The 72,089-nt window shown below is 38.7% G+C and overlaps 2 protein-coding genes across 3 annotated transcripts; one reads left to right on the forward strand and one right to left on the reverse strand.

The window, feature by feature from the left end:
* Window positions 1-3,646: 3,646 nt before the first annotated feature.
* LOC145098927 ((R)-mandelonitrile lyase-like) lies at window positions 3,647-29,400 on the reverse strand. Its single transcript, XM_079036518.1, has 4 exons — window positions 29,331-29,400; window positions 4,081-5,573; window positions 3,863-3,979; window positions 3,647-3,787 (listed from the first exon to the last, which is right to left on the reverse strand). Exons 1-4 carry the CDS (start codon window positions 29,398-29,400, stop codon window positions 3,647-3,649), a joined length of 1,821 nt encoding a protein of 606 aa, XP_078892644.1.
* A 12,064-nt stretch (window positions 29,401-41,464) lies between these two features.
* LOC145102801 (DNA-dependent metalloprotease WSS1-like) lies at window positions 41,465-43,323 on the forward strand. Of its 2 annotated transcripts, XM_079040275.1 has the most exons (6): window positions 41,465-41,665; window positions 41,751-41,814; window positions 41,904-42,111; window positions 42,191-42,386; window positions 42,452-42,853; window positions 42,930-43,323. In XM_079040275.1, exons 3-6 carry the CDS (start codon window positions 41,957-41,959, stop codon window positions 43,116-43,118), a joined length of 942 nt encoding a protein of 313 aa, XP_078896401.1. In that variant the 5' UTR covers window positions 41,465-41,665; window positions 41,751-41,814; window positions 41,904-41,956; the 3' UTR covers window positions 43,119-43,323. The 2 variants fall into 2 exon arrangements, with proteins under 2 accessions (XP_078896401.1, XP_078896400.1); XM_079040274.1 differs by lacking the exon at window positions 41,751-41,814 and having other exon boundaries at window positions 41,466-41,665.
* The last annotated feature ends 28,766 nt before the right edge of the window (window positions 43,324-72,089 follow it).

Genomic DNA, 72,089 nt, shown 5'->3' on the forward strand with positions numbered 1-72,089 from the left:
ATGGTGCCCTCACATGTTACAGTCACCTATTCGATGTGTCGGTAAACCACACACGCTCCACCGAACTATGACAAACATTGAGTCACCCTTTGCTACCTTTGCTTAGAACCATTTAGTGTGCCGGTAAACCACACACGCTCCACTAACTTCTTCGCAAGGGCACAAAGTGTAATTTCATGAAATTGCATCAATTCACTTTTTCCTAAGTAACTAAGATTGGGAATTTTATGAAAACATTTAGTTACTTTTATACTTCATTATACTTATAATGGAAGGTTTTGTCCTATCCTACCCGTTCGGCTAACGACCCTCCACTAGTCAAGAGTGCGGTGGGTAAGAGTGGATACCCATTCAATCGCCATTTTATAGGCAATTTTCTTAAACACCCCTTATAGACTAGCTTCGTGAATGAGGCCTACTAACGGTAAGACTGACTTTTACTCATACATATATATAATGTTATACCTTTAATGTTATATAGTATAGGGTGTATTTTATACTTTTAAAATACTAGGTGGTCTAATTTAACAATTATACCTTTAATTCAATTAAATTGTAAACCTAAACTTTTATGGATTTATTAAACTTATTTTAATTATACACCTTAATTAATTAATAAAACCATAAGGGTGTGATTTGAACTTTTTCAAAACAATACTAGAGTTTTAGAATTTAACATTCCTAATTAAACTTTTAATCAACTTTTAAATTCCAAAACTTGAGGGCAAGTTTTGAAACATTTCAAAATATTAGGGTTTAGAGTTTAAATATACATCAAATTAAACTATTAATCCAAAATATTTAAATTCCAAAAGTTGAGGGCAAGTTTTGAAACCTTTTTCAAAACATTAGGATTTTAACTATTTAAATTTCAAAACAACGAAACTTTTGGGTTCAAATTTAAACTATAAAACCTAAAGGGGAAAACATGAAACTTTTCATAACAACAAGGATCAAATAACAAATAATTCAATCTAACATTTAATCACATAATTATCCATTTTTGATTTATTTAATGATTTCTTGCTAAACAATTTATCAATTTACTCAAAATAATTAATCAATTATCACATAAGGAAACAATTATCTTATTAATTGATAAATATCTTCAATTAGATCAAAATTATAGTCAAATATAACATATAATCGGATTAATATTGATCTAACATGATAAGGTAACTATCCATAAGCAAAAACAGCAAGAAATCCCGGATATACCTCTGTCTGACGCACCGACTCGCCGAGTAGGGCTGACTCGCCGAGTCCAAGAGTGACTCGCCGAGTCAGGTCGAGCAATGAGGCCAAAACACGTTTTTCAGTTACATCAAGCATCAATACAATAGAAACCAATCAAGGCTCTGATACCACTGATGGGTTTTAGTCATAAGACATCCTATGTGCTCATACAAACCTTAATGCTTGGATCTAGGTTTCTCTATTGTACATGCTATGAATCCAAGACTATAAACCCTAATTCTAGCATATGGAAATCGATATTAACATATAATTAGGTTTAGGATATTACCTTGATTGTTATGTAGCAATAACAATCCCAATTCCTCCTTGAATTGACTTTGGAAGGCTTAGAGTCACAAGTGTCACTCCTTTAATGGCTTACAAACACCATAAGCAAGTGGAGAAGGTATAAAGAGAGAGGAGAGAGGTAGGAATTCGTCCTTAGGACTTCTTGGGAAGGCTTAGACGAATTCATGAGCCTTAGGGGGTTTATATAGGTGTAAAGATTAGGGTTTTAGTATTTATCCTTATCTAGTTGCTTGCCCACCAAGTAACCATAAGATAAGTCTTAGAAACCCTTATCCTAGTCGAATTCTAAGACATTATCACCTTAAATTCGTTCACCCTATATTTAAGATAATCCTTACCTTATTTTGTAACTATCACATAATTACAATTCAGCCCCTCTAGTTTAATTAATTACACTTGATCACAAAATTAATTCATAATTAATTATTGACCAATATTAATTAAACAAATATGATTTCTCCTTTAATATATTATTCTTATAACATATTAATAAATCATAATAACCTCTCTCTCTATTTATTTCTCCAATCAAGTTGCTTTGGTGAAGGCAACCCAAAAGGACCATGCACCATTGGGTCAAGTACATACCAAAATAGTTATGGACTTAGACACTAATCCAACATTTATAATTAGAGTTGGCAATGGTTCGACCTGAATTGGGTTCGGGTTCTACCTATTTATTAATTGGGTCGAATATTTCAACCAAACCCAACCTCTTTATTTAAGTGGGTTGATATTTACAACACAACCCAACCTTTCAAATAAATGAGTTGTCATCATGTTGACATTTTTATGTATTTCTCAATCCACCAATTAAATAAATGAGTTAAACATTGGTTAATTCATTTAAAAAAAAAAAGGTAGATAAATTAACTAAAGATTACATTATTTAAATTAGTTGCAAATTTAAATAAAATTTCACAAGTATAACAAAAACACAGTTTCAATTCACAAATACAAATAAATGTTCAAATAACATTAAACATATTTAATTTCAAAGTGATTTTAGAGAGTAGTTAGTATTGTCTGAGCCAAGTAAAATGACAAGAATTAGGATTGCATTTTTTTAAAACATGAATAATATAACTAAAGTTCTACATAACATAAGGTGTGACTTGACGGCAATGTCAAACCTCAAGTTGTTTTGAGTCGTGTCGAACTACGTCGTTTGTAAAGTATAACTTAAGACGACAATTTTGTATATAATTAATAATTTTTTATATATTTTCTATTATTATTCATTTATATATACATATGTGACTTAAATCGGTATTTTGTCAAAGTTTGACGGTAAATACAAGCCTTAAAGTTATGGCGCTCTTTTTAGAACATTAATAATAACAAAACATTATAATTTATAAATTAATATTTTAATTAATACATTATAATATTCAAATAACTATTAAATTATATATATATATATATATATATATATATATATATATATATATATATATATATTAAAGTTAAATGGATTAGTGGGTTGAAAACAAATTGATAATCTACCAAACTCAACCTATTTAATTAAATGGGTTAACGTAGATTAACTCATTTAACTTAAATATATTGAAAATCTCAACCCACCTACTAATAGTGGCACCAACAACCTCTAATATTTATACTACATAGTACAAAAAATTTCGATTTTTTTGTTTTTTCTACTAATGTCCAACTACTTAAAAAAAATGTGTCACTATGTAAATAAAATGTGTCGTCAACAACACCTCTTATGAAATTTTACGTCGGCCTCTGTGAAGAATCCGCCAAATACACAATCAGTGGTACCAACGGCAGTACCGCTACCTATCCTCTTCGATCCACCATCGAGACCCTCCACCCTAAGGCTCCATTTATTATCTAGGACACGAAAAATGACCGTTTTGTATTGTGTTTCTATGCAATAGACTTGTGACATGTATCAATGTTAGTGAAACTAATTTTGTCCCTTTAAAAGATGCAGAACCATGTCAAACACATAGTTAGATAGATACGGGTGTTAATACGACAGAAATACAACCCCTTTGCCATTTCAAAATGGTGAAACAATGTGGCTTTTAAATCAATTTCAATTCCAAAAAAAAAAAACAAAAAACAAAATTCGCTAGCTATTGCTATATACACCAAATAACTCGATGCCAACTTCATGCATATCAAGGCCCTGCGAAGAATGATTACCAGTTTCTCCATCTAAATTAGGGCCAGGAATCAGGATACCATCCACTTCCAACACACAACAAGCAATCTATAGTTTTTCAAAGAATGAATCAACAACACACAAGTTTACTACATATTTACACAACAATCTATGCAAGATTACCAAAGCCATATTTGCAGGTGAAATCAATGGGTTGAATTGTGCATTTGTGTTCTCGCTTTTTGAGTTGAGTTGTTGTGCATTTGTGTTCTCTCTTTCAAAATCGTCAAACCCATATACCTGCATATTCAGCACAACAATCGTCACACAAATTCAACGCAAAGAAACCTTGAAGATCGCTAAAAGAGAAATTACTCAAATTACCTGCCAAGCATCAACACAGTAGCCTGTGGATTGGTCCCCGGTGAGACTGTAAAAGTGGAACCATCCACCACGCGAAGAGAATGAACGCCGGCGACCCTCAAATTGTGATCCACCACTCTTCCGACGACGCATCCGCCGTGGTAATGCCATATTGTGCTCACAGTCCGGCGACAGAAGTCACGCATCAGAATGTTACTCGATTGGTCAATCGGCAATGCAGGACCCACAAATCTGAAATCCGTACCGGACCATTCCCAGAACTTGAAATCATCCATGGCTCGGCTTCTAAGCAAGGCTCCGATCTTTCGAGTTCCGTTCACACATCTTTCTAGATCCACCGGATTACTGAAGTAGTTAAATCGCACAATAGGGTTGGTTCTCACGTCTGTGGACGCCAATCGAAGTGTCCCAGAAGAGTGTGGTCCGATAATCTTCTCCATGATGCTAGCAACAGTAAGATACAAGGGAGAAGAAGTCGGCCGGAGGAAAACGGAGTATGCGGGTGAAGAAAAAGGTAGAACATTGGAGGCTGCTTCAACATAAGCACCCGAATCGGTGATGCCCACCACCTGTATGAGAGATTGCTCCAGTGGAACCGGCGACACAATCGATATTCCGTTGCGAGGATTATCATACATATAATTTCCGACGTATGGAGAATGACGTACGACGGGTATCCCCCAAGAAGAAAGATAAGGGCGTGGGCCAATGCCGCTCAGGAGAAGCAGCTGCGGGCTGCCAATGGCGCCGGTGCAGAGAATGACCTCTCCGTTATTCCGTAACATTGCATGATGATAGCCGCCGATCAGATCATGAAACACAACTCCGATAGCATTCTGTCTGGACAACAAAGAATATGAAGGAGCGAACAAAACCCTCTCCACGGTGGCATAGATCGCCACCTTGATATTGGATGAATTAGCCATGTTTAAAAGATCAGCGGCGCTGTGTCGATGGCCGGAGCTGTCAAACGTCGAGCCACCAATCTTGGTACCTAAAGTGTGATTTAAAGTATAACCATTATAAGGTTCGATACCGGATTCAATTAATCCGTCACGGATGGCTGTTTGCCATGTCTGTAACTGCGGATGGAACACGATAGCTTTCTCAACCCATTCGTAAGATCGCTGCACCACATGCGTATCCCAATTGATCCCGGATCTTTTGTAGAAATCTTCATCTGCTCGGCTGTAAAATCCGGCATTAATGGCGCTGCTGCCGCCAAGAACGCGGCCACGGGCGTTGGGGACGCCGTCCTCGGAAGTGAACGCCTGAGCAGGAGAGTCAAATTGATCAAAGTTAGTGAGTGTAGGGAGGAAACCCTCACGAGTCATGAGGTTAGCGTTCGCGAAAGGAAGACCGCCTCTTTCAAGAAGAAGAACACGGTAGGTTTTTGATAACGTCGCTGCCAGTGGGCAACCGGCGGTGCCGCCGCCGACTATTATGTAGTCGTATGTGTCCTCCAGAGGAAGCTGCGTTGCATTAACTACGAACTTCATATAATCTGGACCTGATATTCAAAGCAAGGATTCAAAAAGTTAGATTAATTCAAAATGATTGCAGAAAGATCTTGAAAACAATTGCAAATCTGTAGTTACTTTGTTGGTTGGATTGCGCTAGCGCGATACTTAATAGACCGACTAGATTGATAAGAACGGTTAGTGGGGGAATTAGGGTTCTGATGGACGTCATTTTTTGGAGGCTATGAGGTTTTCATGGGGGTTCTTGAAAGAGAATGGAAACTCATGACAATGGTTTCGTGAAATTGAGAATAAATCGAATTAAATTGATCATCAAAATGTCTGTGACCTTCTTCAAAGGGATTTGCAGAGCAGGAAGAAGATGTTGGAATCAGAGAAGACGGAGAGGAGAGGAGGAAGAGCAGGTTTTGAATCGGAGAAGACGGGCAGTAAAACTTGTTTGGTAATTGGTGGGAAATCTACACGTTACTCATGCCGTTAATTTTGTGTGTTTATTTGTTTTAATGAAACGGTTGGTGACGCCGTTAATTATTCTTTTTCACTTCACTACGAGCAATACCACTAACCTTTTTTCTTTAATATCTGCCTCACTTCGTGTGTTTTTAGCTCTACTTTAATTTCGAAGAAATTAAGTTAAAACGGATAATGACTTAAAAGGGTAATGTATTTTTCGATTTGTATATATTTGCGTATTGAGTTTTTTTCGTCCATATTTACTCATTTTACTTGTTAAACTGTAAATATTCAGTCTTTATGACCGGTTACATCAGCCTCAGGTTAGCCGGAAAAAATGACTTAATAAGGTAATATATTTTTCATTTTGTATACATTTAGTCCTTAATATTTTTGTACATATTTAGCCCTTAACATTTTATTTTTGTTTCAAAATAAGTCATTTTTTGTACTTATGAATGATATATTTAGGTTTTTCTCACGACATCTTACGTGGGACAAAACTTAATGAGGTGTTTGGGGTTGTTAATGATTATGTCCAACGCGAATTCGACTGATTGGTTGCGTAGGTCTTGTGGTTTGACTTAGGTCTTGTATTTTGAATGTCGTAACTTTTTTATACGACATCAGATTATTTTAACGATCTTTATATCCATGTGTTCATTTTTTCTTTAAAATTACTCCAGTTAAAATGTAATATATTTTTATTTACGATTTTATAAAAAAAACCATCCATACATGCATTCATAAAAAACGTATGGACAGGGGATGATGCAAGAATACATAGTAGGTGCTACCAAGATAAAATAGACATTGCAGATACATGAAAAATAGGTATAAACGGAAAAAAAAATCAATTTTTTTCCACTGCGAACAGAAAAAACAGGTGTTGTCGGTGCAACACCGGGACTAGGCTAAATCCGCCCCTGCGTATGCATATAAAAATCATAAGTAAAAATATTTTTTTTAATGGAGTAATCTAAATGAAAGTTGTAGTAGACTAAAATATGAACACATAGATATAAAGATCGTTCGCATGGATATAAAGATCGTTAAAATTCGAGTTCATATGAAAAAGTTATGACGTTCAGAACACATGACTTAAACAACTAAGTAGGCGAGATCGTGATGGACATAAGCATCAAAAGGCCCAAACACCTCATTAATGAATGTCCAATGTAAGATTTCGAGAGAAAAACTTAAAGAAATCATTCATAAATATTGAACGAGTAGAAAAACAAAAATGACATATTTTACAATATATATATATATATATATATATATATATATATATATATATATATATATATATATTGTAAAATAGGTCATTTTTACCGGCTAACCTATATTACCCGGTCATAAGGATTGATTGTGTACAGTTTAATAAGTTGAAGGAGTAAATGTGGACGAAAAAAACTCAATAACCAAATGTGTACAAATCGAAAAATACATTACCATTTTAAGTCAGTATCCCTTTTAATAATACATAGTCAGACCCGACCTAGATGGTAGGCAAAACGGGCACAAAATTCCTAGAGCACCTAGGTGTGAATAAAAATGATCTCCTTACTAATAACTTGGAAGGAGACAACTTGAAGGCACAGCCAAAAAGTGCTTTTATAGCTGGTAAGAAAAAGTTGGTGTTCAAGATGAAAGAAAACATGTATGGCATGAAGCAAACTTCTAAGCAGTGGTACTTAAAGTTTGATAACTTCCTGAAGAGGAGCGGGTTTAGGAGACGTGAGGTTGATCACGGTTGTTACCTATAAATTAAGTTCCTCATATATGATCCTCGTGTTAACTATTGATGGTGTGTTGATTGTTGGTTCCAACACGTAAAAGATTAATGAGCTTAAGATGCGGCTGACTAGAGAGTTCAAGACTATGAACCAATAGGCTACTAAGTTGAAGAAAGTCCTTAATATGGAGAACTCAGCAGATAAATGTACTAAGGTGTTTACCACTGAAAAGTTGAAGCTAGGTACGCCTTCAACTGCCCTTCTAAGATTTTGAGGATGGGGGTTGGCATAGAGAGAAAGAGAGAGAGGGCGAGAAAGAAAGAGAAAGAGAGAGATTTAGAAGAATGATGAAGACTTTGAATGACAGATGAAATTGTTCAAGCCTTCAAGTAGGAGATTGTTGGGGTATAAAGTATTGTCCAACATGAAGCACTTGGTGATGGGTTTTATGCATAAGAACAATCCTATGTGCTCATACAAACCCTAATGCTTGGATCTAGGTTTCTCTATTGTACATGCAATGAATCCAAGACTTGCAAACCCTAATCTAGCATACATAATTTCGAAATTAGCTAATTACATCAGATCTAGATGTTTACCTCTTCAAATAGTGGCTTGAATCTTCTTCTCTTGAGCTTAGAGTCACAATTGTAACCCCTCTAGTGGATCACAAACACCACAGGCAACAAAGAAACTTTGAAAGAGGAAGGAGGATGCTAATTTTCGTCCCTAGGGTTTCTCTTGGAAGCAAGTGGCCGAAAATTGGAGCCTTGGGGTCTTATTTATAGTGTAGGCTTCTAGGGTTTCAGTCTAAACCCTAATGGATAACTTACACCAAGCAGCCCAAGGAACCTTCTGGAATAAGGCCCTTGGACGAAAATATGATGATCTTTCATCATAATTTCGTTCCCCCTTAGTCCATTTGGTTTCCCAGCCCAAAACTCAACTATTACACATTTGACAGTTTATGCCCATTTATTTAATTAATCTCTTTTAGTCACCAAATTAATTCCGAATTAATTTATGACCAATACTAATTAAATAAATATGATTTCTCCTTTAATATATTATTATTATAATATATTAATAAATCATAATATCCTCTCTCTCTCCTCAAATTACCTAGTCAAGTTGCTTTGGTGAAGGCAACCCAAAAGGACCATGCACAACCGGGTCAAGTACATACCAAATATAGTTACGAACTTAGACACTAATCCAACAGTCTCCCATTTGGATAAGTCTAGTAACTATATCGCATATATGACTTCATGATCCGATCAGCAATCGTAGCTCTTATACGCTTCTGTCAACTCTGATCAAAACTAGTCCTTCAAATAAGGGATCGTACAATCCTCTGTTCTAGATATCATGCTGTCAATACTTATTGTCCATCATTTGTTTTTCGATCTCTGATTTGTTCGACATAGAATTTAGTTGAACTCATCAACTTCATCCTGACCGAGCCCGGCACATAAGTCAAACCAAATCATCGAGTCGCCAGATATCGCTCTTACCCTCTTATGATAAAAGGAACAGAAAAACTTCGACTTATATGCTTTTATCACTCACTAGCTAAGTCACACACAACAATGCATTTTATAACATCAAGTTACTGATGCGTTTTCGCATTATCAATGCACAATCAACTAGCAAACAATAACCATATCTCTAGGTTTAAAGATCATATGATATTATCATCTTGCGATCACTCGTTATAAAAGTAGTGATACCAGCAAGCGCGGGTTTATTCCAATGCTCAAATCATATTCATAAGCACTCATGAACTTTGTAGCAAACCTTTGTTATGCCCAAAACTTTTTAGACAATCTACAAACAAATTCATGACAGTCTTCATTCACATCTACTTCCAAAATATGAACGACTGTGGACTGTTCGAATAATCTTATTATTCAGAAAGTCAAAACATGCAAAATTGAAACAATAGATAAATAACCAACACAAGATATTAGCTTTACTCATAAATAACACAACTTTATTTATTCATCAAATGTCAAATACAAATTATCTATTACTCGTTTCTTATCTATCTAATCTAAACTCATATCGTCCTTCCGCCCAATGCTCCTAGCGTGTTGCAAGTGTTTGACCCTACTCAGTCCCTTCGTAAGGGGATCTGTTGGGTTTTCTTCTGACAATACCCTCTTTATAACGAGGAGGCCCTCTTCTACTCGATGTCTGATCAAGTGGTATTTTTTGTCAATATGTCAAGATCTGCCATGATCTCTCGGTTCCTTGGTTAAGGCAATCGCTCCTTCATTATCACAGAAAATTACCATTGGCTCCTTTATGGATGGCACAACTCCAAGGTCTCTAATGAAGTTCTTCAACCATATAGCCTCCTTTGACGCTTCACTTGCCGCAATGTACTCTGATTCGCACGTTGAATCAGTTACAGTCTCCTGCTTGGAACTTTTCCAAGTTACTGCTCCTCCATTTAGGGTAAAGACCCAGCGTGACTGCGATCGGTAATTATCCCGATCCGTCTGAAAACTAGCATCAATGTACCCTCGTACCCTTAAGGCATCACTCCCATTGAGAACTAGAAACCATTCATTGGTCCTTCGTAGGTACTTAAGAATATTCTTAACTGCAATCCAATGAGCTCTACCAAGTTTCCCTTGATATCTGCTGAGCATACTCAAAGCGAAGGCCACATCAGGGCGAGTATAAGTCATAACGTACATGATAGAACTGACTACGGAAGCGTAAGGTACTCGGCTCATCTCAGCTATCTCTGCCTCTGTACTCGGTCTCTGAGTCTTACTCAGCTTAGTATTGCTTTAGATTGACAACTCCCCTTTCTTTGAATTTTCCATACTAAAACGCTTTAGTACCTTATCCAAGTATGTATCCTGACTGAGTCCTATCAGTCTCTTTTCCCTGTTTCGCACTATCCTTATTCCCAGAATATAAGTAGCCTCTCCGAGGTCCTCAATAGCGAAACATTTCCCAAGCCAAGACTTGACCTCCTGCAAGGTTGGGACGTCGTCTCCTATGAGTAGTATTTCATCAACATACAATACGAGGAAGCTCACTATGCTCCCACTGGCTTTGACATATACACAAGATTTATCTTCGCTTCGTAGAAAGCCAAACTCTTTGACTTTCTCGTCAAAACAAAGATTCCATCTTCGAGACGCTTGTTTCAATCCATAAATGGATTTCTCAAGCTTGCACACTCTATTTGGATGCTTCGCATAGACAAAACCCTCTGGTTGATTCATGTAAACATCCTCAGCCAACTTTCCATTAAGAAAAGCGGTTTTCACGTCCATCTGCCATATTTCATAATCATGAAACGCAACTATTGCGAGCATTACCCTAATAGACTTTATCTTCGCAACTGGTGAGAAGGTCTCATCATAGTCAACTCCAGGAGTTTGAGTAAAGCCCTTCACAACCAATCGCGCTTTATAAGTGTGCACTTTCCCATCCATGTTCGTCTTCTTCTTGAAGATCCACTTGCACCCGACTATTTTACGACCCGGTACATTTTCAACCAAATTCCAAATTTGATTGTTGTACAACTAAATCTCGCTGTCCATCGCCTCTTTCCATTTAGCAGACTCCGTGCCTGCCATGGATTCTTTGTAGCTGCTAGGTCAGTCCAAATTTATCAGTGTTTCATCACTAATAAACGTATCCCCTTCAACAGTAATATGAAAACCATAAAACTGGGGTTGAACACTAACCCTACTGGAACGTCTAAGAGGTAAGGACTCGTCAATGGGTTCAACCAGAATTTCCTCCTCAGGTTGAGTGCCAATGTTAGAGGTTCCTTCATCGCTTTGCTGTTGAATCTCTTCAAGATCAATTTTTCCTCCCATTGTCCTCTTGACTTATCAATTCCCTTTCTCGGAAAACTCCTCTTCTCGCAATGAAGACAACATTGTCACTCAGTCTATAGAGAGATAGCCAAAAGACTTTTGTGGATAGCCGATGAAATAACACTTCTCACTACAAGGTTTGAGCTTGTCGTGAGTCTCTCGTCTTACGAAAGCCTCGCAACCCCAAACCTTGATATGTGCCAACGAGGGAGCTTTCCATGTCCACATCTCGTGAGGTGTCTTGGTAACCTTCTTGGTGGGAACTAAGTTAAGGATATGGGCGATAGTCTCTAAGGAATACCCCCAGAAAGCTATTGGCAACGAAGCCCGACTCATCATAGAACGAACCATGTCCAACAAGGTCCAATTACGTCTCTCAGCCACACCATTCAATTGTGGCGTTCTCAGAGGCGTCAATTGTGAAACAATTCTGCATTCCTTTAGATAGTCATGAAACTCAAGACTTAGGTACTCTCCTCCTCGGTCTGACCGAAGCATCTTGATTTTCCTACCCAACTAATTCTCCACTTCATTCTTAAACTCTTTGAACTTTTCAAAGGTTTCTGACTTATGCTTGATTAAGTAGATATATCCATATCTGCTATAATCTGTAAAAGTCACGTAAAAGCGGCACGCATCCCTTGTGGTGGATCTAAAGGGCCCACACACATCGGTGTATATGAGATCCAATAGACCCTCACCCTTATCACAAGTGCTAGTAAAGGGTGACTTGGTCATCTTCCCAAGTAAATAAGATTCACACACGTCATCGTCCCCAAGGTCGAATGACTCCAGCACTCCATCCTTTTGGAGTTCGGCTATGTGTTTCTTGTTGACATGGCCAAGGCGACAATGCCACAAGCATGCTTTGTCTAGACTATTAGACGACTCAATATTCAACACATCATTTCCTAAATTATCAACAACCAACATAGATTCATAAATCCCATTACAAGGTAATGCATTGAAATAAAAGACACCATTCAAATAAACATTAATAGAACCATTACTATTATCAAATGAGTATCTGAAACCTTTTCTAAACAATCCATGAAATGAAATGATGTTTCTTGCCATATCTGGCGAATAGCAACAATTATTTAATCTAACCCTAACCCATTACTCAACACTAAAGAATAAACTCCGACTCTAGTCACAGGCAACGATCTTCTGTTTCCCATAATCAGGTTTATCTTCCCATGTTCCACCTCCCTACTTCTTCTTAGGCCCTGCAAATCATAACAAATGTGGAAACCACATCCTGTATCAAGAACCCATGAAGTAGCAAATGATGAGTTTTTAGATTTAATAGAATACATACCTGCAAAGGTGGGCTTTATCTTCCCATCCTTTATGTCTTGCAGATACTTAGGGCAGCTTCGTTTCTAGTGGCCCTTCTCGTGGAAGTAGTAGCACTCTGCTTCTTTGGGGTTGGAAGAGGGTTTGACTGAACCAACTTTGGTTCTACTAGAAGAGGAACCATCATGGGGCTTACCCTTTTGGTGGCTCTTACTTGGAGCCTTCCTCTTCTTACCCTTTCCTTGACCAATTGCCAACACATGAGCAACCACAGTAGAGGATGATGCAACAGATGTGTCCTTGAGGTTGCTCTCAGCAGTCCTCAGGAGCCCTTGGAGTTTGCTCAAGGTGGCCTCTTCTTTATTCATATGGTAGGTCATCCTAAATTGATTGTAACACGAGGGCAAGGAGTGGAGAATGATGTCGATAGCCAAATCTTCCCCAAAGTTAACACTTAACTTGCGAAGACGATTAACATACCTCTGCATTTTCTGCAAATGCGAGGTTAGGGACTCTCTACTCCCCATCTTAGTGGTGATCATGTTGGTGATGATCTCATAGCGCTCTTGCCTTGCGCTTTGGTGGTACCTCTCTAGCAAATCTTGATGCATTTCATATGGATACATGTCCTCATAGGACTTTTGGAGTTCAAGATTCATAGTGGCCATCATAATGCAATGAACTTTCGTTGCATCACGCTCATGGGCCTCAAAGACGGCCAATACTTCGGGAGTAGCGACTTCTGGATTGATCTTTTCAAGCTTCTCGTCGAGGACATATTATTCGTCCTCGTAACGAGCAATCATGCGAATGCATCTCATCCATTCGTTGAAATTCGATCCATCAAATGTCACCTTCTGACACAACGAACCAAGAGCTGTGTTGTTTGCGTTTGCGTTAGACATCTGAAAATAGAAACGAATAAAGTTTGATTAGAATTGAATCCCCAATTAAACACCCAAATGAGAAATTAGGGCTAGGATCCAAAAACATTATTTAACTTAGAAAGGGATGTCGTACTCTAAAAGTAAATAATTTGAAGGTAAGTGAATGACGATTCACTAATTTTCACCACGAAAAACAAAAAAGTGATTAAGTTTTAAATGTATTTGAAAACTCCTAGATCTTTGAGATTCATTGAACTTTTCAATGGCATGTTTAAATCTCGATATGCACTTCAAATTTGCAACTGGAATGTCGAGGATCGCAAACAAGTTGTGAATAACCATGCGAATCAACATGGTGTACTCAATGTCTCTATCACCAAATCAATGTGCCGGTTAGCCACGCACGCTCCATTGATCTATGACAAACATCGAGCCACCCTTTGCCACCAATGTCAATCCAAAATTAGTGTGCCGGTTAACCACGCACGCTCCACTAATGCTTGACAAAAGTGCAAAGTGTAATTCCATGGAATAGGATCATTTTCACATTTTACCCTGAAGTAACTAAGATTGGGAATTTGTAAAAAAAAAACATGTTAGTTACTTTTCAATATTCATTATACTTATAATGAGGTATTAAGTGCCCTATCCTATCCGTTCGGCTAACGACCCTCCACCAATCAAGCAAGCAGTGGGTGTGAGTGTACACCCATTAAGCACCATTTTATAGGCAACAACCTTATACCCACCTTATAGATCGACTTCGTGAATGAGGCCTACCGGCAATAAGACTAGCTTATTCTTATACATATATATATATATATATATATATATATATATATATATATATATATATATATATTATAATAAATAAAGTATAAGGTTGATTTTAAACTTGTAAAAATCTAAGGGTTGAAATTTAAAACTTTTCAATAATTAAACTTTTAATCAAAGAATTTAAATTTCAAAACTTGAGGGCAAGTTTTGAACTTTTCAAAACACAAGGGATCAAATAACAAATAATATAAATCAAACAATTAATTTAGTGATTATATATATTTGACTTAATTCAATTTCTTGCAAGATAAGTTACCTAATTAATTCAAATAATCAATTTTAATCATATAAGGAATTTATTATCTAATCAATTGGTAATTATCTTGTGTTTTGGCAAGGATAATCTTTCAATAACAATAAAATTCGAATATTATCAGTTAAATACATATAAGGCAATTATCCTTCAGCAAAACAGCAAGAAAATCCGAAAATCCCTCTGTCTGACGCTCCGACTCGCCGAGTCACTCACTAGACTCACCGAGTTAGGTTGACTCGCCGAGTCCATGAAGTGACTCGCCGAGTCAGTTTGAACAGAAGGCAAGAAAATGTTTTTCAGCAGATAATCGATCATAGCATCACATACAAAAGAAACCAATCAAGGCTCTGATACCACTGATGGGTTTTATGCATAAGAACAATCCTATGTGCTCATACAAACCCTAATGCTTGGATCTAGGTATCTCTATTGTACATGCAATGAATCCAAGACTTGCAAACCCTAATCTAGCACACATAATTTCGAAATTAGCTAATTACATTAGATCTAGATGTTTACCTCTTCGAATAGTGGCTTGAATCTTCTTCTCTTGAGCTTAGAGTTACAATTGTAACCCCTCTAGTGGATCACAAACACCACAAGCAACAAAGCAACTTTGAGAGAGGAAGGATAATACTAATTTTAGGCCCTAGGGTTTCTCTTGGAAGCAAGTGGCCGAAAATTGGAGCCTTGGGGTCTTATTGATAGTGCAGGATTCTAGGGTTTTAGTCTAAACCCTAATGGATAACTTAGCCACCAAGCAGCCCAAGGAACCTTCTGGAATAAGGCCCTTGGACGAAAATATGATGATCTTTCATCATAATTTCGTTCCCCCTTAGTCCATTAGGTTTCCATCCCAAAACTCAACTATCACACATTTGACAGTTTATGCCCCTTTATTTAATTAATCTCTTTTAGTCACCAAATTAATTCCTGATTAATTTATGACCAATACTAATTAAATAAATATGATTTTTCCTTTAATATATTATTCTTATAATATATTAATAAATCATAATATCCTCTCTCTCTCCTCAAATTACCTAGTCAAGTTGCTTTGGTGAAGGCAACCCAAAAGGACCATGCACAACCGGGTCAAGTACATACCAAATATAGTTAAGGACTTAGAAACTAATCCAACACTTGGAACTCATGGAGCATGCGATAAAGGAATGGATTATCTGAGAAGGGAATGGATCTCCTGACAAAGGAATGGATCTCACGACAAAGGAATAAATATTCTAAAAGGGGTATGGATCAACCGGAAGTGGAATGGAGCATCTTGGTGCATGGATGCGCCATCTATGATCAAGGCGACATCCTATTTTTGGATGCACCATTTTGGAATCAGGATATGCCACGAAGTGACTTAATATACCACCAAGTGACATGATATACCACCAAGTGATAGGATATGCCAAAGAGATACGAGATGCCATGAACTTACATAATATGCCACCAAGTGAAAAGATATGCCATTTAAGAGGTGGATGCGTCATTTAAGAGGTGGATGCACCATTCAAGAGGATGATGCACCATTATGGAGCATGATGTGCCACCAAGGTTCTGGTGTACCATCATTACTCCTGATGTACCACTCAGATGTCAAGTTCACTAGGATACTTAAGATTAGCCAAATGTTTCTTAGAAGAATGAAGTTGATCATAGAGCATGTTCCACATGGCTGATGTAACATCTTGATGGCAGATACACCATCATGATGCGCCATTATGGTACATGATGCATGAATTATGATACATGATGCACCATCACGTGTTTTTGTTAATGCTCATGAGGTTGAAGATTCTAAAAGTGCAAACATGCATTCCGTGATTGGTTGGAAATTAGGGCATCCCATTATAGGCTAATTATGGATTGGCTTGGTCCATCATAATTAGGGTTTCCCATGCTTGCCTATAAATAGGTCCATATCTCTATCATTTTTAGTGGCACATAAAATTCAAGTGAGCAATCATTTTAAGGTTAAGAGCACATCCTTTGGAGAAGTTAGTAAGTAAGAAAGATTATTTTGTGTTGAGAGGTCAAGTGAGGTGTAACCTTTGTGTTTGATTGAAATTTTTCTTTGAAGTTAATAAAATCCTCTCTCTCTTTCTTGTTCACCTGTGGATGTAGGTCACCTTGACCGAACCACGTTAAATATTGTGTTTCACTTGATTTGCATTTTTTCAAAAGTTTTATTTCCGCAAATTCACTGAAGTTTGTTTTGATATTTTTCTAAAGTGTTTAACTTGTTTTGTTGTCATCCCAACAAAAATACCTCAAAGGCTAGTTTCATCTAAGTCGCCTAATCATATTCTACAACATATTCCTTGTGTCATCTCAAAATAATTGCATTTCTTTAAGTTCCATCCAATAATTCATGTTGTTGAGTCTACTATTCTTGAATCATTTGATCCATGACATTATATCGCAACAATCAGAGATATTTGTTTTCATGCAAGAATTAACCATGAGACAAGAGCGACACATGCTGGACAAAAGCCTTGAAAAAGCACATCCCAGAAAATATGCAAGGCGCGACGTACAGATACCTGCTATAAGAAAATAGGAAAAGGTAGTAGGCAATCAGTTGTCTTTGCTCGAGCCACAAAAGAAATTGAGCAAAGCTTGTACTACTCTTCCCGGTGAAACCTATAAAAGCAAGCTTCACACAAGGAAAGTGTAACAACCCGTTATTTCAAGTCAATGTAAATCAAACTTGTTCAAATAAAAGTCTAAATTACAATTGTATACAAGTGAATTCACATCCTAACAATGATACAATGAGAACTTTGAATGCCATAAGGGCATGTTTATATAAGTACTGTATGAGCGTACTTTGATAATCAAACTTATATAAGTTATATCCACATATATATTGAAAACCATGCATATATAAGTTAAATGCAAGTCAACACAAGTCAAGGAAGTAAGTTAAAACGTAGGAAATACACTTTATCATGTTGATTTTGATTTTGGGAATCTAGGAACAAATGTGATTTTGGTTTTAAGCATCTAGAAACAATAGGTTTTCGATTTTGAGCATCTTGGACCACTTTATGTTTTCGGTTTGGTATCCTCCACTAAGGACGAAATCTCTCATTTGTGGGACAACCAAGGTGATTTCGGTCATGCTAGGACCGAAATCAACCTTATCTTGTCCAAAATCACCCATAATATACAGATATTTTACATTTTTAACTTCCCAATGTGATATGATCCATTTACCAACGTAAACATCACCTCAACCGCCTATCTTTTCCTTCCTATGTAAAATACAAAATGAGATTCATTTAACACTTCCAATAAACACTTTTCACCTCATATGCTCACAAATATCAAAGCACTTACCCAGTTAATCTTCAAACCTTCAAATTTCATTCAAGAACACATCGCATCTGCATCCAAAATTTCCAGAAAACTTATAAGTTACTATGCGTTAGTTTAGTCTTTTAAAACATTTAACATATAAATTCAACTAATTCATACATAATATTATGTGTAACGACCCAAAAATACGACCCAAAAATTTCTTTTAATAAAGCCTTACTTTAACACAAAGCCATCATTCCAAAACATAAATTGAGTATAAGTTTTCAAAACACATGTTCATTATCAGAGTAAACATTCCCAGGCTGACTAATCTATGGTGTGTGCCATGCGATCACCCCGAGCTCCTCCCTCCGCTACCGGAAGTACCTGAAAACAAAACTGAAAACCGTAAGCACAAAGCTTAGTGAGTTCCCCACCTTACCACATACCATGCATAACCACATACTGCATATATTGGGCCACGCCCGCTATCCGGGACCTCGTTCCCTACTTCGGGCCTCACCCGCTACAACGGCCCCGCCGCTCCAGGCCCCGCCTGGCTTCGAGCCCCGCTCGGATACAGGTCTGCTTCACTTAGGCCTCGCCCCCCTACTACGGGCCTCGCCCGCTACAACGGCCCCGCCGCTCCAGGCCCCGCCTGGCTTCAAGCCCCGCTCGGATACAGATCTGCATCACTTAGGCCTCGCCTGTCACAGGGCCCCGCCCACTAACATATACTAGCACATACATATATCACATAAAAACACATAAGCTAAATATATCCTAACAGCTCTTGCTCTAAGGCCTCGCCTATCTCTGGGCCCCGCCCGTGTCCTGCTACTGATGAGTCATGGAACCTCGTCCATACTCCTGCTGATAGTGAGATACGAGCCCCGCCCGTCCTCTCTCCTTCCCTAACTTGGGCCTCGCCCCTGAAATGCTGCTACTGAGATGTGGAACACCATCCACACTCTGCTATTGGTGAGATACGGGACCTCGCCCCCACTCACCTCCCTACCAGGCACATACAAGTATCACACAGACAACAAGTATAACTATCACATAAACCACTCCTTGGGCACCCGCCCTCTATCATTGGACCTCGTCCGAACACCATACTAGCATATTGTGCCTAGGGCTAACCCCTGGGTCTTCTACTCATAACTACATGGGCCGACATTGTGGCCGTAGACCCATTCATACAAAGGGAAACTCACCTGATACTGTTGAACTATTGCTGCTAATCCCTTTGACCGCTACCCGACTACTGACTCCGAACTGCTGCTCCACTAGCTCGCCGAGCTATCAATGCCAACACATTACTTAGTCTAATTGACCTTCAAAGGTCAACCAAGTCAACCCTTGCCAAAGTCAAAGTCCTGGTCAAAGTCAACCTTCTAGGTCAACCCTACTCGCCGAGTCCACTCACTAACTCGCCAAGTTCTTATGCTCAAGTCCTTCCAATCGCGACTTGACTCGCCGAGTCATCCCCTGACTCGCCGAGTCTACAGATTCCTGAATCCTGTCCTGACCAACTCACCGAGTCCTTGCTCGAGTCGCTGACTCGAGTCTTAACTCGAAGGGTTTGGGACTACGTGACCTGACTTGCCGAGTCTAAGAACAGACTCGCCGAGCACAAAGCAATCTTCATCCAACTCGTCGAGTTCATGCCTATCTTCATCCGACTCGACGAGCTGTTCATCCCACTCGTCGAGTTCCTCCTTATCTTCAAGCTACTCGTCGAGCCCACTCGAAGGACTCGCTGAGTCTATTCGGTTTCACAACATGCAGAGGACTTTCGAGTCATGCAGGTTTTCCAAACAGTAGATCTACTCTTCCCAAGCCTACCCCCACGTAAAGTTGCAAACTTTACGTGTGAAGATGGAGATCTAAGCAAAATACACCATGAACTAGGGTTTGAGACCAAGGGCTCCAAAAATCCACTCTATTGCTGATACTTTACGGGATTCTAAACAAAAACAAGCATGGATCTGAGGTAGCAACCTCATATCTGGACCTCAAGCTCGAGATTAAACTTAGACATGGCTTAAAAGCCCCAAAACTTATAACCAAAGTAGATCTGGATGAAGGAAGCGACTTATTACCTTCAAGTGCTCTGAAAGGTCCTTCAACTTCGGATTTGCTGCAGTTCCTTGAAGCCTCAATGATTCCTTCCCTCCTTCTTCCTTCAAATCACCCACAAAATGGCAAAGAGCTTGAATATGCAACAATGGCGGTTTAAGGTTCGTATTCTGGGTTGGAGAGGCAGTAAAGAATCCCTAGGAAGGAGAATGAGACGTTTAAATAGGCTCCAAGCCCCGGATTTAGGGTTTTCCTCGCACAGACCATACTCGCCGAGTCACCTTGGCCGACTCGCCGAGTTGGTCGCTTACACCTCAACCCGGATCCCGCTCGGACTCGCCGAGTCCCTCCTTGGACTCGCCGAGTCTCCCCTTAAAATTGGGGTTTTCTTTCTTTTCTTGGCTTACCAAACTTTGGGTGTTACAACTCTCCCCCACTTAAACTAAACTTCGTCCTCGAAGTTTGCTATGGCCCACCGCCTGCGATCTGCCTGCAACACCCAACCAATTATCCCAACACTAGCTGCCCTCCTTCGCTGGCCTACCGCCCGATCATTCTGACTATCATCAATCCAATGGATAACCATCTCGGGCCAACCCTGACCTTGAACATTCTGGAAACACAACTTACTCAGCCGATAACCCGACGGGTACTCACCGAGTACTGCACTGAACCTATAGGGGTTCACCCCTTCTTTCCTCACGCAATTCCCTTGCCTTCCCAAGGCGATGCTCCAAAAACAACTATCTCCTCAGTCACTGTGAAGATCCTATCTTCACCAATCCCTTATTCCCGCTAAATCCAGTGCGGGTCATTACCGCCAGTAACCACTAACACTCCTCTCTTGTCATAACTTGTTGTCGAGCACCCCTCAACTCAACTAACTGAATTCCAACATAACCCGCCTTCCCGCACTACTACTGACTGGATATTTCTGCCATTCCTCATCTGCCTTCCGGTTGAACTGAGACCACTCTGGTCCCTACCAACCTATCAATATCTGGATTACCGGCTCCCACCGGTAGCTGGTCCCAACATCAACACTAGTCGCTCTCAGCGACTTCTAAAGAAACCTCGACTACCTATAATTGCTCAAACAATTCTGCCACTCAGGCATTACAAACCTGGGATCCCCGATCCCCTAACTTGACACTAAGGTCCTTACCAGGTCCCACCTGCGCTGCTAAAACTCACGGGCCTCGCCCACGGGTCCCACCCGCCTCTATCCTTCTAGTCCCACTAGTCTATTCACTCTCACTCGGGCCTCGCCCACGGGTCTCACCCAACCATACTACTGAGCCACCTTGCTCCCATGTCTCATCTACACTGCTAATCTCATACGGGCCTCGCCCACGGGTCTCACCCAACTATATCCTGGAGCGGCCTCTCCCAAGGTCTCACCTCGCTAGGGCTATACAGGCAACTCCATATCATTCTCAACCACTACCCATCCTGATCCCTACCTGATCACTAGAAAATAAGGGCCTCGCCCCAACTTCGCTAATGAAGCGACTAAGGAATGCTACGGCTTACCCATAGCCTTACATCACCATCCATTGCTGACTGCTAGTGAATGCTACAGCTGCCCCGTAGTCTTACAACACTTCCACCACTGACTACTAATACGAAGGCACCCATGTGCCATTAGCTCTCAAGATCCTCATTCAGACTCCCTCGAGTCATACGGGCGATCCACAACCTGAATTCCCAACCACGAACTAACCATTACCGACACACGCTCTAGCTGATGGGGAGTTTCTCAAACTCCCAACCCTAAAACCCTCAAACCATCAAACACTGAACTACTCCTTTCCTCCTCGGAGGTCGCGCACTCCTTCTGGGTCTGCGTGCTCCTACCCTGGCTTACTCGGAGGATTCTCCCCCACTTCGATCCTGCTTACCCCTTGCTGCTCAATGCTCAAAGGGAAAACCAAATCCTTGCTACCATTCCATAATCAATCTGCTGAGGAACCCAAGCTTACCATAGCTAGGGATCTAACCAATCCATCTCTGACACTACACGACCTTGATCTAGCGAGACATACCAAATCCTTCCCAAACATGCTAAAGCTACTGCATTCTACGAACCTTCTCCAATAGAGCACATCCCCTAACCACATCTTGCTCTGAAGAACTCCCAAATCCTCCTTCCTTCCGAGGCCTCCGATGATACTGAGGCTGCTCCTTCCGCTGAGCGGGGCAATTTGCCCTGACATGACCAGGATGATGACAACGATGGCATAACTCTACTCCTATCGTGCATTCTTGGCGTCTATGACCCTTCCATCTGCATCGGCCGCACTTAGACTTGCTGCGCACGCCAGCCCGTGCTCCCTTCTTCCTTGTGCAACCGTCTCGACCTTGCGTGCCCCTGACACCAACTACGACAGTATCCGACTGCCCATCCTGTCGAACTAGACCTGAAGACCACTTCCTCTTCCTTAGCTGACTATCCGAGCCAATCTCCTGTTCCCGGGTCATAGTGACTATTTCTCCCATTGTCTGGACAGCTGAGGTCCGCCCTTCAATCCCGAGGACCACTCTATCGGTGATGCGCCCAATGGTGTTTGGTAACTCTTCCTGGAGAGCCTGCGAAACCTCTGCGGCAATCCAATCTTGTAACTGACCCTCCTGGAAACATGATGCACCAATCTGTCCTACAACTATCCCGACCTTAAAGGCCTCAAGACGACTGTCCATGAGCTCCACAATGGCCTCCCTAACCGAACCGAAAATCGCTGGAGTCTGATCAATGATGTTGCGCATGATCTCTGCGGAAATGAAGTCCCTCATCTGATCATCAGCTGCCCGGCTCCAAAGCCCGAGCCAGATCCCTCCTCGACGCCTGAACTGCTATCTGGTAGCTCGCGCAATATCACCATGCTGAAATTATAACAATTCCTGGTCAATTTACACACTACTGCTGAGGGATCTCTCACACACTCTACTAGTTCCTTGGTTTTGCCTTGGCCCCTCTTGAATCGAGTACGAATCCTCTGCTTTCAGTAGTACGGGCCCATACTACCTTCCACATCTATCCGTACTTTCCTCAAGAGTTACCTCAACTCCACCAAGTCCCCTTAACCACTACTACTGCTCCCAGCACTATCTCATCCTAGGCTTACCCTAGGGAAACCTCTAACTCAACACAAACCAGTCCTCAGCTACTGAAGGTCTCCTTATGATGCCAATTAGCCATCACCTGGATACCATCACATGCAACGAGGCTCAGATAATCCTTCAAGTAAAAGACTCGTCCCTACAACGGTTGGACTCAGACGAGAGCTGCGCAATAGGACCAAATCCAGCACTCTGAGATTATTCAACCCTGATCACATGTGACTTGTCGTATCCCCCTAATGGCTAACTCCAATCACTCAGAATCCCACAATGCACAAAGCAAGCAGCATTCGAACAAGGGAAAATCTAACCATAACATACTCAAGCAATCATATCCACATAGCAAGAATCTGAACTAGCATGCAACACAAACTCATATCTCAGGCATAACCTAAACAGGCTATCCTACTACTGTCTACTTAGCACTACTATGCAGCTCAAAAGCACAAATAACAGGCACATAAGGCATCATCCCTAGATCCTTAGTCCTACTCTAGCATACTGTTCTACTAACTGATAATCATAACATAGACTTGTATGGGTATTTTGGGGTACTTACTCGAGCTCGGTTGATTGCATGCACCACACCTCTTTTCTCTTTTCAAAGTTCTTTCTTTCCGAATTCTTTTGCTTTTCTAAAACTGTTTTTTGTTCTCCAAATTCTTTTTACAAAATTGTCTTTTTGCTTTTGAAAACTTTTTATCCGACCCCTCAGTTTGAGTTCAGGCACACCCGAGAGTATGCCCGAATCCCTCAAACCAAGGCTCTGATACCAACTTGTAACGACCCAAAAATACGACCCAAAAATTTCTTTTAATAAAGCCTTACTTTAACACAAAGCCATCATTCCAAAACATAAATTGAGTATAAGTTTTCAAAACACATGTTCATTATCAGAGTAAACATTCCCAGGCTGACTAATCTATGGTGTGTGCCATGCGATCTCCCCGAGCTCCTCCCTCTGCTACCGGAAGTACCTGAAAACAAAACTGAAAACCGTAAGCATGAAGCTTAGTGAGTTCCCCACCTTACCACATACCATGCATAACCACATACTGCATATACTGGGCCACGCCCTCTATCCGGGACCTCGTCCCCTACTTCAGGCCTCGCCCGCTACAACGGCCCCGCCGCTCCAGGCCCCGCCTGGCTTCGAGCCCCGCTTGGATACAAATCTGCTTCACTTAGGCCTCGCCCCCCTACTACGGGCCTCGCCCGCTACAACGGCCCCGCCGCTCCAGGCCCCGCCTGGCTTCGAGCCCCGCTCGGATACAGATCTGCTTCACTTAGGCCTCGCCTGTCACAGGGCCCCGCCCACTAACATATACTAGCACATACATATATCACATAACAACACATAAGCTAAATATATCCTAGCAGCTCTTGCTCTAAGGCCTCGCCTATCTCCGGGCCCCACCCGTGTCCTGCTACTGATGAGTCATGGAACCTCGTCCATACTCCTGCTGATAGTGAGATACGGGCCCCGCCCGTCCTCTCTCCTTCCCTAACTTGGGCCTCGCCCCTGAACTGCTGCTACTGAGATGTGGAACACCATCCAAACTCTGCTATTGGTGAGATACGGGACCTCGCCCCCACTCACCTCCCTACCAGGCACATACAAGTATCACACAGACAACAAGTATAACTATCACATAAACCACTCCTTGGGCACCCACCCTCTATCATTGGACCTCGTTCGAACACCATACTAGCATATTGTGCCTAGGGCTAACCCCCGGGTCTTCTACTCATAACTACATGGGCCGACATTGTGGCCGTAGACCCATTCATACAAAGGGAAACTCACCTGATACTGATGAACTGTTGCTGCTAATACCTTTGACCGCTACCCGACTACTGACTCCGAACTACTGCTCCACTAGCTCCCCGAGCTATCAATGCCAACACATTACTTAGTCTAATTGACCTTCAAAGGTCAACCAAGTCAACCCTTGCCAAAGTCAAAGTCCTGGTCAAAGTCAACCTTCCAGGTCAACCCTACTCGCCGAGTCCACTCACTAACTCGCTGAGTTCTTATGCTCAAGTCCTTCCAATCGCGACTTGACTCGCCGAGTCTGCAGATTCCTGAATCCTGTCCCGACCAACTCACCGAGTCCTTGCTCGACTCGCTGACTCGAGTCTTAACTCGAAGGGTTTGGGACTACGCGACCTGACTTGCCGAGTCTAAGAACAGACTCGCCGAGCACAAAGCAATCTTCATCCAACTCGCCGAGTTGTTCATCCAACTCGCCGAGTTCATGCCTATCTTCATCCGACTCGACGAGCTGTTCATCCCACTCGTCGAGTTCCTCCTTATCTTCAAGCTACTCGTCGAGTCCACTTGAAGGACTCGCCGAGTCTATTCGGTTTCACAACATGCAGAGGACTTTCGAGTCATGCAGGGACTCCAAACAGTAGATCTACTCTTCCCAAGCCTATCCCCCACGTAAAGTTGCAAACTTTACGTGTGAAGATGGAGATCTAAGCAAAATACACCATGAACTAGGGTTTGAGACCAAGGGCTCCAAAAATCCACTCTATTGCTGATACTTTACGGGATTCTAAACAAAAACAAGCATGGATCTGAGGTAGCAACCTCATATCTGGACCTCAAGCTCGAGATTAAACTTAGACATGGCTTAAAAGCCCCAAAACTTATAACCAAAGTAGATATGGATGAAGGAAGCGACTTATTACCTTCAAGTGCTCTGAAAGGTCCTTCAACTTCGGATTTGCTGCAGTTCCTTGAAGCCTCAATGATTCCTTCCCTCCTTCTTCCTTCAAATCACCCACAAAATGGCAAAGAGCTTGAATATGCAACAATGGCGGTTTAAGGTTCGTATTCTGGGTTGGAGAGGCAGTAAAGAAGCCCTAGGAAGGAGAATGAGACGTTTAAATAGGCTCCAAGCCCCGGATTTAGGGTTTTCCTCGCACAGACCATACTCGCCGAGTCACCTTGGCCGACTCGCCGAGTTGGTCGCTTACACCTCAACCCGGATCCCGCTCGGACTCGCCGAGTCCCTCCTTGGACTCGCCGAGTCTCCCCTTAAAATTGGGGTTTTCTTTCTTTTCTTGGCTTACCAAACTTTGGGTGTTACATTATGTGTTAAATATTATTAGGCTATGTTTATTAACACGTGGTCTAACCTGAGAATCATCACTACCACATCGTAACCAACCAAGAACACACTCGAGGTGAGTTCATACCCCTACATTTTCATGATTTTTCATTGTTTTAGGGGGGGAATACAAGTAAAACACAAGAAATATTGTGTTGATATCTAAAAGATTTCAAATATTGTCAATCATTATCGTTACTAAAATTACATATATATATATATATATATATATATATATATATATATATATATATATATATATATTATAATTAAGATTCAACGGGCTTAGAATTGATGATTTTGCTTTATTTCCTGTTCCTTGTTTGGTTGTGGGCTTAGGGTAGAATCATTTATTCGACTACCTTTTTAATTATAATTATATTAGTGTTATATTTATATAAATATAAAACTATTTAGAGATGTTAAATAAAAAGAATATTTTTGCAATCCATTTTTATTACCATTTGAACATAAATGTTAAATTTCACGGAATATATATATATATATATATATGTATATATATATATATATATATATATATATATATATATATATATATATATATATATATATATATATATATATATATCACGGAATTACGATTTCAAACTTGCAAAGTCATTAATAATACAAAGGTTTTCATTACGATGGAACACACATTATAAACTATAATAGGTATAGTTTATGGAACTTATATATCATTTTACCAAGTTCAAGACCAAATACAGGAAGAAACATATAAACTATAATAGGTATAGTTTATGGATCATATGCACTATATTACCAAGCTCAGAATACATTACGGAAAACAAACATATAAACTATAATCGATATAGTTTATAAGATATACATACAATTATTCATTACAAAAAGGACTTTTCATTATTCTACACGTAACCGTCAATATGGCTTTGTGAGACACACTTCACGTACTTATCTAAGTACCAACGAAAGCCCTGGAATTATAACTAGAGCCTCCTGGAGGGAGAGCATGACACTAGTGTATAGATCTATACGGGACTGGCAATCCCGCACCTTAACTGTTAATTACTATTAGGCCGGCAGGCCTGGGGTGACAAATGTCGTACCGATTCCGACGCCTGAAGAACGTCGTGTCCAGGCCATCTTAGGTCATCAAGCATGGTTATGATAACTCACAACTTGGTGTTGAACAATATGATTAGTGTACGAGTAAGTAAACAACTTCACATAGTTTTATTAAATAATAAAACTACAATACAATATTTTACATTACAGCTGGTGGATCCAGGCACATATATTTCCATAGTTTTCATACAAGTACATTTACAACATACTATTTTCCAGTGCAGAGAAACTTACATTTCAGAGAAATATTCATTTCCATATAGTTTTATTTAACAATAAAACTACGATATACTATTTCAGAGTATAACACTTATACATTTTGGTCTTATGGTATTAAGAGTACAATACATTTACAGCAGAAAATATAGGACTTTCTGGAAGAACACACTTACATTTTTAAGGAACAAATGACAGATTTCAAATACAAACATGCTTATGCACTCACCAACTTAATTGTTGACACTCTTTTCCAAACCACATGTATTCTGATGGAATTAGTAGACAGGTACCCACACAAGTTTTTTAGAAGACGGAGCTTCATAGAGTCATATCTTTTGGTTTTTGCTATACATTTTGGTGTCAAGTATACATTGATTTGAACACAGATGTAAAAGCTATACATTTTCAATATCATGGTGATTGTACTTTGATTACTATTATGCAACTGTTGTGATATTGTACATAACGTCATCCGCCCCCGAACGTTTCCGCCGTTCCGGTTTGGGGGTGTGACAGATTGGTATCAAAGCATTGTTTATAGTGAACTAAGTAAATCAAACAACACAAAGATATACAACTATAAATACAATGGGGATGAAACACTCTGCCTAAAAGTATACTTTTAAAATACAAGTATTTTTGTAAAAGTATACGAACATGCATACACACCGGAAACAGTATCACGGTAAGAACTACATAAAAGTATTTAGATAAGTTGGATGTTGTGATTAAGCCCGGATAGTTATGTAATCATATATGGCATAAATATATCCTAATTAACTATATTTATTTGAGATACGCCAACATGTGTTTGGGAATGATTGAGGTGTTGCAACAAGTCTAAAACTTACCAACTACTACATACAAGAGGAACTCTAGAACCAAACATGAATTTAAAATACTATAGGAGTATTTTATGGCATTGTAACATTGGAACAACCACATTCAGGTCTCGATAGCTATATAAACTGATAGTCGAGAAAGGCCTTATTACCAGAATCAATCATGTGAAAACAAAGGACCCTTAATGGTAGATTTATAATTGCTAAGTGTATACGTAAGAGTTATATATAATTAAGATTTTATAGACTTAGAATTTGTGATTTAACTTTACTTCATGTTCCTTGTTTGGTTGTGGACTTAGAGTAGGATCACTTATTCAAAGGTCTATTTGGTCTTGGTTATATATAATTTGTATACACTATGTGATTACAGGGGGACCCGATATGAGCCACATAATACAAATTCACTAGAAGTGTTGCTATAAAATTTCGTACATTGAAATTACGATTGTTTACTTATATTAGTAGACTCCCATTATAAGTCGCTTAATAGAACACTATAACAATTAGGATATGATGCATTTAGAACTAACATATATCTTTTTCAATATCACCTAACTCATAACTACTATAGAGGAATTATCATCATTTCCTCGTTAAATCTTATAGTGAAAGATGCTGCCACATAAATCAAATAGGCGTTTCAATAACACTCCACCAACTCACCGCCACCACCTCTACAGTATGATCCTGTTGTTTTCCAAGCAGCACTAACAACCGCCGTGGCAGCCGCCATGACACAAATAAATGCAAGTGGTGCTATTGGGGCGAGTAGTGGTGTTAACAATTCTAATCATGGAGAAAGTCACGGACACCCAAGGGAGTATTCTTATAATGACTTCACGAACGCTAAACCCAAATCCTTTGATGGCACTGGAGGTTTCATTGCTTTAACATGCTGGTTCGAGAAGACAGAATGGGTGTTTGAAATCTGTGTGTGCCCTGGAACTAGCAATGTCAAATTTGCAACATGCACGTTTATGGATAGAGCCCTCTATTGGTGGAACAACTATGTCAAGTCGTTGTTTCTACCAATAGCCAATTCCAAGAGCAGGGAAGACTTAAAGGTCCTAATGCTAGCAGAGTATTACCCGAGGGGCGAGGTGCAAAAACTAGAATAATAACTTTGCGGTCTGATGATGAAGGACTCCGACATTGCTGCTTACACTGCCAGATTTAGTGACCTGGCTATTTTGTGTCCCGGGATGGTCACCCCGGAAAGTAAGAAAATGGAAAGGGACATCTAGGGACTATCTCCTCAGATCCAAGGAAATGTAATAACTGCAAACCCACTTACCTTCGATAGTGCCAAGCGTCTGGCACAAACTCTCGTGGATGATAGAGTTCGTCAGGGCTTCATGACAACCATCCCGGAGCAACCCAAAGAAAGTGGTAACAAAAAGAAATTTTGGAACAAAAGAAAGGGCAAATCGTCGGAAGAGCCCTCAAAGAAACAACAAACAGTAGCTGTCCACGCTGCTACTGTTCTTGCTGTTGTTCCTGCCACTCCAACACCTCCCAGTCGATATGTTGGAAACCTTCCAAAGTGTACCAAGTGCAACTTCCATCACACGAGAGTTTTCCGAGAAATGCACTGTAAAAACTGCAATAGGAAGGGGCACACCACCCGTTTCTATAAGGCTCCGGCACAACCCATCACCCAAGTCCCCAGTGTGGGAGTAAGTCAGTCTTGTTACGGGTGTGGTGAAATAGGACACTTCAAGAGAGATTGTCCTAAGGCAAAGAATATTAGCAGTGTAGGAAGGGTATTAGCAAATGGTCACAAAGAGGCAATAACAGATCCTTCCGTGGTTACCGGTACGTTTCTCCTCAACAATTCTTACGCATGCATTCTTTTCGATAGTAGTGCGGAGAAAAGTTTCGTGAGCCATAAATTTAAACATCTACTTAAATAAAATCCCCAATCACTAAAAGACACATTCACTGTAGAAATAGCTAACGGAAAGACCGAGAGCACTAACGACATATACATAGGTTGTACTCTCACTCTAAATGAATTTTCTTTTCAAATAGACCTTATGTCGGTTGCAATAAAAAGCTTCGACATCATAATCGAAATGGATTGGTTAAGTCCTCACCATGCTGATATTCTATGCTACGAAAAGGTCGTTCGCCTTAATCTGCCAAGTGGTGAAACCCTCATAATTTACGGCGACAAACACGGTACAAACCTTCGTATCATCTCTTGCGTCAAAGCCCAAAAATATCTACACAAGGAGTACCACACATTCTTAGCACATGTAGTAAATGAGAAGCAAGAAGTAAAAGACACCGAGAGCATTCCCGAAACCTGTAATTTTACCAACATATTCCCCGAAGATCTCCTAGGAGTTCCTCCTGAATGCCAAGTCAAGTTCCGAATCGACTTGATTCATGGAGCTACCCCCGTAGCCAAGTCCCCGTACCGCTTAGCACCATCAGAGATGCAAGAACAATCCAACCAACTAAACGAACTACTCAACAAAGGATTTGTCACAACTAACATTTCTGGCTAGTAAATCTTGTCTTCATGTAATCAACTCTTGCATAACTTGTAATCTAAGTTGATGTTATTGATGGGTTTTAGGTAAAACAAATAAACTAGAAAACAATTCCTAAGTTCACATGCAACCTACTTTGGATCTATGTTTTATCTATTGAACATACAACTTTGAATTGCAAAACAAGAACCCTAGAGGAGAGAGGCTATAATCGAAATTTACAAACTAGGGTTTAGTAATTACATACCTTTCAATTGTTATAGTAAACAATTGATGATTCCCTTGATCTTGATCTTGATCTTCTTGGAAGCTTAGCACCACAAGTGTAATGCCTCTAATGGAATCACACCCAAACTAGCAAGAAGGAAAGTAGAGGAGAGAGGGAAGAGGGAGTATGCAAAATTTCGGCCCTTAGGGTTTCTTCAAAAGAAAAGAGTGACCAAAACATGAACCAGGAGGTTCCTTCATTGGTTGACTCTTGAATCTCTTCAAGGTCAATGGTACTCCCACTGTCCTCTTTGAATATGAGCTCTCTTTCCAGAAAGACTCCTCTTCGAGCTACAAACACCACGTTTTCACTAGGTCTGTAGAACAAATATCCAAAAGGTTGCTTTGGCTAACCAATGAAAACACATTTCTCACTTCTAGCTGCTAGCTTGTCGTGAGTCTCTCGTCTTACAAAAGCTTCACAACCCCAGACTTTAATATGTGCTAACGAGGGAGCTTTCCCTGTCCATATTTCGTGAGGTGTTTTGGCAACCTTCTTTGTAGGGACAAGATTGAGGATGTGGGCAGCTGTCTCTAAGGCATACCCCCAGAAGTGAATAGGAAGCGAGGCACGCCTCATCATAGAACGAACCATGTCTAACAAGGTTCGATTGCGCCTCTCAGCTACACCATTTAACTGTGGTGTCCTAGGAGGAGTCAATTGTGAGACTATCCCACATTCTTTCAGATAGTCGTTGAACTCGGTACTAAGATACTCCCCGCCTCTATCGGATCTAAGTATCTTGATCTTTCTACCCAATTGATTTTCGACTTCATGCTTAAACTCTTTGAACTTTTCAAAGGTTTCTGACTTATGTTTGATCAAGTAGATGTAACCATATCTGCTATAATCGTCAGTGAAAGTCACATAGAATCGATTAGCATCCCTTGTGGTTGATCTGAAGGGCCCACCCACATCTGTGTGTATGAGATCCAACAGACCTTCACCTCTTTCACAAGACCCTATGAATGGTGATTTTGTCATCTTTCCCAAAAGACAAGATTCACACATATCATCTGATTTTAGGTCAAATGATTCCAACACTCCATCCTTTTGGAGTTGGGCTATGCGTTTCTTGTTAATGTGTCCAAGACGACAATGCCACAAGCATGCCTTGTCTACACTATTAGACAAGTCAATATTAAGTACACTATTTCCTAAGCTATCAACACAAGTCACTGTTTCATACACACCATCACAAGGTAAAGCTTCAAACACAAAAACACCATTCTTATAAACAGAAATTGAACCATTCAAATCATTAAAAGAATATTTAAAACCTTGTCTGAACAATGCATGAAATGAAATAATGTTTCTCGTCATCTCAGACGAATAGCAACAATTTATTAAGTCTAATCTAACATCATTACTAAGCAATAGTTGATAAACTCCGATCTTGGTCACTGGTGAAGACTTTCTATTCCCCATGATCAAGTTTATCCTCCTATGCTCTATCTCCTCACTTTCCTTTAGCCCCTGCAAATCAAAACAGATATGAAAACCACATCCAGTATCAAGGACCCATGAATGAGAAGATAATGAGTTATTAGCAGAAATAGTGTAAATACCTGCCGAGGATGGCTTCACTTTGCCATCCTTGATATCTTGCAGATATTGTGGGCAAGATCTCTTCCAATTCCCCTTTTGATTGCAGTAAAAGCAAATGGCCTCTTTTGGATCAGAAACATGGGGAGTGGAACCATTGGGCTTAGCCTTCGGGCCATTACTAGATGACACAGCTTGAGCCTTGCTCTTCCAGTTTTGCTTGGGAGGACCTTTCCTCTTCTTCCCCTTTCCCTGTCCAATGGCCAAGACAGGGGCACTTGCAGGTGTGGAGGGTATACTTTTACCCTTCATCCCTACCTCAGTTGTCTGCAACAAGTTGTGCAATTGGGCCAAAGTCTGCTCAGTGTTGTTCAAATGGTAAGTTAAGATAAACTGACCATAACAATCAGGCAACGAGTTCAAGACCATGTCAATGGCCAATTCCTCATCGAAGTGAATGTTGAGCTTGACCAAACGCTCTATGTAGCGTTGCATTCTTTGCACATGAGATACAACCGATTCCCCCTCTTTCATCTTGCAAGCCATGAGTGACTTGACTACCTCAAACTTTTCTTGACGAGATCGCTTATGGTACTTTTCCATAAGGTCCTTGTTCATCTCAAAAGGCCAGTAGTCCTCATAATACCTCTGCAATTCTGGGGACATGGTTGCAACCATGATGCATGCCACTTTGGTAGCATCATCATAGTGTTTCTTGTAGGCAGCATACTCTTTGGGAGTGGCTTTTGACTCATCAAGTTCTTTGAGCTCCTTTTCAAGGACATACTCTTTGTCCTAGAATCTAAGCGCCATCTTGATGTTACGCATCCAATCGTTATAGTTGGAGCCATCCATAACGACTTTGGAGCAGATGTTTAGTAGAGAGAAGTTGTGGCTGGAGGATGATGAAGCAGAAGTGTTTCCAGGAGTAGACATCTGAAAAGAAAGATAGTTTTAGTTAGATTACAAGACACCTCAATATAATAACCCAAAGATATCATATCAAGGTTAGGACCCAACTATGACGATTTACAACTTAGAAATGGGATGCCGAGATCCAAGTTCAAATCTCATAAAGGTAGGTGAATGACGATTCACCAATTCCACCATTAGGAAAAATAAACGAAGTGAAATTCCTAATTCTTTTGAGATTACATTAAAACTATTTAATGGCATGTTTTAATCTCGGATTATGCTCCACTATTTGTGACTGGGATACCGAGGATCACAAATTAGATGTGAATAACCATGCAAATGTGCTTGGTAACCTTATTATCTTTATCATTAACTATTGATGTGCCGGTAAACCACACACGCTCCATCAAAATGATAATTATAAGATACCCATTACTACTCTTTATTAGTGCCTTTTAGTGTGCCGGTTAACCACACACGCTCCACTAACGACCAATAAAGCATAATGTGCAATTTCATGGATTAGCATACTTTTCACATTTTTCCTAAAGTAACTAGAGTTGGGATTTTGAAAAAAAAAATAGTGTTCTAGTACTTTCTTTAATAGCATTATACTTTTAATGGGAAGTAGTTGTCCTATCAAATCCATTCTGCTAACGACCCTCCACTAATCAAGGAAGCGGTGAGTGAGAGTGGACACCCATTCAACTACCATTTTATAGGCAGTTTCCTTATACCCCCCTTATAGACTAGCTTCGTGAATGAGACATACTAGCGATTTGACTGACCATATTCTTATACATATATAATATTTAACTTTTAATTATAGTATTCATATAAGGTGTGTTTTAAAACATTTTAAAACTCCAAGGGTTTATATAAATTTTTTTTTCGAAATTTAAACTATTAAATTTTTAAATTTAAATAAACCAATTAATTAGATTTAATATTTATCTATTAATTAACTTTTAATTAATTTATTAAATCTTGTAAGGATTATCTAATTAAATCAAACAATTAATTTAATCCTAATCCATATCCCTTCTAGATTTCGAAAATATGGGGATAGGATAAGTTCCTTATTTTTCTCAATTATCCAATAAGGCAACTATTATCCAAAAACAAAGAAACCCCAATCTTTATAGCATATTTCGAAATTTCCAAGGAAGGAGGCTAGGGTTTTCAAAACCCTAACCCTAATTTCGATTAGGGTTCTTTGGAGGCTAGGGTTTTCAAAAACCCTTTGATCCACAACCCTAAAAATCGAAAAAATGGCCTTTAGGGTTTAATAGCTATAAACCCTAATTTGCAATTCAACAATTATAAAAATTCAATTTAAAACAAACAAAGGCTCTGATACCACTGATGGGTTTTAGGTAAAACAAATAAACTAGAAAACAATTCCTAAGTTCACATGCAACCTACTTTGGATCTATGTTTTATCTATTGAACATACAACTTTGAATTGCAAAACAAGAACCCTAGAGGAGAGAGGCTATAATTGAAATTTACAAACTAGGGTTTAGTAATTACATACCTTTCAATTGTTATAGTAAACATTTGATGATTCCCTTGATCTTGATCTTGATCTTCTTGGAAGCTTAGCACCACAAGTGTAATGCCTCTAATGGAATCACACCCAAACTAGCAAGAAGGAAAGTAGAGGAGAGAGGGAAGAGGGAGTATGAAAAATTTCGGCCCTTAGGGTTTTTTCAAAAGAAAAGAGTGACCAAAACATGAACCAGGAGGCTCCTTATATAGCTAAGGGATCTAGGGTTTAGGGGAAACCCTAGTTATCCTTTGCTTAGGGCCTAAGCAAACCCAAGGGCCTTATCCAAGCCCCTATGGACGAAATTATTAGGGTTTCCCCTAAATATTTCGTCCACCCTTATCCAAGGGGGTTCTAGAGCCTTCCACTCAACTATTATATAATTGCAAAATAGTCCCTGCACCTTATAATTAATTCTTTTAACCCCGAAATTAATTCTAATTAATTTCTGGCTAACAACTAATTAAATAAAATGATTTCTTATTAATATATTAATCTTTTAACATATTAATAAATTCATTTATATTAATTTATTAATCTTATAATAAATTAATATCTCTCCTTTCATAATTTCCTTGTCCGGTTGCTAGGTTTGAGGGCAACCCAAAAGGACTGTGTTGCTATCAATTCAAGTACATACCAATTATAGTTATGGGCTTAGACACCTAATCCAATAGTGATGTACTATAATCATTCAAAATTAATCATTTGAATCAAAACTCACTCGTGAAGTTCAAAAGCTAATTCAGTACATCTCATATACTCAACTGTGGGTTTGTAACCCTAATGTTTCGGTTCAAGCTCAAAATGGACCAGGATCCTCTTATTAGGCCTAATGGGCCAGTAAACTCTCAATTTGGTTATTTTGGGTCAAGGAACCCTATTTGGGCTCTAGTAGCTATAGCATTTTTGAGCTATATTGGGCCTAAAATGTCCCACCATAATTCCATGGGCCTTAATGAGCTGGGAATAACCATCTTGAACTTAAATGGGCCATAAACCCATTATGTTCACCCTTTTTGGGCCGTAAACCCTCATATAGGCCCAATGGGCCGAAAACCTTCATATTAGGCCTTATAATTTCGAATATTATCAAAACTAGCCCAAACATTTCTTTTTACCCTTCTCCCCTTTCGTTCTCGGCCATATATATATATATATATATATATATATATATATATATATATATATATATATATATATATATATATATATGAATAAAAATATTTATTTAACATAAACTAAGTGACACCTCATGTTTGTTTAATGGATTTCTATGCACATTACATAACAAATATTTAGGAAATCTCATATATCCATACATGTCACTTCTCACCTCTCTAATCTTTCTTCCCTCGTTCTCTCTTCTTATTCTCGGCCTAAGGCCATTCTTCCTCAGCAAATTCATTCAAACTTCATTTTACTTCCAAACCCTAAAAACTCCCCCATTTTATTCCATAAACCGTGAGTGGGTGTGTGTGCACAAGAAGGTTCTTCAAATTCACATACTATGTAAGATACTTCACTCTTAAGTTGGATAAATCCATTTCGTGTTAATATATTCCTCAAAATATCACAAATCTCGTGTTTTTGCTCCTAGAATCATCTTATTCTTTGAAGATCTTTCCAAGGGAGATAGCTAGGCCGAAAACTTCTCCAATCTTCTTCAAAAACCGAATCCAACACCCCAATGTGAGTTCATACCCCTTATTTTCGGTTGTTACTCTGTTTTGGGGGAAAATATAAGTTGTTTTGTGTAGATTTATGTTTATATGCATGATTATTTGTGTTTTTCATGTTATATGCTGTGATTATGTGTTATAGACTTCATAAACTCTACAATATGCTAAAATATGATGATATTTGTAGAACATAACACTTTATACAACTTATTGTACAAAGAAAAGGTTTAAAACATTTCACGGTTGTTTAAACTAAGAAAAATCGCATAAGAGGGCCAAAAATGACAAAATAATCAAAAGTGAGGTTATTATATATAACTCATTGTTTTAAGGGGGCCAAAAAGGATTTATTTTTGAAAAATATGAATCTATATGGTATATGTGATTTTAAAAGGGCTAAAAGTGTAAATTTTCACAAATGGGCCTCATATGGGACTTTCACGGTTTTTGGGCTAAAATTGTAAAATTTTGGACTTTTGGGGCTTGAGTATCATTTTAAACAAAGTTGAGCCAAAAATGTTATTTTTCGGTTTTAAGAGCTGAAAAATGATAATTTTATCAAACCTAGGCCAAAAAGGATAAATCCTATGATTTTGGGGCGAAAATGTAAAACTTTATACACTTGGGCAAAAAAGGACATTTTTAACAAAAGTTGGTTAAAAATGTTATTTTATTTGAAACTAGCCTTAAATGTAAAAATCTGGCTTTAAGGGACCTAAAAAGTCAATTTTACCAAAAACATTCCTAAATTGTAAATTTTTAGTCTAAATGGACCAAAAATGTTAGGATTACAAAAAGTGGGCCTTTTATGTCATTTTAGACAGCGATTAAACAAGAACGAACATTATAATAATAAACGAATCAAATATGTTAAACTCACTCTTATTGGGTATGGAATATACCTTACATGCTTAGTGGGCCTTAGTTGTCATTTTGCATGCTTATTGGGCCTGGAATACACATTACATGCTTAGTGGGCCTTAGTTGTCCTTTTGCATGCTTGTTGGGCATGGAATATGCATTACATGCTTAGTGGGCCTTAGTTGTCCTTTTGCATGCTTATTGGGCCTGGAATATACATTACATGCTAAATGGACCTTAGTTGTCCTTTTGCATGCTTGTTAGGCCTCATACATTCACGTACATACTCGTTTGGATTTGTAAACTTAAAACATACACGGAAACAATACACCTTGTGCAATTCAATATTCGCGTAAATTCCGTTTACAGTTAGACTAGGCCAGTCTAGGGTGACAAACCTTACCTTAAACAAGTCGGCGTCTGAAAAACATCATGACAGGCGGATCAGTCATTATCAAGTATGGTTATAACGACTCACATAGAGGAATTAACTCCATTATAAAATTTACGGAATACATTTACAATTTGGTAACACGGTAACATACATGCACTGGTACTCAGTCTTAGGGTGTTAAGACCACAACGTTTTATAAGAAGACAATATCAGATTGTCTAGGATCATTCATTTTAAACATTTTCAAACATTAACACACATGCATTAATACGAGATCAGACACAAACAATTCAAACCGTTTTTCATAAAATATCAGATTTTCTGGTGTTTACAAAGTAATACCAAACATTTTACTTAAATATGCTTATGAACTCACCAACATTATATGTGTTGACATTTTCAAATTAACTTGTATTCTCAGAAAATTGTTGAGTAGGTTGGTCAGCAAGAATACCTGGAATTTTTTTGTGTTTTGTTATCACCATACTTTGGATATTTTGGCATGTAATTTGAAATACAATACTTGATGTGAACAATGACAATATAATATTGTATGTGTGATGATGATGATGATGTTTTGTTTCAATTATATACACTGTGATGATACTACAAGAATGAAGTCACCCAACCCCTGAACGTTTCCACCGTTTCACCGGTTCGGGGGTGTGACTGGATTCATCAAACCCAATTTCTCGCCTTCGGGAGCACCGGTCTTGTTCGTGAAGAAGAATGATGGATCGTTCCGTATGTGCATAAACTACCAGGAATTAAACAAACTTACTATCTAGAATCGATATCCTTTACCTCGGATCGATGACCTCTTCGACTAACTTCAAGGAGCAAGTTTCTTCTCCAAGATCGATCATAGATCAGGATACCATCAGCTACGACTCCATGAGGAAGATATTCCTAAGACCGCATTCCGAACTCACTATGGTCACTATGAAATCGTAGTGATGCCCTCTGGTTTAACAAACGCACCTGCAGTGTTCATAGACCTGATGAACTGTGTGTGTCGACCTTACTTAGACAAGTTTGTAATAGTTTTCATCGACGATATACTATTCTACTCTAGGAGTAAGGAAGAACACAACCAACACTTACGACAAGACTTGGAAACATTAAGGGCAGAGAAATTATATGCGAAGTTCTCGAAGTGTGAATTCTGTATTCGAAAGGTGGACTTTCTAGGTCATGTGGTCAGCGAAGAAGGGATACATGTTGATCCCTCCAAAATCAAAGTTATCGAAAATTGGGCGACCCCTAGAACCCCAATAGAGATTCGTCAATTTCTAGGTCTCGCTGGCTACTATAGAAGGTTCATTCAAAACTTCTACAAGATTGCAAAACCACTCACCACCCTGACTCAGAAGGGTGTAACCTTCAGTTGGGAGGAGAAACAAGAAACTGCTTTCCAGACACTAAAGTGAGCCCTATGCAACGCACCGATTTGTCCCTCCCAGAAGGGACAGAAGATTTTGTAGTTTATTGCAATGCATCCAAGAAAGAGCTAGGTTGCGTTCTTATGCAACGAGGAAATGACATATCTTATGCCTCGAGACAGCTTAAGAACCATGAGGTCAAGTATACTACACATGACCTCGAACTGGAAGCAGTGGTTTTTGCTCTGAAGATCTGGAGACATTACCTTTATGATACGAAATGCATAGTCTTTACGGATCAAAAGATCTCCAGCACATCTTCGATAAAAAAGAACTGAACATGAGGCAAAGACGATGGGTAGAACTACTTAATGATTACGAATGTGAAATTCTTTATCATCCCGACAAAGCCAATGTGTTAGTTGTAACGTCTGCAGATCCGGGTTAGTCAATTTAGAGATAATAGGGGTCGAAAACGACTTTTCGGCAAAAGATTATTTAGAATAAATAATCTTAACCAAGTTTTAGTATATGTTACAAGGTTTCCGTACATATAAAGAACGCCGAAATCCGATTTATAACGAAGAAGTTATGACCCGTCGAAGTTTCGCGGCAGAACCGGCACGACACCTGGAAGTGTAAATAGTGAATTTACGATAGAGCGACTTTTAGCCTTAACGATCTAAATAAAAGTCATAGAAAATGTTAAACCAAGAGTGTCCATAAAAAGAACGCCTAAATCCGACTTCGTATGAGGAAGTTATGATTTTTCTAAGATTTAGCATAGCAATGCAAAGCCCGAAAAATTTGAATTCTAGATCGGTCGATTTTCAGCCAAAATAGTCTAAACGAGAAATGAAGATATCGTTAATAGGAGTTAAACGATAAAAAGAAAGTAAAAAATGGAGCTCGTATGCGAAAGTTGTGGACGAAGCTTAGTCTCTACTTTTCGAGCTCGGCAAATTCGATACAGTTTTGTAAATTCGAGATAGATTGAGAATTAGCCAACGAGGTCTAAATGAAAGTTGTAGTACTCGTAAATACCAACGCATTGATATAAATAACGTTGGAAACGGAGCTTGTATGCGAAAGATATGGACGAAGCTTAGTCGCTACTCTTCGAGCACGATAAATACGATACAGTTTTTGTAAATCTGAGATCGAGGGAGAATTAATGAGGTCTAAATGAAAGTTGTAGTCCTTGTAAATACCAACGTGTGGATATAAAGAATGTGGAAAATGGAGCTCGTACGCGGAAGGTACGGACGAAACTTAGCGGCTACTTTACTATAAAATCCGTATAAATAAATGGTGAACCCTTCATTATGTACAAAAATATTAAGGACAAAATGTGTACCACATAAGAAATATATTACCCTATTAAGTCATTTTTACCGGCTAACTAGTGCTGGTCATAAGAACTAAATATGTACAATTTAACAAGTTGAAGGTGTAATCATTATTATTTTATAATTTAAAACTAATAGTAATAAAATAAACATGTTTAAATGTTTAAGGACATTGATGGGTTAAATTCCAAAAATAGTAACCATGAATACTGCAAATAGTTACCATATAACATTTTTTGAACAATTAAATACCATGACCCAATTTTTACATTGGCAGGCTATTATAAATAAATTAATTTCCATATTGGTCAATAATATTTCTACGTATATTGGTCCAACCGTTCAAGTCAAGGATGCGAGTATTGTCTAGAAAATCACATCATCGCTGACGAGAGTTTCTTGTGGGAAAAGATAATTAGGGCTCTATTTATCATATTAACGTTTCTTCACCAAATTCCATTCCAATACATGCAGATTCTCGACGAATTTGATCACCGGCGAAGCTCCGTTAACAGTGCTTCATCATCCGGTTCGAATTCTTCTACTCTTTTATAGGTATGTTCCAACACCATGCCATTCTCTATCTGAACTTGAATAATTGGGAGTCTGTAGATTTTCGTGATTTGGGTTTTACTTCTAGTCAGGATATTGCTCAATTTTAACTGGATTTTACACAAAACTTTTGGAAAATGCTATTCCTATAGGTATCTGAATACATGATTATAGATACTTCGGTTTCAAAATTATACGGAAACATCTTGTCTGTATTAGAATGACATCATTTTACAAACAGGTGAAGGAGTTTTGCATCTTGCAAAGTTTGTGTCAGTCTCTTTCAAATCCACCATGGATCTCAATGATCTTAACAAAGTCTGGGAAGTCAAACCTCTGAAGAAGGTTCGAGAAGATGAAGCAAAAGAAATTCTTGAAAAAATAGCAAAGCAAGTTCAACCCATCATGCGAAAACATAAATGGAAAGTCAATATCCTCTCCGAATTTTGGTACTTACAGTCTCTTATGATGTCTCTTCTTCATCTTCATTTATGTTTTCTGTTTTCATAATAAAATTTCAACATGCAGCCCTCCCAATCCTGCTCTTCTTGGTCTAAACATAAATGGAGGTGCAGAGGTAAAGCTGAGACTTCGTAGACAAAACAATGAGTGGGACTTCTTCCCTTATGAGCAAATTCTTGACACCATGCTTCATGAGCTCTGCCACAATCAATATGGCCCGCATAATGCCGATTTCTACAATCTACTAGATGAAATCAGAAAGGTAAAAAGCTTGTCACTTTTATGCTGTTCATATCCAAACCTTTCAATCTTTCACACAACATACAGGAATGTGAAGAATTGATGGCCAAGGGCATAACGGGAACAGGGCGAGGATTTGATCTTCCCGGGAGAAGATTAGGAGGGTATTTTCGTCAACAACAAACTCCATCATCACTCCGCCAGAAAGCCTTATCTGCTGCACAAAATAGAGCTCAGATGGGGACACTGCTGCCTTCTGGCCCACATCGCCTTGGTGGAGATAGCAGCATGAAGACTGCCCTCAGCCCAATTCAAGCTGCTGCCATGGCTGCAGAAAGAAGACTACATGATGATTTATGGTGTGCTTCTAAATCTTTTCAAGAACCTTCTGGAACTTCTGAAGCATCTGTCTCACAAAACATAAGTTCAAGTGAAGGAGAACCAAAAGCATCATCATGGCAATGTGGTACCTGTACACTATTAAACCAGGTATATTTTAACAGATTTCTTATTTATGATTGCAATATAACGATGAAGAATCTAAGAATGGTGTTTACTGTTTCAGCCATTGCTTTTGACATGTGAAGCTTGTGGAACTCCAAGAATAGAAGAGAAGAAGAAGATGAAGATTTGGTCATGCAAATTCTGTACATTGCAAAACTCGGTAGCAAAAGATCGATGTGTAGCTTGTGGGGAATGGAGATATTCATATGGTCCTCCTACAGCTGTTCATGGGCCATATCTTGGTACATAAACAAATCTTGGACAGTGGTTTTGTATCAGATTATTTCTATTATCCAGCATTTTTTCTTGGTGGTGCAAAATGATATATGTAATTAAAGTTTTCTTGGTATTGGGTTATGAGTGATTAGTGGAAAATTCTGTTTTTGTACACTATAAAGCATTAGGTACTCAAAGGTATTGTATTGCTAGTATTATTATCCATTGCATATTATATATATATATATATATATATATATATATATATATATATATATATATATATATATATAATATATATATATGCGTGTTTGGCAGGGAGCTTTTGGAAGCGTTTGAAAGCTTCTAATTTAAACAAAACGCTTCAAATCTGAGAACTACTTCATTTAGCGTTTAACAAATCGTTATTAAGCTTTTGAAATCAATTTCTATAATTGCCTTTAAAAATGTATTTATATATTTGTTTATTTTTAAACAATTATCATTTTATGTAATTTTATATATTTCAAAAGCTTTCAGCTAGTTTTGATAAACATCTATATAGCAAATAAAAGATATAGCTTTCAAACTACAAGCTAGTTGCTACTAGCTATATACTACAAGTTATCTGCTTCCAGCTAACAACTATTTTTGTCAAACAAACCCTATATCTTGATGTACAATATCAGATTTCAACAAAAACCTAAAAAATAACTCATAGTATCCATGCTAGTGCTCACAAAAGTAGTAACATTACAAGGTAAAAAAATATGGTTACAAGAAGTTTTCAAATTTATGCTAGGAACCATTTACAAGAAAAATTCAACAATCTTTGTTGAGCATTCATGCAAATATTCGACTTCTTTTTCCCATTTTCGGACTACTCAAAAACATTTAAACAAAAATGATGACATTTTAATATTAAAAAGTTGGGATTTAAGCAACATACATTTTTTGGATGATGGGTTTATGAAGAAAGATGCGAAAGTCTACGAATCTAGATCGAAATTGTCCCGAAGAGTTAAAAGTTGAAAGCAAAACAAAATTGAAAATCCTGACATGGGACTCTACTCAATGTTAGTGTTAAGAGATGGAAAATGTTCGAAAATTACTATTTTGGTCAAATTGGTTATTTGAGGAAAAAATGATTATTTTGTGAGAGTAGTTTTTTTAAAGTCAAAATTTTTGATAATCTATACTACTTAATAAATAAACATCACTAAGTGTCAAATGATATTTTTATAGAGTATGATTCTAATAATATTTGACATTCTTAAAAATTCATTAACATTTAAGACCCAACAGAGTGCAGCAGGATGGAGCCGAGGGAAGCTTTCCCTCACACCGAAACACCGCACCGGCGATGCGAAAATGGTGGTGCGGGGAGGATGTAAAGGAACCGGCTGTTGCACCCTCTGTCTTCCTATTGGTTGATGTTTTTTTGGCAACGATAATATGTTTAAATTTGTCAAATGTATATATATGTTTGTGTATGTTAACGGCTAGAATGATATATATATATATATATATATATATATATATATATATATATATATATATATATATATATATATATATATATATATATATATAGGGGATAGGCAACGATAATATGTTTAAATTTGTCAAATGTATATATATGTTTGTGTATGTTAACGGCTAGAATGATATATATATATATATATATATATATATATATATATATATATATATATATATATATATATATATATATATATATATATATATATATATATATATAGGGGATAGGGAATATACATTACAGCCCCACCTAAGCTTAGGTACTAAACCTCTAAAATATATCGTTTTAACTTGCTAAATATACCCGGTTTGGTTTCACTTGGTAAATATATCATCCTCCATAACATTTCTTTCTTTCATTATCGTTTTACGAACTTCGTTTTCTTTCTTCCATTATCGTTTATTACTTCACCCAAGTGAACATTAGTAAACCCTAAACCCTAAACCTAAACCATAAACCCTAAACCCTAAACCTAAACCTTAAACCCTAAACCCTAAACCTAAACCCTAAACCCTAAATCCTAAACCCTAAACTCTAAACCCTATTGTGTCGATCTTGAGTTTACATCTTGAAGTATTAATCGTGAATCCATTAACCGTAATCTTTATATAGTAAAACAATGTATTTTCAAGAGCTTTAGTACCTAAGCTTAGGTGGGGCTGTAATGTATATTCCCTTTTCCCATATATATATATATATATATGTGTGTGTGTGTGTGTGTGTGTGTGGGAAAAGTGAATATACCCTTGAGGGTATATTAGATTAGGTACCCGATACTTAAAACTATGTCGTTTGGCTATTGACTTCGTTTGAAATTGATACTCGAATACTTCATTTTTAAAACATAAGAAGTACTGAATCCTTCCTAAAAACATTAAGGTTCCATCGATTCTTTATTTTTGTTGATTCACCATCGATGTAGCGGTTCGTGATTTTCATGGTTGCTACTAGAATACTTCCTAAAAACACTTTGAGAACTACCGTGTCCTTCCTGAGGTTCTATCGTTTCTTGATTTTTTGTTGATTCACTATCGATTAACTCTTATACAACAGGTTCTGGTTTAGTGATTTCTGATGATTTCTCGAGTGATGTGAATCCTTGGATCAATTTTAGAGCTCTACTGATTGTGTTTATACATCAATCCTACTTAGAATGGAGGTTATGTGTTTTTATCATGCTTTCTTTCTTATTTTTTTGGTTAATCACGTGAAAAGTTGAGTAGTTTTTGATTTCATCTTCTTCAATTTGTTCTTGGTGTGCATCAGGTAAAATTAGATTGGATTGATTGTAATTTTTATTTCAATTTAATTAGAGGTTTGTAAACGATACCAGGTTCTATGGAAATTTCTATGTATTTTCTTTTTAGATATAATGCTTCATATAATGTACATCAGGTGTTTGATTAATTGCTTTAGTGAAGTTTTGTGTCAATATAGCTTAAAAGGCATAGGCTTTTTATCAATAATGGGTGTTATTCATAATTTTTGGAGTTAAGCGATGAAGATGTAAGTTAATATTCTCAAGTTCTAAATCATTTTATTTGTCGTAGTATATAAACTTATGACATTTTTTTGTTTATCAAGGCACTCAAATCCAGGCAACCATGTTTGGTGAGGCTGTAAGAAAGTTCTTTGAAGTGTTCCAAATGGAAAAAGTGTATTACATATCTAAAGGAACTCTAAAATTTGCCAACAAGCAATACAAAACTATACAGATATTCTCAAGTTGAAGAAGTAGTCAATAAAGTCACTTTTACCCCTGAAACCAAGTTTTCTTTTGTCCCAATTGATCAATTGGGACCTTATGTCAACCAGCACGAGCTCTTATTCTATTGAAGGAAAAGAAACCTCCATGGAAGCTGTTGGCTCCGGTTTCAGCCTTACCAAATATCATTGTATATTGATATAGGTTTTATTATTTTAATGAAATTTGAGTGTAAAACATACTATCCAAATTTCCAGATTTTCCTAGTTGGTTGTACTTATTCACTAATAGACGAGTTAACATGAAAGAATTGTTCAGTTTTATTCTATTTCGAAAAAATACATAGCATAATTTTAATCCATTGTTGTAGCAACATGTTCTTTTTTAGCTACCCTGATCTCATTCCTATCATCATCTTTTTATAATTTCAAGCTTGTTGTTGTTGCTTTTGGTGTAAAAGTTTGAAGTTTTTGTGGCAACAACTTATAAGTACCCAAGTGGTGAATGTTTGAATTCAAATGAAGAAGTGATTTGATGATCTTTGGAGTTGTTGCTGCTAATAATAATAAGATGATTGTTGTTCAGATTGGTGAGCAGCTTGCTTAATTGAGTTATGGCTAATAATTGGCTGAATCTCAGTTTTGACCAAGAGTGCAGAACCATTGTTGGGTTGACCACCTAATGACATTACATCTCATTTTTGACCAAGAGTCCAGGACCATGGTAGGCTATCATTTTGGGTTAAAAACGAAAGTAGGTTGTGATTTTAGGTTAAAAACATAACTTTTCTATACTTTTCGGTTAAAAATGAAAGTAGGCTGAATCTACCGGTTGAAAAGTGAGATTTGATTTTCTTACCGGTTGAAAATGACAAGTATGAAAAGTGGGTTGCTATTTCTGATCATAAATCTGATATGTTGCAAATAACAAGTATGATTGTACATCTGTTCAAACTATAAGTACATTGCTCATTTTGTTAAAAAAAAAAGGACAAATGCATTGCTATACAACAACCAAAACTTATTCTAGAGTTTCTACAATTCTTTCAGTTCTTCAAGTAGACAACTCCATGGTCTTCAACTCTTCATGATTTCGATCCATATCTACAAAGTTTACAACAAAACAATTAAAAAACAATATATAGTAGACTATAATGAGAAGTATGTACTTATAGGGGTTGGTAGGGTCAATTAACATGTATTAAAAACTAGGGTGAATGTAAAAACAGTCAGGGGCATTTTCGCCCAAAAATGAGTATCTATGAAAACGACATGAAAAGTAATTCATGATATAACATAAGCATGAATCTACCAAATGTGAATAATTTTTTTTTATCACCAACACCATATATTTACAATAACTGGGTTGATTTTTCCATATTGGTTAAGAAAAACAAAAAGAAATAACCAAGGATTTGTGGAATGAAAACCCATTCGATGAAATTATATGCTAGTTCTATAGGAATAAGATGGTTACTAAATGACATTATAACAAAGTGAGACTTTCTAAACATTATACTTGGATTTTTTTTATATAAAACATGTATATAAACTGCACTAAATCATACTAATTGCTCCATTATTGCATAACCAAAACAAAAAGAATTGAAAACATGTAATAAAAACATGAGTTTAGTATTGTCAAGTAAAATGTTGGATAAGGTAGTTTACAATAGAAACAAAAGAAAAGTATAATGAGCTATAACATAGGTAAAATCACATACAGGTTATAGCAAGAGAGAAATAAATAAAATTTGTTCAAATTTTACCTTATTAACCCAAGAACGTCAACTGTTTCTATAGTTCTTTTTAAGATTAAGTGTAAAAGCCTCAAAATCTTGAATAACAAAACACACATTGCATATCATCATGATTCATGAAACCACTACATAATTAAGAAAAAACCATACCTTCAGACTATGGGAATCGGAAATCGTGATGAGAAATCGTCAACAAATGGAGAAGTAATTGGCACTAAATCGAGAATCAAGATCCAAGAATGATAATAGTGTGCGATGGGAGAGGATGATTAACCCAACAAGGGTAAAAGTGTAAATCTCTACCCTTGTAAATTACTGGAAGCTTGGCTACTAACATTGACACTTCTGTGAACAAAACTTCTCTAAGGCATTTAAACAAACACATGGTGTACATTACCAACAACATTATATCTGAAAAGATCAAAAGAATAATACATATAAATTACCATAGAATTAACTTCGTATCGTTCACAAGACTTAATCTAATGAAATTAGTATAAATCTATTTAAATTTTACCAAAGGAACACCAAGAACAAATTGAAGAAGATGAAATCGAAAAAGTTATATCTTTGTCACCTGATTAACCAGAAAAAAAAAGAAATAAGGGATGATATAAACACATACCTCGATTCTAAATAGGATTCGAAAATCAAGGCATACACGAAATCAATAAAAATCGGTGCATACACGCAATCATTGAAGCATTCGTTTTGATCAGTAAAACTCTAATGGAAGACTGAAGCGAAAATCACGAACTGCTACCTGCTGTAAATCGACGGTGAATCAACAAAAATAAAGAATCGGTGGAACCTAGGGGGTATTTGGCTTATAATGCAAAATATGTTTGGTAAAACCATTTTAAAAGCTACTTTTGGATTTTAGATATAAGGAAAAGTGACTTTTCGGAAAACTCAGGAAATGCTGTCTTTTTGTAACTTTTGCCAAAAGGACTTTTGGCTCCAAAAAAAATAAGCCAAACACCCCCTTAGTGTTTTTAGGAAGGATTCGGTACTTCTTATGTTTTAAGAATGAAGTATTCACGTATCAATTTCAAATGAAGTCAACAACCAAACGACATAGTTTTTAAGTATCGGGTACCTAATCTAATATACACTCAAGGGAATATTCACTTTTCCCATATATATATATATATATATATATATATATATATATATATATATATATATATCTTAGTACCTTAATAAGTATTTACACTAAAATGTTAAATTTTAAGAGGTACATCTTTTAAAACATCATTTACAATTACAACAAGTTTATGCATTTCAGGAAAATCAGAGCTTATTCGGTGAAATGTTGAAAAAGTCAAATACTATACATTTCCTTATCTCTAGCAAGCTTTTGACTTGGTCATTTAATCCTCCATGAAATCCCGACAAAAATCTCTCATTGGCGATCCACCTTTAACTCTTGCAAATTGTTTCCCATCCGTCCTTATCTTATCTGGATCTGGTCTGTCATTTTCATTTGAATTCCCACTTGAAACTCAGTGAAACACGTTTGGTTTCAATAGAATTTCCTTAATCCTACCCACTAATCTCGGCCCCCCTATAGCTCTCCCATAACCGATCCCTCCTTCTCCCTTTATCTCAGCCCGAAAAACCAAAAATATCAATATAAAGATTTCATTTGGATTCCGTTTCGCTTTCCTTTCTGTCACCTAATGCAAACCCTAGCACCAATGATGAAGATCTTTCTCGGATGGCCACCGGTCGCAAGGTGAGAACCCCTCTGATAGATATAACATAAAGCTTATGAATAATGTTTTCTTTTTTAGGTTTCTAATAGTTGCTTCTTCATTGTTCATACCTTCACATTCATGTGTTGTCGCCCTCTACCCGAATATTATATCACATGCATTCATTGCAGGTAATCGTTTAATCCCCCCTTTCAGTCAACCAAATATTCAACGCCTCTCTCAATTCACAAACACAAAGGTCTTTTTGTATGTCAATCTACACGACCACAAAGATCTTCATCTCTATCCCTCTCTCTCTCTCTCTCTCTCTCTCTTTCAATGACTTTGTGTGTATCAGATCTGTTTATGAAGTCATAGACTAAAAGTGTTTTTATTTTCATGTTTTGTTTAATTTATGAGGTCCAGTAGCATAATTTTGGTGTTTTTTGATTTTGTTTTCCTTTTGGTGCCTTTTATTTATGAGTTGTAGGTTTACAAATTGGATCTGGAAGAATCAATGATGTCGCTCTATTGTGAATTTTAAGATCTGATGCTAAATGTCGATGTGAAAAAATGTATTATTTTTTTGTAGCAAGTAAGGTCTGATGCAGTTTTAAAAAATGCTTTAGGACTAATGTTTTTTTGTTATTGTTTAATTACTTAATTGAGGTCTGATGTTGTATGTCTGATTTTTATTGTTTTTTTTTTGTTGTTGTTTAATGTCTGATGTGTGAAGCAATCAGTTGCAGAGCCTAGGTATGCTTGGGATGGTGAAACACATCACATGTTTGGAAAAATTATTGAGATAGAAAGTGATGGTCTCCTGATAATTGAAATTCCAAACAATAGCAAGCTGATCTTCTGACTTGGAAAATTAGCGGACTTTAAGGTAAATCAACAAACACATCTTTCATAGCTTGTTAAGGGGATTTCATTTTCTTGAACAATTATGATTATAAGCGAATTATCTGATATGTAATGACAGGTTCGAGATTGGTTGAAAGTTAAGGCTTCTGTGTCCTCACCTAAATATAGGTGGGAGGACATAACCATGAATAGTATCAGGTTTAGAGGAAGACGGTGACATGGGAATTACCTTATGCTTAAGAAGGCTCTAATATTCTAACATTTTTTTTCATGGATATTTTAGAAACTTATCATCGATGAGGCTTTTGGTGGAAATACAAAAGTAAATTGCACACACAAATCTTATGGTAGCCTTGGGCTATAGAGTAATAGAGTAGAAACATCTACTAAAATTTACTAAATCATTTATAAAGAATTTGGTACATATGATTTATTAGTTTCTTATCTTTTTAATTTTTATTTCATGGATTAATGTTTATATCTCTATTCAGGTATGTGTTAATCAAAATGATGTTGATCTTCACAGTGGACCATGCTTATTGGTGAAAGATACAAGTTATACGCATTTGAAACATAGTTGGAAGCCTCTCCTAATTGGATACCATATCTAACGATTTTGCCCCTAATGTTGTTTTGTCCCTGATGTTAGGGTTGGTTAATTTCATTCTTCTGTTGCTTTGCCTCTCTCAATTGGACACCATTTGGGACCTTTTTTCCTCAGATGGGGAGCATGATAAACATATGTCCTTTTAAATAGTGTTGTGTTCCTTGTTATAGAAAACCATAGTTCTTAAATATTTTTTAAAAATATTTTTGTACTTGGTCGAACCTCTTTCCTGTTAGAAAAACGTATTTATAGAGTAATGTAAGGATTGCTCATACTGTTACCACTTCAACCATTTAATTTCTCAAGAGGTGTATAACATCAAAATGAACAAAAAAAATGGAATTTACATACATTTTGGTACAATTCTTCAATCACTAAAATAAAGTTTTTTTAAACCATTTAGGCTATATAAAAGTTTACTTTTCAAATAATGGAATAAATCTAAAACATCAATGACAAAAAATTTAGTAGTTAATTTAAAAAACTCAAAATATTATTGATTTAATAAAAATACGATAGATGGTAACATAATACATCCCGTTTGTATATCATTAAAAATGAAAGGTTCATTGTTTTGTAAATGTTTTCTAAACAATTTATTGCACAATAGAAATAATCCACTAAACTAATTTTCGAAAAAAACAATTCGCAACCGTCGTTTAGACTACTTAATTATTTATGCTTTAGAACCAGATTTACCAAAAGAAAACTATTCAATTAAACAGAATTTTTTACCATCCACCATCTGCGGAAAGGAACTAATAACTAAAAGTAAACTATTCAAATTAGTCTTATTCTGTGTTAGTGACCTTATATATTTATCTATTAACAAATGCAACGTTACTTAACTTTAATCAAGATAATCATCAAAATTCAACTAAAAACGGATTGACCTCGTTGTAATGCGCCACAAACAAGTTACTAATTATGTATTAAAAGACAATGTGTAACGTCCCATTTTTTATTACCAAAATTTTTACATTTTTATTTAAAGTAAAAATTCCCATTTATAAAACCATTTTAGGAAAACCATCTGTTCCCAATTACAATTATTAAAAATCAGAGTATTATAATGAAAGTGAAATCCTCAATGCTGATGAAGAGTGTGTACAGTCCCCCCTTCGCATTCCCTTAGCCATCGATGATACCTGCAACAATAAACAATTGGGTAAGCATAAAGCTTAGTGAGTTTCCCCTAAAATACCTCATACGATAAACATACAAGCATGCATCGAGTCCACTAAACCATCAGGATGGAATACCCAGGGTTTGTTGGCGTACCACCTCAACTCAACTGCTCTTCCTGAGCATCCGTGCCTACAAGTTACAGTCGACCCGCACCTGGTACCTGAAACAATAAACTGAAACTGTAAGCCCCGAAAGCTTAGTGAGTTCCCCCAAAATATCAACGCCATATAAATATAACCATATCAAATACAAATACAACCTGCATAATGAGCCAACAGTCTGACTGGACTGTATCCCGGTCCTCAGTTTATCTGGACCGCTCTCCGAGCCATCGGCACGTCTTGACCGTTCGCTGGGCCTTCGGCCTGAATAGATTTTTTCCGGCTCGGGCCTGCAGCCTACCCGGTCCGCCCAGGGTGTCTTAGCCTACTGCACATAGTAGGACCCGCCTCAACCCTTTCCCTCAAACCAATAAACATGTGCACATACATATAAGCAATTAAACATACAGATCTAACATATCACTAATCATGGAAATCATCCTATACCTAGGATACCGATCTAACCAATCACTAGCATATCAACCATCCTATAACCAGGATACTGATCTAACCGATCTCTAACATAGCAACCATCCTAACTACCAGGATGTAATCAACAACGTATAATGCAATAAACCCGGATACAAATCTGATAAGGGCCGACATTGGTGCCTTAGACCCTGTTAATATAGTGAGGACAACTCACCTCGTAAATAGTGTTGAAATACTGTAAATCTCTGACTGCTGTCTCACCGGAAATCCCGAACAGTCACATACTCAATACTAAGTTAATACCCAAAATAACCTTCTTGACTAAGTGTCCACACCACTCATTAAGTCCATTCTCATTATTGGGCCAATGCCCAATACCAAGTCCTTAACTTGAAAGTCCATATATAAAACCCATTATTGGCCCAATTTATTAAATTGGGCCTAACCCCATGATCCATTATCACTACCTGGCCCAAAATATCTTATTTACAAAGTCCTACAAAGGCCTAATTCCATTTAGTCCATAAACAGCCCAAAACCCGAAGCGCATTTGCCAAAGGCCCAACAGAGGACGTACGCGGGGCGTACTTATCCAAACATCGACCACCATCGGGGTGGTTGACCCAGTATGCTGGGCGTACTGGATTTACGCTGGACGTACTGGACAGTTTGCCAAAACCTTATTAAGTGCTTAATGGCTTAAGCACTTAAGCCCAAACTTCAAATCCAGAGACCTAACATGCCTAGTATCCATAAAGTCGTGAACTTTATGATTTTGGATGCCCATAAAGTTCTTAATGCTTGGTCTTAATCCATTAAAACCTTATCTTTCCATGCATGGGACACATTCATCTAATGGGACCTTATTGTTATCTTGCAAGGTCCCTTCAAGAGTCCAGAAGGACAGCCCTATTCGACCAAATCACAACATGCACCACTTAATGGCTTTTTGGGACAAAAAATGATTCTAATAAAGTAGAATGGTGAGATCTAAACATATACGCATAAAGTTTGGAACTTTATACCTTCTGGAGCTTCTTGTGCACAAGCTAACTTCAGATCTACAAGCTCAGTCTATTCCTTCAAATCTTTGATGCAATGATTTCCTCTTAAAGTACTCAAGAGCACACCAAATGAGCTTAAACACACAAAGGGAAGGCTAGGGTTTGGGGAAGACGAGTATAATATGTGGGGGCTGAGGTAGGGGAGGTTATGGAGCTTATAATGTTGTTTATATAGGCCCCAAACCCTAACTATTAGGGTTTTATTCATGACGTTAGTACGCCCAACGTACACAAGTGTATGCCCAGCGTACTAAGGCAGAAATTAGTACGCTTAGCGTACTCTTATGTACGCGCAACGTACTCCCTTTTGGCCCAAATCTGCAAAATTGGCCCTTAACCTTATCTTGGCTCTTCATTCTTAATCCCAAGGGCTATAATTGACAAAGTGATGATAGAAATGATGGGTTTTGAGCATTCTAACACTTCCTAAGTGTACATGCAACCCTAATAACCTTGGATCTATGTTTGTCTAATTATCATGCAAAGTTGATTTCCAAGGCTATGATCCTATCTAGCATACATGGGGAACAATTTTTAACATAAATAATAGATAGAACTACATACCTTGTTGTTGTAAATGTTCCTTGAAACCTTATGAGCCTAGCACCCCAAGTGTGATGCCTCAAATGCTTCACACAGCACCAAATGCTATGGAGTAAGCTTTTAGAGAAAGTATAACACACTAAAATTGGCTCTAGCCCTCTTGTTTCTTGTCTAACCGATTTTGGGAGAACACATGAGCATTATATAGTGTTGACACATCTAGGGTTACACCATGTAAACCCTAATGTGTCATGACTCTTCATTTCCATGACCCATGGGTTTGTAACTCCCATGGAGCATCTAATGGGTTTAACCCAACTTGACTATCCATGGAGCCTCTTAGCCCACTATATAAGTTATGGATGATTTACATAATCAACCCATATATTTAATTAGTTATCTTTTGATCACTTAATTAATTCCAAGATTAATTCTTGATCAAACTAATTAAATAATATTATTAATATATTAGAACTTATAATATATTAATAGCCACAAGTGTTATTTCTCTCATTTAGTCTATCCAATTGCATGGTGCCATGCAACCCAAATGGACCATGCCGTGTCGGGTCAAGTACATACCAGAAATAGTTATGAACTTAGACACCTTATCCAACAGTCTCCCACTTGGATAAGTCTAATAACTATAACTGCAAGTATGACTTTAGGAACCAATCGGAAATCGTAGCTCTTTTCAAGGTTTCTCTGAACTGAGAAGATGATGGTACGCCATTTCAGATAAGGGATCAAATAATCCTCTGTTCTAGATATCAGCCGGACAAACACATGGAACATAGTCTTGCTTATCGTCCAGCAGTTTGTTTCCCGATTTCCGATTTGTTTGACAAAGAACCTAGTTGAACACATCAACTTAGTTCTGACCGGGCCCGGTACATTGGTCAAAACAAAATCATCGAGGGGCCCAGATATCAACTTCTAATCCAAGAAGGAACAGATAAACTTCGAATCATATGCTTGTTCTACTACTTGTTAAATTACACACAAACGCACATTTTATAACATCGAGTTGCCAATGCGGTTTCGCACGTTCAATGCATAACTAACTCATAGTTAACAAGTCATATCTCTAGGTTTGAAGACTTATATGATATTACCGTCTCGCGATCACTCGAGATAAATTCCATGAAGTGATACCAGCGAGCGTGGGTTGAATCCAATACTCAGAACTTATGAGCACTCATGAGTGTTGAGGCCATGTCCAACATCTTAGACCTCTACAACCAACTCATGACAGTCTTACTTCATATCTACTTCCAACATATGACTGACTGTGGATAATTTGAATAATATGTGAAACAACATAAATATTCTGGAAGTCAAAACATGCAAAAGAAATATAGTAAACGATTGACAAAAGATAGTAACACTTTACTCATAAATAAATACAACTTTTATTCATCATCAAATGTCAATTACATTTTACAAATTTCAAAATTATCTAACTACTAAAACTAATATCATCCTTCAGCCCTATGCTCCTAGCATGCTGGAGATGCTTAACCCTACCCAGTCCCTTCGAGAGGGGATCTGTCGGGTTCTCATCCGATGATACCCTCTTTGCTACGGGGAGTCTTTCTTCGATATGATGTCTGATGAAATGATATTTTCTGTCAATGTGTCTGGATCTCCCATGATCCCTTGGTTCCTTTGCTAAGGCAACTGCACTTTCACTATCACAGAAAATCTCTATAGGCTCCGATATAGCTGGTACAACTCCAAGGTCTCCAATGAAGTTCTTTAGCCACACAGCCTCTTTTGCTGCTTCGCTTGCCGCTATATACTCTGATTCGCAAGTTGAATCAGCCACTGTCTCCTGCTTGGAACTTTTCCAAGAGATTGCTCCTCCGTTTAAGGTAAAGACCCAGCCCGACTGAGAACGAAAATTATCCCTATCAATCTGGATGCTAGCATCACTATACCCTACAACTCTCAATTCATCACTCCCACCGAGGGTAAGGACCCAGTCCTTAGTCCTTCGCAGGTACTTGAGAATGTTCTTTACCGCTGTCCAGTGAGCCTTACCATGATTCCCCTGATACCTGCTAAACATGCTTAAAGCAAAGGCTACATCAGGACGAGTACTGGTCATAGCATACATGATCAAGCCTACTGTCGAAGCATAAGGTATCCGACTCATTTCTGCTATCTCATCCTCAGTACTCGGGCTCTGAGTCTTACTCAGTCTAGTGTTACTCTGGATGGGTAACTCTCCTTTCTTGGAATCTTGCATGCTGAATCTCTTCAACACCTTGTCCAAGTATGTATTGTGACTAAGTCCAATTAGTCTTTTACTCCGGTTTCTCAAAATCCTTATCCCTAGAATATAGGCAGCTTCTCCTAGGTCCTTCATAGCAAAACACTTCCCAAGCCAGGAGTTAACTTCCTGCAGAGTTGGGATGTCATTTCCTATGAGTAGTATGTCATCCACATACAGTACCAAAAAGCTAACTATACTCCCACTAACCTTGACATATACACAAGATTCATCTTCACTCCTAGAAACGCCAAATTCCTTAACTTTCTCATCAAAGCAAAGATTCCATCTGCGAGGTGCTTGCTTTAATCCATAGATGGATTTCTCAAGTTTACACACTCTATTAGGTTACTCTAAGCTGACAAAACCCTCTGGCTGATTCATGTAAACATCCTCAGCCAACTTTCCATTAAGGAAAGCGGTTTTGACATCCATTTGCCATATTTCATAGTCAAGAAATGCAGCTATGGCTAACAACACCCTAATAGACTTAATCTTGGCTACTGGAGAAAAGGTTTCATCATAATCCACTCCAGGAGTTTGAGAGAAGCCCTTTGCTACCAGTCGAGCCTTATAAGTGTGTACATTACCATCCATGCCGGTCTTCTTCTTGAAGATCCATTTGCACCCTATAGTCTTACGACCTGGCACATTGTCAACCAAGTTCCAAACTTGATTGTCATACATGGATTGTATCTTGCTTTCCATTGCCTCTTTCCATTTAGCAGACTCAGGGCCTGCCATGGCTTCCGCATAGCTGTTAGGTTCATCTAGACCTACTAGTGTCTCATCACTAATAAGTGTCTCACCTTCCGCAGTAATATGGAAACCATAGTAATGCTCAGGTTCATTCCTAACCCTTGTGAAACGCCTCAGAGGTACAACTGGAGGTATAATTGGATCAACAGGAGGTTCCTCCTCAAGTTGACTGCTAGGGTTTGAGGTTCCTTCACCACTTGACTCTCGAAGTTCTTCAAGGTCAATTTGCATCCCACTGTCTCCTTGGCTTATGAACTCTCTCTTTCGAAAGACAGCCCTCCTTGCTACAAAGCCCACATTCTCGCTAGGTCTGTAGAAGAGGTAACCAAAGGATTTTTGTGGGTAGCCGATGAAAATACACTTCTCGCTTTGAGGTTCGAGCTTGTCATGAGTCTCGCGTCTCACGAAAGCCTTGCAACCCCAAACCTTGATGTGGGCTAGACTAGGAACTTTTCCAGTCCACATCTCGTGAGGTGTTTTGGCAACCTTTTTTGTAGGGACCAGATTAAGGATATGGGTGGCAGTCTCTAAGGCATACCCCCAAAATGAGATTGGTAGCGTAGCTCGACTCATCATGGAACGAACCATGTCCAACAAGGTTCGATTTCGCCTCTCAGCTACACTATTCAACTGTGGTGTCCTGGGAGGTGTCAATTGTGAGACAACACATTCCTTTAGATAATCGAGGAACTCGGTACTAAGATACTCACCACCACGATCGGATCGAAGCATCTTAATGTTCCTGCCCAATTGATTCTCGACTTCCTGTTTAAACACTTTAAACCTTTCAAAAGTCTCTGACTTATGCTTGATTAAGTAGACATATCCATATCTACTATAATCATCCGTAAAAGTCACATAATAACGATTAGTATCCCTTGTGGCATGTTTAAAGGGTCCACACACATCTGTGTGTACAAGATCCAACAAACCTTCACCCCTCTCACACGAACCTGTGAAGGGTGACTTTGTTATTTTTCCAAGTAAGCATGATTCGCAACTATCATCTGACCTTAGGTCAAATGACTCCAAGACTCCATCCTTTTGGAGTTGGCCTATGCGTTTCTTGCTTATATGTCCAAGACGACAATGCCATAATGATGCTTTATCCAAGTTATTATCATTAGTAGAATCAATACACATTACATTATTTCCTAAGTTATCTACAACAGACACAACTTCATACACACCATCACAAGGTAATGCTTTAAAATAAAACACATTATTATAGAAAGCATTTATTCCACCAGTTTCATTATCAAAAGAAAAGGTAAAACCTTGTTTATACAAAGCATGAAAGGAAATAACATTTCTTGCCATTTCTGGCAAATAATAACATTTATTCAAATCTAAAGTAAATCCACTACTAAGCAACAAAGTATAAACTCCAATCTTAGTGACAGGTGAAACTTTCCTATTCGCCATGATCAAGTTTATCTTTCCATGCTCCACATTCTCACTTCTTCTTAGTCCCTGCATTTCAGAACAAATATGAATACCGCAACCGGTATCAAGGATCCAAGAGTTAGAATATAGTGAATTATTAGATGAGATAGTGTAAATACCTGCATGGTTGGGTTTAACTTTCCCATCCTTCAAATCTTGTTGGTACTTTGGACAGTTACGCTTCCAGTGCGCCTTTTCGTGGCAGTAGAAGCATTCAGCCTCTTTGGGATCAGAAGAAGGTGTAACGAAACCTTTCTTGGTTCCGCTAGAAGAGGAGCCATCAAGAGTCTTACCCTTGGTACCCTTCGAAGGGTTCTTTCTCTTCTTCCCACTACCTTTCCCGATTGCCAGGACAGGTGCTGAGTTTGGAGTAGTAGCAAGAGTGGTCACAACCGACTTACCTCTAAGACCAGATTCTGCGGTCTTTAGGAGTCCCTGAAGTTTGCTAAGTGTAACTTCCTCCTTATTCATGTGGTATGTCATGTGGAATTGATCATAACACGAAGGTAAGGAGTGCAAAATAATATCTATTGCTAACTCCTCAGGGAAGTTCACATTCAACTTCATCAATCGATCCACATACCTTTGCATTTTCTGCATGTGGCTTGTGATGGGTTCACTATCTTTCGTTCAGGTTGTGATCATAGAGGAGATGATTTCATATCGCTCTTGATGAGCACTCTGATGGTAGCGGTCCATCAAATCCTGGTGCATCTCAAAAGGATAGTAGTCCTCATACGACTTTTGGAGTTCGGCTATCATGGTGGCCATCATGATGCATGCCACTTTGGTAGCATCTCTTTCATGTGCCTTATATTCAGCAAACTCCTCAGGAGTAGCAGTTGGCTCAGGCACCTTGAGCTCCTTGTCAAGAACATATTCCTTGTTCTCATAACGAGTGACCATCCTGATGTTTCTGATCCAATCAGTAAAGTTGGATCCATCAAAGATGACTCTCCCACAGAGATTCATGAGAGAGAAGGAGCCTGTAGGGTTTGAGCCAGGAGTAGCATTGTTGGAAGACATCTGAAAAGGAAGGAAAAAGGTTTAGTTTAGATATAGCGATAGTCCTTAATAAAACACCCAAATGTAATATTAAGGCTAGGATCCAATCACAATATATTATAACCTAGAAGAGGGATGCCGTAATCCAAGTTATAACATATTTGAAAGGTAGGTGAATGATATTCACCAATTTCCACCATGAAAACGAAATATAAATTATTAGGTTTTATTTGGCTTTTAGAAATTCCTAGATTCTTTGATATTCATTGGACTTTTCAATGGCATGTTTCAATCTCGAGTGTGCCCTTCATGTTTTGTGACTGGGATACCGAGGATCACAAAACAAGGTGTGAAGTAACCATGCAAATTACTTGGTACCCTTAATGTTTTTCACTTAATCGTTGTGCCGGTAAACCACACGCGCTCCTTCCGACCTCATGAAAAACCTTAAGTCACCCTTTGCCTTCCTTGGTAAGTCCAAGTTAGTATGCCGGTAAACCACACACGCTCCACCAACGACTTAAACAAGGTGCAAAGTGCAATTTCATGGATTAGCACCTTATTCACATTTTCCTAAAGTAACTAAGATTGGGAATTTGTAAAACATTTAGTTACTTTATAATAATCATTATACTTTTAATGAGAATTTATAAGTCCTTGTCTTACCCGTTCGGCTAACGACCCTCCACCGGTCAAGCAAGCGGTGGGTGAGAGTAGACACCCATTAAGTTGTCATTTTATGGGCAACAACCTTATACCCACCTTATAGACCGGCTTCGTGAATGAGGCGTACTAGCGGTAAGACGACTTTGATCTTATATATATATATATATATATATATATATATATATATATATATATATATATATATATATATATTAAATCATAATATTATAAGTATAAGGGTAGAATTTTAACTTTTTAAAAACTAAGGGTTAGAACTAAAGTTTTAATCAAGACTTTACTTGTTCCAAAACTTGAGGGCAAGTTTTGTAAACTTTCAAAAAAATTCATTTCTTGTAACTTATGAGTTAATTAGAGTATTAAAAATGAAGACTCTTCATTTTTATAACCCATGTGTTCTTTTAATGGTTTTTAAACAAAATGAATTTTGGTTTTCCATAACTTGAGGACAAGTTATGGACTCCATTAAAACACATAATGTTCATGAATTAATCTACCACATAGGTTACAAATAATTCCTATGATCATCTAAACATCATAAGATCAAGAACATGAATGTGAACACTTTCATGAATCAAAAAATACACTTAAAACTTGTAATTTTGATAATTTGTCATTGTAAATGGATTAGAATGAACATTACACCAACTAAAACAAGTTTTAAAACACCAAAACAGTTTAGGGTAATGTTCCTAGTCCATTTCCAGCAACAAAGATCGAAATTCTGAAAATTGCAGCCTCTACTCGTCGAGTGCATGAACTAACTCGACGAGTAGCTTGCATTTGGTCATGGACTCGTCGAGTCCCCCCATGGACTTGGCGAGTTCATACAGGCAGAAAGCAGAAAACTCGATTTTTCAAGCAGTTTGCACAAAAATCAAACAAGCAAGCCTAGGCTCTGATACCACTGATGGGTTTTGAGCATTCTAACACTTCCTAAGTGTACATGAAACCCTAATAACCTTGGATCTATGTTTGTCTAATTATCATGCAAAGTTTATTTCCAAGGCTATGATCCTATCTAGCATACATGGGGAACAATTTTTAACATAAATAATAGATAGAACTACATACCTTGTTGTTGTAAATGTTCCTTGAAACCTTGTGAGCCTAGCACCCCAAGTGTGATGCCTCAAATGCTTCACACAACACCAAATGCTATGGAGTAAACTTTTAGAGAAAGTATAACACACTAAAATTGGCTCTAGCCCTCTTGTTTCTTGTCTAACCGATTTTGGGAGAACACATGAGCTTTATATAGTGTTGACACATCTAGGGTTACACCATGTAAACCCTAATGTGTCATGACTCTTCATTTCCATGACCCATGGGTTTGTAACTCCCATGGAGCATCCAATGGATTTAACCCAACTTGACTATCCATGGAGCCTCTTAGCCCACTATATAAGTTATGGATGATTTACATAATCAACCCATATATTTAATTAGTTATCTTTTGATCACTTAATTAATTCCAAGATTAATTCTTGATCAAACTAATTAAATAATATTATTAATATATTAGAACTTATAATATATTAATAGCCACAAGTGTTATTTCTCTCATTTAGTCTATCCAATTGCATGGTGCCATGCAACCCAAATGGACCATGCCGGGTCGGGTCAAGTACATACCAGAAATAGTTATGGACTTAGACACCTTATCCAACAAGAAAAGGGTTCGGAAATACCTGCAAAATCTTGGGATGTTACAATTCTCCCCCACTTGACCTAGACTTCACCCTCGAAATCTGTTGCGGCAAATATATCCAGTTAATGCTCCTGCATCTCGGACTTGGGATCCCACGTCCACTTGGATCCTCTATGCTCCCATGTACCTTCACTAAAGGTATCTCCTTGTTCCGTAGAACTTTCATCTTCCTCTCTAGTATGGCTACAAGCCTCTCCACGTAATTTAGGCGCTCATCTACCTGAATATCATCCAACGACACCACTACCTCCTGATCCATAATGCACTTTCGCAATTACGAAACGTGGAAAGTGTTTTGGATCCGACTAAGCTCATCTGGTAGCTCTAGCATGTATGCCACATTGCCCACCCTGGCAATGATCCTGAACGACCCAATGAAACGGGGACCCAATTTCCCCCTCTTCCCGAAGTGAATCGCACCATTCCAGGGTGAGACCTTCAGGAGTACCATATCAACCATCTGGAACTCTAACTCAAATCGGCGTCTGTCGGCGTAACTCTTCTGCCAACTCTAAGCAGTCTGCAGTCGTTGCCTAATCTGCTGAATCTTCTCGGTAGTCTGCAAGACTACCTCCGTCCGTCCCATCACCCTTTGACAGACCTCACCCAAACAAACTGGGGTGCGACATCTCCGCCCATACAACAGCTCGAAAGGTGGGATGCCAATGCTGGAATGATAGTTGTTGTTGTAGGTGAACTCTGCAAGGGGTACATGGGAATCCCAGCTCCCACCAAAGTCAATGACACAAGCCCTCAACATATCCTCGAGGGTCTGAATAGTCCGCTCGCTCTGACCGTCGGTCTGCGGATGAAATGATGTGCTAAAGTGTAGCCATGTGCCCAGTTCCTCGTGGAACTTCTGCCAGAAGTAGGAGGTAAATCTAACATCTCGAACGGAAACAATGGAGACCGGAATCCTGTGGCGAGCAACGATCTCGCAGACATACACGTCGGCCAACTTCTCGGCCGATGAACTCTCCCGTATATCCAAGAAATAGGCACTCTTGGTCAGTCGATCTACGATGACCCATATAGCATCAAACCCCTTTGTCGTCCTCGAAATCTTGGTAATGAAGTGCATCGTGATCTGGTCCCACTTCCACATGGGAATCTCCAGGGGCTGCAACGTGCCATGCGGCCTCTGATGCTCGACCTTGACCATCCTACAGGTCAAGCACCTCTCAACGTACCAAACAATTTCTCGCTTCATGTAAGGCCACCAGTAGCTCAAACTCAAATCCTGATACATCTTGGTGGCCCCCGGGTGAATAGAGAAGTGAGACTTGTGAGCCTCCTGCATGACCGTCTGTCTGACCCCACCAGACATCGGTACCCATACCCAACCAAATCGAGTCAATAATCCCCGGATATCTCGCACAAACCGGGTGTTCTCACCTCTGATCCTCTCCAACTTCCAGTTCTCCGGTCGCATGCCCTCAACCTAAGCATCTATGATCAAACTTACAAGCGGAAACTCCACCACTATCCTCATACATATCGCAGTCGTAGTCCTTGACTACATCCATCCACCTGCGATGTCTCATGTTCAGGTTTGACTGATCCATGATGTGTCTCAGGCTCTTGTGATCCGTGTATATGGTACAGCGGACCCCATAGAGGTAATGTCTCCAAATCCTGAGAGAGAACACTACCGCTCCTAGCTCTAAGTCATGAGTAGGGTATCTCGTCTCATGCGGCTTCAGCTACCGTGAAGCGTAGGCTATCACCTGCTGTAACATCCGAATTACTAGGTACCATATTTTAATTATTTATTTTGATTTATGAAGAAGGACTCAACGAGTTGACGCCTAGACCCCTCGAGTAGGATCACAATTGCTGACTGGATTAATGAATGGACTCGACGATTCGATGGATGTACTCGACGAGTCCGTGTTGTGGACAGAAACCCTAAATCCTCGGGCCTGTGCCCTATTTAAAGGATCTTATGTCCCTCATTTGCGGTCACCTTCACCCTTGAGAGCACCAGAGAACCTGAGAGCATTGTGACTGAGAAAAGAAGTCATTTTCTTCAATTCTAGTGTGATTTTGCAAGAAAGAAGGAAGGAGGGCAAGCTAGGCAGATTGAGGAGCTCAGATCTACTACCATTTGATCAGAAGAGGCTGTTAGAGGTATAAATCTATGCTCATTCTCGTGTATATGGTGATCTACTTGAATCTAGGGTTTTCTTATGCCTTCTTTAGTTTGGATTCGAAGCATATGAGGTCCCAAGGTGGAATTCTTCTTAGTTTTGGACCTTAAGAGGTCCAGAGAGTCATATCTATCCTGCTTTATGCTATTCCTTTGGAGATATGAACCTAGGTTGCCATTTTAGAAGCTATTTCACCAAAAGAAGCCCTATGAGTGTTGCATGAGTGTAAAGGTTGGACCTTTACGTGATTATTGTGTATTGGAAGGTCAGATCTATAGGTTAGAGAAGCAGATCTGACCTCAGAAGGTATTTTGAGTGTTTCCACGGAGGGAACTCGCTGAGTGCATAAGGGGACTCGACGAGTCGAGTCGAGTTGCCCCGCGATTCGTGACCAGTGGTAACCCGTCGAATGAAAGGTTAAATCGACGAGTCGAGTGAGGATTTATGAGGATTAAAAGGACACGCATGGACTCACCGAGTCACACGAGTGCACTCGACGAGTTTGGTCAAAGTTTGACCGTTGATTAGGGTTGACTTTTGTTGACCTTAGGTTTTGGTTAAGCTGGTTCAAGAAAGGTCAGGGAGGGGTAGAATGGTCTTCTACCCTTTCTTTAGAAATGAGGACAAGAGAAAAGTATTGATTAGAGATGTTATTATGTTGATAGGAGGAGGCTAGGTCGGGTTATGGAGCACGAGAGGTTATCTGACATCATATGAGGTGAGTCTTCTCACTATACTTTACCTAGAGTGGTAGTTATGTGTGACCGGAAGGTCTTATGTGCTATGGTGAGTATATCATGCATGTTGTTATATGATATGTATGTGCTATGTTATGTTATGAGTATTATGATATGGACCGGAAGGTCAACAGTGTATGGGCCGGAAGGTCAAGATGATACGGACCGGAAGGTCTACCAAGACTACGGGACAAAAGTTCCCTGAGACACATGGACCGGAAGGTCTTGTAGAGATATAGCCTTGAGTGGCGTATGTGCGTATGTGGTATTTTGAGGAACTCACTAAGCATTTATGCTTACCGTTTATGGGATATGTGTTTCAGGTACCAACGAGGATCGCGGGAAGGCGCTGACATGATCTGTACACATTGATGGAGTTTTATGTATTTGAGATATTGGGATTGTTTATTTGGTGGACATGTGTTACATTGGATTTTGATATTTCTTATGAATGAAATTATGTTTTAAAAATGAAAAAAATTTGTTTTGGAAATTCACGTTGTTACAATTTGGTATCAGAGCCTTGGTTTGAGGGATTCGGATGCACCTTCGGGTGTATTTGAACTCAAATTGAGGATTTGAGAAAGTTTTTCATAAAAGAAACAATTTTTCAAAAAATTAAAGGAATGTGAGGAAAGCAGAAAGAAGCAGTGTGTACGATCAGCCAACGCCCGAACGGTGATTTCCCAAAATACCCTTACATTATATGTTATGTGATATGATATGATATGTTATGCATACTAGAGTAGGCTAGGTGTGACATCCCCAAAATCTCAATTCGAGTATTTCAGGCTGTATACCGCTAAGCCGGAACTTCGATAAATCATAACTTCCTCATACGAAGTCAGATTTGGGCGTTCTATATATATTTGGAAACCTCGTTCCGACTACTACAACATTAACCAAAGATATTAAGTTTATTTTACACTTAAATTTTGACGCTTATTTTTATTCTTAATTAATCAGACCACATAATTAAGCAATTAAGCACAAAACACATAATACTCAAATAATACATTCTTATTATTTCAAAACGGGTTACAAAGGTTAACCTAGAATATTATATTGCTAAATATGGCAACCCCGGAAACACAGGCGTTACAATTCTCTCCACCTTAGAATGATTCCGTCCTCGGAATCACACATCAACAAACAAATGCGGATAGCGACTCAACATGTCACTCTCCGTCTCCCAGGTGAGATTCGGCCCATTCGTGTGTTTCCATCGGACAAGCACTAACCCAACCATCTTGCGTCGCAATTTCTTAGTCTTTCGGTCAACAATTGTCTCTGGTTCTTCAATCAACCTTTTGTTCTCATCAATTCTCAATTCAGAAATTGGAATTATGTCGGGAACTTCTCCCGTGAACTTCCTCAAATAACACACATGAAAAGTGTTGTGAATTCCATTCAGTTCTTCGGGTAATTCGAGCTTGTAAGCTTGGTTCCCAATCCTCTGAAGAACTTTAAACGGTCCAATAAACCTTGGACTCAACTTTCCCCTTTTACCAAATCTTATAAGTCCCTTCCACGGCGAGACTTTAAGCAAAACCGAATCCCCAACCTCAAAAGTTATCGGTCTCCGCTTCTTGTCAGCATAGCTCTTTTGACGATCCTGAGCCGCTAACATTCTTTCCCTAATTATTTTCAACTTTTCAGCAGTTTGATGAACCATCTCCGGTCCCATAAACTGCTTTTCCCCAGCCTCAAGCCAACAAGACGACGTACGACACTTCTGTCCATACAATGCTTGATAAGGTGCCATCTTTATGCTCGAGTGAAAACTATTATTATAGGAAAATTCTACCAAAGGTAAATGTTCATCCCAATTACCTAGGAATTCCAAGGTACACGCTCTCAGCATATCTTCAAGTGTTTGTATCATTCTTTCACTCTGACCATCAGTCTGCGGATGGTAAGCTGTACTTAAACACAACTTGGTACCCAATTCCTCTTGTAGACTTTTCCAAAACCTCGATGTGAAACGGCTATCACGATCCGACACAATCGTCAATGGAACACCGTGAAGCCTCACAATTTCCTTCATGTAAGAATTTGCAAGCTTCTCCATAGACCATTTCTCCCTGGCCGCTATGAAATGCGCACTCTTAGTGAATCGATCAACGACCACCCAAATCATGTCATGACCACTCTTTGTTCTGGGCAGTTTAGTGACAAAATCCATAGCAATGTCTTCCCACTTACCCATAGGCACAGGCAAAGGTTCTAAACTCCCGTACGGTTTCTGATGTTGTGTCTTGACTCTCGCACAAGTCACACACTCGACCACATACTTTGCAACATCAAGCTTCATCGTCGGCCACCAGTAGTAGGGTTTCAAGTCCCTATACATTTTAGTGCTACCCGGATGAATCGAGTACATGGTCTTGTGAGCTTCTTCCATCAGAAGATCTCTGACTCCTCCTGTCTTAGGTATCCAAATCCGATCTTGGAACACCTTCAGTCCATGACTGTTTACACCGAACACCAACGTTTTGCCCAAACGTTCCTCCTTTCTGTCATTCTTCTCAGAAGCTTCGCTCTGAGCTTTCTTTATACTTTCCAAAATAGTTGAGACAACTTCAATTCTCAACGCTCTTGGCCTTTTCCTTTCGGGATTGACTTTCCGACTGAGAGCATCAGCAACAACATTAGCTTTACCGGGGTGGTAAAGTATCTCGCAGTCATAGTCTTTAAGTAATTCTAGCCAGCGTCGTTGCCTCATATTCAATTCTTTCTGATTAAAGAGGTATTGGAGACTCTTATGATCAGTGAAAAGTTTGCACTTCGTGCCATAGAGGTAATGCCTCCATATTTTCAGAGCGAAAACTACTGCTGCCAACTCCAAATCATGAGTCGGGTAGTTCTTTTCATGCTCTTTCAGCTGTCGAGACGCATATGCTATCACCTTTTCTCTTTGGGTCAAAACACAACCCAAACCAACACCAGACGCATCGCTATAGACAGCGAAGTCTTCAACTCCATCGGGTAGAGAAAGTATCGGTGCCTCGCATAGCTTCTTCTTTAGCTTCTCAAATGCTTCCTGATGCTTCTCACCCCAAGCATAAGTAGCTCCTTTGTGGGTCAAAGCTGACAATGGACTAGCGATCGAAGAAAAGCCTTGGATAAACCTTCGGTAATATCCGGCTAATCCTAAAAAGCTTCGAATCTCCGTGGGACTTTTCGGTTGTTCCCACTTCGTCACAGCTTCGATCTTCGCTGGATCAACCATTATCCCTTCTTGGTTGACCACGTGACCCAAGAATTGGACTTCACGAATCCAAAAATCACATTTGGAGAACTTAGCATACAGCTTCTCCTTCTTCAAGACTTCTAACACTTCTCGCAAGTGTCTGCCATGCTCCTCCTGGCTTTTCGAGTAAATCAGAATGTCGTCTATGAACACTATCACGGATTTATCAAGGAACGGGTTACAAACCCTATTCATCAAATCCATGAACGCTGCTGGAGCATTGGTTAGTCCAAACGACATAACCAAGAACTCGTAGTGTCCATATCTAGTTCTGAATGCAGTCTTCTCGATATCTTGCTCTCTTACTTTTAGCTGATGATATCCTGACCTAAGATCGATCTTCGAGAAATAGATCGAACCTTGCAATTGATCAAACAGGTCATCAATCCTCGGCAACAGATATCTATTCTTTATTGTTGCCTTGTTCAGCTCTCTGTAATCGATGCACATTCTCATACTTCCATCTTTCTTCTTTACAAATAACACCGGAGCTCCCCAGGGCGATGAACTAGGTCTAATGAAACCGTTGTCCAATAACTCCTGAAGTTGCATCATTAGCTCCTTCATCTCCGTCGGTGCTAATCGATAAGGTGCTTTTGCAATTGGCGTCGTTCCTGGCAACAAGTCAATACGGAATTCCACTTGTCGATCAGGCGGTAATCCAGGAAGATCTTCGGGAAATACTTCCGGATAATCACACACAACTGGAATATTCTGCATCACCTTCTTTTCCTTCTTAGCATCAATCACGAATGCTAAATACGATGTACACCCCTTGGTCAAACATTTTCTGGCTTTCATCAACGAAATGATTCCAGAATTTACTCTGCGTTTATCTCCATACACCATAAACGAATCTTTCCCAGTCGGGTTTACTTTGACTATTTTCTTCTTGCATAAAATTTCGGCGTCGTCGGCGCTAAGCCAATCCATTCCCAATACGATGTCGAAACCATTAAGTTCGATAGGCAATAATTCCTCGTGGAACTTATTCCCATTCAGATCAATTAAGATGTTTTTCATGCGATAGCTAACAGGTACAAACTTGCCACTAGCAACTTCGACTAATAAGGCATTATCTAGTCTAACAACAGGCAAAGCTAGCTTTCTACCAAATTCATGCGATATAAAGGAGTAGTTGGCTCCAGAATCAAATAAAATTTGGGCAGGCAATTCGTTAACGAGAAAGGTACCTGAAGCGACATCAGCTTCATCTTTAGCAGCTTCCAGTGTCATCTGGAATGCTCTCGCCTTTGGCTTTGGCGGAATGTTGGGTCTAGCTGCCTCCTTCTTCTTCGGGCAGTCCCTCGACATATGACCCTCCTCACCACAACCATAGCAAACTTTCTTTGTGAGGTTACACTCATTGGCATAGTGCCCTGGCTTTCCACACTTGTAGCATGTGTTCGTCACCTCACATTTTCCATGATGCTTCTTCTTACATTTGTCGCACCATTTCGCTTCACCTCCACCTCCCCTCGAACCAGACTTCGAGAACTTGATTTTCTTGTTGGACCCTGAAGTTCCATCGAACTTCCTCTTTTCTCCAACGTCTATTCTTTCCAGACCCCTTTCCTTCTGCTGGGCCTCCACATTCTTGGCTGCACGAACAGCCGTTTTCAGAGTGGTTGCCATCTTGACTGTCGGACCAAAGTCGGCAGGCAGTCCATTAGCAAACCTCTCAATCTTGGAGAGTTCCGTCGGCACTAGGTACGGAAACAACTTCATCTTCTCAGTAAATGCAGTAGCATAGTCATCTATGCTCATCTTCCCTTTCTTCAAGTTTTGGAACTCATTGTTCAGATCAATCAGATCTATCTCTGAACAATACTGCACCCTCAGCTGTTCCAAGAACTCCTCCCATGACATTTTCAGGGCTTCTCCTCGTGGCATAGTATCTGCCAACAACTTCCACCAACTCAAGACCCCAGTCTTCAGTTGTCTAACCGCAAAGACGGTTTTCTGTTTGTTGCTACAGTCGCAACTTTCAAATACCATCTCCATTTCGGAGATCCAATCCATTATCTCAACAGGCTTTGGGCTCCCAGAAAGACTTGGCGGTTTGGCGCCCAAGAAGTTCTTGTACATACGCCCATCCTTGTTGTTTCTCCTTTCTGGATCGTTCCTTCGTTCCTCTTGAGTCCCAACTTGACTCACCATGCGACTATTGTTCCCTTCCTCCGATTGCTCGGGAATCAATTCCGGTTCCTCAATAGGTATGATAGGTTCATCCCTATTATTATGCAACATTTGTCGCATCTCCTCCCTTTGTTCGGCTAGCATAGCCCGAATCATGGCTTGCACCGCAGCCATTGTTATTGGTTCTGGTGCTGCTGCTACAACAGGTATTTGCTCAATCACTGGCGGTTGATTCCTGTTTTCATCCGCGTTTCCAACGCCACTCCTTGTTCTCACCATTTTTGATCTACACACCGAATAAGGTGAAATTAGATCCTCATTCACGATAGATATTCAAATCATCCTTATTACTCCGAAACGTTTACATGCTAGTTCTAATACCGTAGACATACGCTTAGAATCCTACACACATAAGGTTTCCAGATCCGGTCGGCAACAGACCGTAGATCCGAACAATTAATATCATATATGGCAACATATAACATTTAGCACATAAAAGCATTTTAGGCAACTTTCCTAAAATAAACTAGTGCTCGTGTCTAAAATCCAACAGACACACACCTCAAAATTTCACTTAGCATTCTAAGTTTAAGTCTAGAAATCCTACAAATTCCTAGTTCGCTTAAACTAATGCTCTGATACCAACTGTGACATCCCCAAAATCTCAATTCGAGTATTTCAGGCTGTATACCGCTAAGCCGGAACTTCGATAAATCATAACTTCCTCATACGAAGTCAGATTTGGGCGTTCTATATATATTCGGAAACCTCGTTCCGACTACTACAACATTAACCAAAGATATTAAGTTTATTTTACACTTAAATTTTGACGCTTATTTTTATTCTTAATTAATCAGACCACATAATTAAGCAATTAAGCACAAAACACATAATACTAAAATAATACATTCTTATTATTTCAAAACGGGTTACAAAGGTGAACCTAGACTATTATATTGCTAAATATGGCAAGCCCGGAAACACAGGCGTTACACTAGGTATTCCTATTAGTAGGCTAGGTATTCCTATTAGGACTAGAGTGGCCTGATTTGTGATGCCTTAGCCTAGGAGATTACCGCTGCTATGAGATGCTTCGAGAGTGAGTATGTAGCAGTGATGAGCTTATGAGAAGTCTACCGAAGGGTAGCCTATGCTTAGCGAGATGTAGAGTACTTGTGATCTGCGATCCTAGGAGGAGGACTTGGAATGAATGCTGACGCGGTGTGGAAGGTAGTATAGGGCCCAAACTACTAAAAACACCGAATCAGAGCGCAGTCCAAGTAAGAATCCTTAGGATACTAAGGAAAAAGTAGGGTTGAGTTGTCGAGTGTGAGTATACTCGAGCAAGTCTCTGATATTTT

This window comes from Lactuca serriola, chromosome 4 (genome assembly GCF_051521515.1).
Source record: "Lactuca serriola cultivar US96UC23 chromosome 4, Lser_US96UC23_V15, whole genome shotgun sequence".
NCBI classification, from domain to species: domain Eukaryota; kingdom Viridiplantae; phylum Streptophyta; class Magnoliopsida; order Asterales; family Asteraceae; genus Lactuca; species Lactuca serriola.

Excerpts from the sequence above, each read along its gene's own strand:
- LOC145098927 (XM_079036518.1), bottom strand. The coding sequence starts at position 29,400 with ATGGCGGCTGCCACGGCGGTTGTTAGTGCTGCTTGGAAAACAACAGGA. Across the intron at positions 5,574-29,330 it reads ATACTGTAGAGGTGGTGGCG|GTCCAGATTATATGAAGTTC; the intron begins GTGAGTTGGTGG and ends TTTGAATATCAG. Across the intron at positions 3,788-3,862 it reads CACCTGCAAATATGGCTTTG|ATTGCTTGTTGTGTGTTGGA; the intron begins GTAATCTTGCAT and ends GAAAAACTATAG.
- LOC145102801 (XM_079040275.1), top strand. The coding sequence starts at position 41,957 with ATGGATCTCAATGATCTTAACAAAGTCTGGGAAGTCAAACCTCTGAAG. Across the intron at positions 42,387-42,451 it reads TACTAGATGAAATCAGAAAG|GAATGTGAAGAATTGATGGC; the intron begins GTAAAAAGCTTG and ends CACAACATACAG. Across the intron at positions 42,854-42,929 it reads CCTGTACACTATTAAACCAG|CCATTGCTTTTGACATGTGA; the intron begins GTATATTTTAAC and ends TTACTGTTTCAG.